Genomic DNA, 72,089 nt, shown 5'->3' on the forward strand with positions numbered 1-72,089 from the left:
ACGCCGCCTGCACGGAAGGCCCCAGGCCTCGCAAACCGTTCCCCATGTCTGACACCGTCGCACCCATTGCCTCCACCGCGGACGCCACCCGTGCGGTGTCAGCCTGGGTGGCACGCATGACCGGGACCACTCCCAGCTCCTGGACGCGGGTGGACTCCTCCACCTGCGACCGCAGCCGCCGCAAGCCACCCGTCACCCTATTCGCTCGTCTCCGTGTCGGTGGTTGCATCGGATCTATGTGTGGGTGTGGTAACTGCAGGAACCCGGGATCCATCTGGGCGGCAGATGTTCGCTTGGCCTGGGCTGCCCTCCGACCGCCCGGTCCCTCTGCTGCTCCTACCTCCACCTGCTGTACCGGGACGGCTGTGTTGTGCGCACCAGTGAGTGTACCAGACGCCTCATCACTAAAGTGCCCAACCGTGGTGAGTGTTTCTGCGATGGTGGAGGGTGTTGGTGACAGCAGTGGCGTTGTGTCGTGCTCTTCGTCCCACTCTGAGTCCATGGCACTTTGGGGTGGGGGTTCGTCTCCACCCATCCACTCTGAGTCACTGTCCGGTATTTCGTCTTCCCGGGTAGGGGTGTCCCGGGTAGTGCTGTCCCGGGTAGTGCTGTCCCGGGTAGTGCTGTCCCGGGTAGTGCTGTCCCGGGTAGTGCTGTCCCGGGTAGTGCTGTCCCGGGTAGGGGTGTCCTGGATAGTGGTGTCCTGGGTAGGGGTGTCCTGGATAGTGGTGTCCTGGCTCGGATGTGACGGGGGCCTGTGGCTGCCCCCCTCATCGCTGGGTGGTCGCTCCCGCACGTGACGGGGGTGTCGTCTCCCTGTTGCTCCAGGTCTCTCCGTCTCCCGTGGTCTCCGAGGGGCATCCTGCGGGCGTCGCATGCTGGAGGGTGCGGGTCTCTCCGTCTCCCGTGGTCTCCGAGGGGCATCCTGCGGGCGTCGCATGCTGGAGGGTTCGGGTCTCTCCGTCTCCCGTGGTCTCCGAGGGGCATCCTGCGGGCGTCGCATGCTGGAGGGTTCGGGTCTCTCCGTCTCCCGTGGTCTCCGAGGGGCATCCTGCGGGCGTCGCATGCTGGAGGGTGCAGGTCTCTCCGTCTCCCGTGGTCTCCGAGGGGCATCCTGCGGGCGTCGCATGCTGGAGGGTGCGGGTCTCTCCGTCTCCCGTGGTCTCCGAGGGGCATCCTGCGGGCGGTCTGCATCTGCGGGGATGGGTGCCTGGACGTTTGGTCCTGCGATACACAATGAAGCATGCATGGTTAGACATCAGGCAGTGATCAGGTGATACGGGAGAGGGGGATATAGGGGAGGGGGGATATGGGGACGGGCTGTTGGTGGCTCACTTGCTCGTGGGGCCCCGACCTCTGCATCAGCAACCTCCCGGTCCTCAGGTCCGCCAGCCAGTTCCAGGGCCCTTTCCTCGTGTACGGTCAGTGGCCTCTCATCAGCGGGCCCTCCTCCAGTCCTCACATGCTCCCTATTGTTGTGTGCGCGCTTCTCCTGGGGGGGGGGTGGTGGTGGCAGGGGTAAAAGGCAACAGTGTTAGGCAGGTATATGAATGCACGCCATCGGTTGCGCGTGCATTGCAGAGGTTAAGGTTAGGGCTGGATTCACTTGGGGATATGGGGGAGGGGGGGATATGGGGGAGGGGGGGATATGGGGGAGGGGGGGATATGGGGGAGGGGGGATATGTGGGAGGGGGGATATGGGGAATATGGGGGAGGGGGAATATGGGGGAGGGGGGATATGGGGGAGGGGGGATATGGGGAGGGTGGAATATGTGGGATATGGGGGAGGGGGGATATGGGGGAAGGGGGGGAATATGGGGGATATGGGGGAGGGGGGATATGGGGGAGGGGGGGATATGGGGGAGGGGGGATATGGGGGAGGGGGGATATGGGGGAGGGGGGATATGGGGGATGGGGGAATATGGGGGATATGGGGGAGGGGGGATAGGGGGGAATATGGGGGAGGGGGGAATATGGGGGAGGGGGGAATATGGGGGATATGGGGGAGGGGGGATATGGGGGAGGGGGGATATGGGGAGGGTGGAATATGGGGGATATGGGGGATATGGGGGAGGGGGGAATATGGGGGATATGGGGGAGGGGGGATATGGGGGAGGGGGGATATGGGGAGGGTGGAATATGGGGGATATGGGGGAGGGTGGAATATGGGGGATATGGGGGATATGGGGGAGGGGGGAATATGGGGGATATGGGGGAATATGGGGGATATGGGGGAGGGGGGATATGGGGGATATGGGGGAGGGGGGATATGGGGGAGGGGGGATATGGGGGAGGGGGGATATGGGGAGGGGGAATATGGGGGGGGGGGATATGGGGGAGGGGGGATATGGGGGAGGGGGGATATGGGGGAGGGGGGATATGGGGGAGGGGGGATATGGGGAGGGGAGATATGGGGAATATTGGGGAGGGGGGATATGGGGGAGGGGGGAATATGGGGGAGGGGGTATATGGGGGAGGGGGGAATATGTGGGAGGGGGGATATGGGGGATATGGGGGAGGGGGGAATATGGGGGAGGGGGGAATATGGGGGATATGGGGGAGGGGGGATATGGGGGAGGGGGGAATATGGGGGATATGGGGGAGGGGGGAATATGGGGGATATGGGGGAGGGGGGGATATGGGGAATATGGGGGATATGGGGGAGGGGGGATATGGGGAATATGGGGGAGGGGGGAATATGGGGGAGGGGGGAATATGGGGGAGGGGGGAATATGGGGGAGGGGGATATGTGGGAGGGGGGATATGGGGAGGGGGGATATGGGGAATATGGGGGAGGGGGGAATATGGGGGAGGGGGGATATGGGGAATATGGGGGAGGGGGGAATATGGGGGAGGGGGGAATATGTGGGAGGGGGGATATGTGGGAGGGGGGATATGTGGGAGGGGGGATATGTGGGATATGGGGGAGGGGGAATATGGGGGAGGGGGGATATGGGGGAGGGGGGATATGGGGGAGGGGGGATATGGGGGAGGGGGGATATGGGGGATATGGGATATGGGGGAGGGGGGATATGTGGGAGGGGGTATATGTGGGAGGGGGGATATGTGGGATATGGGGGAGGGGGAATATGGAGGAGGGGGGATATGGGGGAGGGGGGATATGGGGGAGGGGGGATATGGGGGATATGGGATATGGGGGAGGGGGGATATGGGGAGGGATATGGGGGGGAGGGGGGATATGGGGGAGGGGGGATATGGGGGAGGGGGGGATATGGGGGAGGGGGATATGGGGGAGGGGGGGATATGGGGGAGGGGGGGATTTGGGGGAGAGGGGATATGGGGGATATGGGGGACGCTCACCCTGGCTGCTCTGACGAGGTCGTTCACCTTCTTGTGGCACTGGGTGCCTGTCCGTGGTGTTAGGGCCACAGCGGTGACGGCCTCTGCCACCTCCCTCCACAGACGCCGGCTGTGGCGTGGGGCAACTCTGCGGCCGTGCCCGGGATACAGGGCGTCCCTCCTCTGCTCCACCGCATCCAGGAGCGCCTCCACATCGCGTGACTCGAACCTCGGGGCTGAGCGACGGCCAGCCATCAAGTCGGGTGTTGCGGTCGGCTGTTCTGGTCGGGTGGGGGGGAGCTGCGCGGCCTTATGAGCCGTCACGCCGTGCAGCGCATATGACGCTGCACGGCACAAGCGCGGATCCCGTTACGTCGCTGCTAGCCCATTTCGGGCCGCAGGCTATCGGCCCATTTTTATGACGTGACGCAAGTGGGATTTGCGCCGTTTTTTGCGCCGATCGGCGGAATTTCCGCCGATAACGGAGAATTTCGCCCATGGTCACAGCCTATGTGAAAATGTTTAATATTGATATTGCAAACTGGGAAAGTCTCCTATTCCCCTGCAACAGCATCCCTCTAATTGGCAACTAATAAAAGTAGACACGCATAACAACTGGAAAAAAAATGTCCTAGATGCAGCCAGAACACAAGAATTCCTGGAATATAAATTATTTGAAATTCCATCGTGCATCATAATTACGTTTATGTTTGAAACAAAATAAGTATATAAAATATAGCGGGAAGAAATTTTGAACATTTAAATAGGTATAAATGGCATCTATAAGCAGAATCTTTAAAGCATGGTTCATTTTGGAACATTGCGTCGCAGATGTCATGGCCACAGTCACTTTCAAAGCTACTGCATTTGGTTTCTATTTAAGAACAGGAATTCCTGATGATAATGATCTTAACAGAAGACTATTGGTTACTGACTTCCTGTTATGAAACATAACAGCGAGCTGCACAGGAAGTCAGATTGGGAAAATTTAGCATGTGCTTTGGGTACTTATTACTCTGAAATGTTACTTAAATTAAGCCTTCTTACAGAGTCTTAATTAGTTATTTCTAACTTTACAAAATAGATGTGATATGTTTGCAAGTCACCTTATTTCTGTGCTGTAAATGCTGACTGAAAAGGGTGAAATGTTGAACTTGAACTGTACTGCTAATAACGCATGTACATGTTTCAACTAAGCTAACCGGGTTAAGTAGGCTATCAGGAATATGAGACGAGAAGGGAAGAAACAGAGGTAGCGGGATACTCAAGTTATTCATCTGTGATTATTTGAAAGATAACAACCTGGACTTTCCTCTTGTGCAGCACTAGACAATTAGACTATTAATAGACCTCTGCTATAATAAGGACAAAGAACATAGATGTAACTTTGCTTATATTCAGTTTTATCGGACTTTCCTTCACTTCAGAACATAGTGACTACTGTGTATGTATTGTGAACAGCAGTTCTATCTTTGCTAAACTGTATCTTTATTAATGATGGGGTCAAGTTAATTAGCGTTGCAAGTATGTTTAAAACAATTGAGGGATAGAAATTCATCTCAAATGGCGACAGAAAACAAGCAATTTCAGATCAGCTGCCAGTTCAGCAGAGCAACTGCAGTCAATGGAATTAAATGTCAGGCGCTCTTTATGATCAGTGGCCAATCTCCATTCTGAGCCACGACCTTACATTTATTTCTAACCCCAAGATTCTGACTATTACTGGCCTCCTATTATACAATCTGCATCAAATTTGGACTGAGCTGGGTTGAGGCAACTTGGTGTGTAAGGGTAGAGAAGTGTACAAACTGGGTTTTAAATCCTCTAGTTGTTGGATGTAACACTGTACGCAAATTACTGAAGCTTGGCCCAGTTGCCCATAATATTGCGATAAAATCAAGAGGAACATTTGTATTTTGTAGTACGGAACCCAAAGTACCATTTGATTTCTTTATTACTTAAAATCTGCTGCAGTGAGAGACACACAATGAAAGTAAACAAACATTGTGATTTAGCTGTCACAGGCTGCAAGTCTATTTTAATTTGTTACATAAGCACATATATGGTAATATGGTACATATCGCAGGAAGGCAAAATTCCTGCCTAAAAGTAACATTTTTAAAATGATTAGACATTGCAAATAGATGTTTTCATGAGCGCCAAGGTTGTTAAATGCATCAAACAAAAAAAAAACATGATGGAGTAGAGACTCTTCATGGGCTGCAGTAGAAGATTGGCATTATGGCACCTGCCCATTATATACCCCATTTGTTATCCAATTCCACGGAAATCGATAGAATGAATATTAGGCAAGGAGAACTAGATGGGCCAGATATACCATCCATAATGAATTGCTACCTCAGTGGGTTCTGCATGTATCTTTTCTTGGGGGTTTGAGTATAACAAGCAGGCATCACTTACTTCACAAAATCATAAATTCTAACAAGTTCACACAGGGTGATGAGACAAGGCATGATCCCACACGGTTGAGCAGCAATCAAATGTCCCCCATTATAGAATGTCTGACGGGGGGCAAGGGCGGGGGGTGGTGAGGTCGGCATGGTTGGGAAAAGTGGTGAATCCTAAATCCACAATTCCATGAATGTAATGGGGCACCAGGATTGGAAACTTGGATATCTAACACACAAGGCACGCACTCTATTGCTGAGCTTCATCAGCTAGAGATTGGAGTCAGCGAGTTCAAGAGTTTAAAATTATATTCATTTTATAGAGAAAGAAATACTACCACACTACAAAGAGCAATAGGCAAGTCACCCCAAAATCCTTATGTATTTTTTCAAAGCTGTATTATTATTAATAGCATTTGGAAAGCTTCTCCCCAGCCCCCCTCCCGAGGGATATAAGATATTTTGTGAACTAACGCCCTCCTTCTACATTGACATGTTTTAGTCAGTTCCTTCCTGCATGCAGGATTCAACACAGAAGGGAATGTCCGTCCTTCCTATGCTAACAATGGGCGGGACTCTCCGCCACGTCCGCCCAGCGACTGAAGAATCCTGCCCGACATCAATTGAGTTCTCCATTGTATGTGGCTCACCCATGGCGTTCTTGCGGCGGACGGGGCGGGAGAATCCAGCCCAATGTGTTTCTAGCTCAATATTAAAAACTTTGAAATACTTTCTCGGTTATACCAAATTGGCTTTTAAAAAAACATGCACCAAAATGCATAAAAATAAAACAACTGGTTGCTGTGGAAGGAGTCCAGCAGGCTTTTAATAAGTTTTATGAGTTTTAGAAGCTATTGCTTTCATGTACATGATAAAATAAATAAATATGGGCATGTTGAGAAAGATTCATTGCTGTCTTAATTCGGGGTGTTAATGTTAATTTACTATTCAGGTACGGGGGGGAGGGGTTTGGGGGGTTGCCTTTTTAGATTGTGTTTTGTACTTAACCCTGTTGGGTTCTTTTTTCTTTCTCATTTTGTTATTGATATTTTATGAAAACCTTTAATAAAAATTATTTTTTTTAAAAGAGAAAGATTCATTGCTTACAAGCTACAACTGACATTTTATTTGCAAAGTTTTATATGCTATTATAGTCTGTGAATAAGAAATCTACAGTCCAATCTATCTGGAGCTAAATTTACACTTAATTCTCTGGAGGAGAAACACAGGAATTTAACCAAATATATCTTCCAGGATCTCAATTTTAAAATTTAAGAGGATTCTCCTGAAAGCAAAGTACTTGTCGCAGTGAACTTGTTCAGTCATTAGTAAGCATTGTATGAGCTTTGACCATTAAATTACTATATAAAAACACAGTTGGTAAAACTTACTTCAGTAACTAAATCTAAGTAAACTTACTTTATCCATTGTCACACTTTACATTATTTGGAGGAGGGACTTAATGGTAATAAGCAAAACGACTGGGGGTTTAGAAGGGTGTGTAGCTGATACGTGCCAAACCCCACTCTCTGCATTTGTTAGTGTTCTCATACACAACACTCCTCAGGTCAATACACTTTGCAGCGCAACTCATTCATCTCTCCAAGAGCCTCACAGTCCCATCTAAGTTACCAACATTCATCCACATGCTCTTGTCCTCTCACACCCATGCCATAAATACTGGGTGGGATTCTCTGTCCCACCATTCACAGGTTTCGCGGCGGTGCACTGTTCGCTGGCAGTGGGATTCTGTACTCCCGCCACTTGCCCATGGGATTTCCCATTGTAGTCACCCGATACCGCCGGTGGGAAAAGTGAATTGCAACAACCTGAGATTTTGGCCACTGTCGTTTTTTCCTCTCCACACAAGTCATTGAAATCAGTCGCACACTTCTGCTTTCTCGCCTTACAGAGGAAGAGAGTACACAACTTTCCAAGAAGCAGAGGTTCGGGAGGAGGGCAATATCCCGACAGTGACAGGCGACTTCTCAGCCACCAGTAATGCAGACTCACCTGCTCTGCTTGCAAAGAAGTCCTGTTCCATGAGACTGCAGATGTAGGCAGAGACCTGTTGTAGCATCCCAACCTCTGGAAGACACAGAATAAATCATCTGCCTGCAGACCTCTAGTTGGGGGTTTCCCCTCCCTCTCGCTGGATCTCAGTAGCATTACTCTCTGCCATGTGGAGGGGCATTTGGCTGAGAAGGCAGTGTTGCATTGTGTCTTGCCCCTCAGAGGTTCAAGGTGCATCTGCATAAGTTGTTCTTATACAGTGGCAAAAGCTGGCAGCAGAGAAGTGTAGCTGAAGGTGCAGGATAGGTGAAATGCTTTCCAACAATTGCCAATCACCTGTCAAGCAGTAGTTGGATTCTCTGAGAGAAGTGCTTTGACAGTAGTCTCTCCATGACCATGGCAATGATTGGGGTAACTGCTCAAAGCCTTTCCAGCTTGTCAATTTCAGTGAAAATACTCTTCTCACTGCTCACTTGAGGGTGACCAGGCATGGTTACTAGAGGACAAGAGGATGCCGATATCAACGGTGAATTGCTGACAGATTGGGAAACAGGTCTTCTGGCTGAGAAATCCAGAAATGATGGTTAAACAGATTTTGTTTCTTTAGTTAAGTTAATAACTCAGCCAACAAATCCAAAGGGTTGCTCACTTGCCTTCAATTATACCTAACAGAAACCTGGATTGGGTCCCAACACCAATTTCAGTTTAACTTCCCATGCGCATAAAAACTGTCTTCCTCTTGCCCAGGAAAACTCCACCCCCATTCCATTTGGTGGAATAGTGTAGAGCAAAACCTAAGTATGGAGGGGCAAGAATTATAACCGTCACAATCTACCTTGCAAATCCAAATGACCATGTAACCAATCATCACCAATGAATTCAATGCACTAAAATTAAATTCTGGCACCATATTCATTTCCATTTTGTCATATTAACCTGAAAACACTAGTTTATTGGATCTGGATAACCACTGTGCCATTAAAGAAATATAGTATATGAAGTAACTTGTGAAAAGCAATACAGAATTTTTAGAAAACATTTGCAGCTTATAACACACATATAGTGTAGTGACCTGAACTATTACTACTAATGGAACACTGAAATTCAGAAAATACATTGTAGCTAAGATCTACATTGGATTGAAGTGTAGCTTGCTTCAGTTTCAGACTTTCGCTATGCTTCACTGGGTGTTGGCGAGTGCGCCAGCTCCTTGACCAAAGCCAAATCCTTTAGGTCCAAAGTTTTTGCTGTAACAAGCTATGGAAGAATAGAAACTTTGAATTAGGCATACTGATAAAAACAAACTTTGTAATTATTTAATACTCATTTAAAAGATGTATGACTGTATGAAAACAACATCCACACCACTCGTTAACCAGAGTGATTAATTCCAAAAGTTGAAGTTATGTTAGGCGCTGGGCGTCACGGTGGTGCAGTGGTCAGCACTGCTGTCTCACGCCTCCGAGGACCCAGGTTCGATCCCGGGCACGGGTCACTGTCCATGTGGAGTTTGCACATTCTCCCCGTGTCTGCGTGGGTCTCACCCCCACAATCCAAAGATCTGCAGGGTAGGGGGATTGGCTGTGATAAATTGCCCCTTCATTGGAAAAAAAAAAGAATTGGGCACTCTAAATTTATTTTTAAAAGGTTATGTCAGGCGCCAGAAGAAAGTTAAGTGGAATATCTTTACCTAAAGGGTACTGGACATGTGGAATAGGAGGGCCATGGAAACAAATTGTATAAATGGGCTCAGGAGGCAGTAAGATGTTCAATTAATTTAGCTGTGTCCCAAGCCAAGCCCTTGTGACAGCCTGATTATTGTCCAACCTCACTGGATAACAACTAGATGAGGTACAGAAGATCATTGAGGGATAACCACTAAATGAGGTACAGAAGATCATTCATTATTAAGGAACTTCAAGTAATGCTCATTGAATTTGGAGGATGGATAAAAAGGAAATTTAGACTAACGCAAAATACCAAGAGATGTAGATTATTACTATTTCAGATACTTGACAAGTGTGCAGAAATGTATACATTCTCAATCTTTTAGAGATGATTCTGTTAAAAGATTCCAACATTAGGATAATATAATGGGGCAAATTTCCCATACTGTATTTTAACTCAGAGTAACAGTTCTGTCCATCCAAATTAACAGTGTGCCTATATATTACATACACAGAAAAATTGTTCAACATAGATGAGAGGACACATTTAGAAATTTAAATGACCAAGTTTCAATCATGCAATACCCAAGACCTCAACATGCTTGGAGTGGCAATCAGCGTCGGATTGCCACTCCATACCCATTTCCCAAGATCTAAGAAAGGTAGTACTCTCACAGGCTGGCTACTGAAGTCCACGCCCCCTTTCTTGCTGCACTAGCTGCCATAAAGCAGGTAGGTTGAAAGGTCTAACTGATAATGACAGGCGAGGAAGAAGGAAGGTGCCCAAGGTCAGTGGATAGAATTCGGGGTATGGGAAGGATTGGAGGTGGGGGGGCTGGTGTCTCAGGTCAGGTCAGGAGAGGGGTCCATCTGGTCAGGTCGGTGAAGACAGTTGGCACCCCGCTTTGTTGGGTGGGGTTGGGGGTGGGGGGGGGGGGGGGTGGCTGTGGGGGGAAGAGGCCTGTGCGTGGATCGGTCAGGGTCTTTGAAATAGTTATGCAGAAGGCATAGCGGCACAGTGGTTAGCACTGCTGCCTCACAGAGCCAGGGACCGGGTTCGATTCCAGGCTTGGGTGACTGTGGGGAATTTGCACTTTCCAGCCCATGTCTATGTGGGTTTCCTCCAGGTGCTCTGATTTCCTCCCAGAGTCCAAATATGTGCAGGTTAGGTGGATTGGCCCTGCAATAATTGTGGTCATAGGGATAGGGCAGGGTAGTGGGCCGAGATAGGGTGCTCTTTCGGAGGGTCAGTGCAGACTCGATGGGCTGAATGGTCTCCTTCTTCACTGTAGGGATTCTATGGATAGAAGAGGTTTTAATTCTTCTAACTTTTTCTGTGTAAATTTGAGTAACCCTGGTGGAACCATCCAAAATTAATGCTTTAAATCGCTTTTATGAATGGTTCACAGTACAATGTAAAGGTTTACTTGGGAATTTCTGAGCGGGGTTTCCTAGTGCATCTTTCGGGTACCCCAAAAACATTTATGGCAAAAAATGTACACTTGGCGAGAACTTTTCAGAACGTTCGGGGATTGTGGATTGTATATTAAAAAGGGTCCTGCCACCGTAGGAGGTACAGTACTCAGATACTAAGTGGGAACCTTATTTCAAAATGTCTTTGCCTCAGTCTGAACAGGGCAAGACCATCATCTCCCTTTTGAAGTTGTTGCTGCTCATTAACAGGCGAAAGATGTGAAAATTGGGTGGGGAGGAACGTTAGAACATTGTTGAGCTACATTTCTACAGCACGCACAGCAATTTGGCAGCTGAAAGTGTTGCCAACTCAAATTGTGAGAATTATATCTTACAGTTCTTTGTTCTCAAAAAACAAATCCCGGCAATGGACTGATAATGTTAGGAACCTGAATTATTTTACTTGTCTCAGTTTTCTCCAAAGACTGGAACTTTGGAGTTGCAGCTAACAATCAAAAACAGAATCAAACCTTTGCAATAGATCTCGCCATCCTTGTCAGCCAATGTTGTGGACTCCAGGCCTTTACCACATTTAGCACAGCGGAAGCACAGCTTGTGCCAGGCCTAACGTAGGCAAACACAGAGCAATTAATCAATTAAAACTATAAAAACTTTTGCCAGTACTTTCCACACTGCAAGTCCGTCAAAGTTTTCATCCTGCTCACAATGATTACTGCCATGAACCAAATTTCATTGGCACCACTGAAGTGCTATTCATGGCACAAAAGTATAATGGGCAGGTTCTGAGGCAAGGCAGTGGTGCAGGTGGCTGGTCATTAAATCGAATGGATGGGATTCCTCCAAACCCAGATACAATTTCACATTTGGGCAGGCAGGTTCTCACCTATTAAGGTCCTTAGGTGTCCACTTAAGGACTTTATCCTGCCCAGCCTCAATTTGTAGGCTGGCAAGAGCGGGAGTAGGCAGGGTGGAAAGCGAGGTCTCATTTGAAAGCCCCCTCAGAGTTGACCCCTCCCCTCTCAAAAGGCATTGGAGCTCTGGACTTTGACCCCTCCTGCCCCCACAAGGCATTGGAGCCCCAGGATCGCCCTCCAAACCTTCCAGAGCAACCCCTACCCTCCCATTCCGGGACTCTAGGGCATATCTTTTCAAAGGTCCTGGGGCTTAGTCCCAGGCAGACATTCAGTACCACTTCCAGTCACTGCAGTGTTGCACCTGGCTGGGCTGATGAGCTGTTTGCAAATCAGATAAATGTCAGTGGAAATTCGAGAGTTGGCGGAGCGTTGATCGCTTGCCTTCCTTTAAACTCTATCCATTATATGGCTGATGGAAAGAAAATGTCTTGGCCATGTGGAGAAAAAAAACACAATAGAAGACAATAGGGTTTCATCATTCTGGTTTCTGCGAGATAAAAATCACCTTTCAATCTCAATCTATTTATTTCAAATTATGAATTCAAATTAAATTTTGCAAAATGCAACTTCCTGTGTCACTTTAGTTTAAACTTGAATTGTGGGATAATTTGAATCATTTGAACAAAAGGAATGTATGACTATTTTTAAATAATATTTTTATCTTCTATCCTCAATTTGCATAACTGTGCAAACAAAAAGCCAGAACAGAAAAGAGTGCATACCAATTTCTATTACTTTCGAGATTTCCATTACCTTGCCAGCTCCAATAATTTTCTCAGCAGCATAAACTGACTGTCCACACCTCGGGCACTTTTCCGAACTCCCAAACTTCTGAGCAAACTTGGATTCATTGACATTGGTCGTGGGGCAATGAGGTGAAGCCCTGTAAATGCAAAATTCTGCGCTGAAAATAGGAAGCTATGAAATCATCAAATTAACCATCATGAATCACAAACGGAGTCATAGAAAACTTCATCCTACTTTCCCATTTCCGCAACCTCCGGCTAAGCTCACCTTTGAATCTATTTTTTAAAATATGTGTGCACATTTTTAAAATGTATTTTTTTGGTTTACGTAGTAATCCAGAAGAGACGGTGTGGAAAGTTAACTTAGCTTATTTGTAGCTCAAAATACTTTGACATACAACAATGAAGCCCCAGCCCGGGGCTACCAGAACTACCAGTCCAGATTCGGACCGAAATTTAAAGGGCTGAGTTTACAAGCTCCAGCCGGGTGACTAGGCCCATTGCCCGCAAACCTCTTACTCCATGAGCGCCACGGGGACATCTGTTATTGATCGATACCCCATGATACTTGTGGGGGTTATCACAGTCTACATAGTAAAAACTAAGTTCCAAGGTTAGTTGGTCAGTGTTTTAGCACTATTGAGTCGGGACAAAAATGCTTAAATCCTCATTGATCCATGGCAGCTGGAAGGAGTTGGGGGTGCGGCCTGATCTTCAGTGACACAGCCACTTTTGAAAGGTCACCTGCCCTGACCAGTGTATACGTACGGATGGTGGCTGCTTACGATGATATCAATCTGTCTGCATGTCTTGGCCCTGAGGCGTAGGTTATCAAAGTCCAATTTCAAGAGTCGCAAGGCGTTTTCATGCAGGCATTGGAGGCACACCAGGAGGTCCTTGTTGCAGGGAGAGCACTGTTGATCGAGCACATTTAATCCCGTCTTCGCGGCCGGGGCTGGATTGGCCTCCTGACACCTGGTCCTATTCCCGATGTCGGTCGAGAGGGGTTAAGGATGGCTGACATCGTTCGTTGGGTCTTCATCACCCCCCCCCCCCCCCTGCTTCCCGGAGCCTGGATTGTTGGCCACCCAGCTTTGAGTGAGACAGCATGTTGGAAGCAATGATGTTTCATGCTTTGTCGTTGGTATTCATGAAAGATCCTGAAGATTGCTCATCATTTTTGATCCTGCTTTATCCTTGATTCTACTTTCTTTGTGAGGTAGTTGAGAAGTCTTTATCCTGATGACGGTCTCGGATGTTATCCTAGACTTTGCTCCCTGAGAATTGTATTGTCTGTTGATGTTGTCAATATATTTACTTGAGGGAAGTGAATAATTTTGGTGTGATGTCCTGCACAGTTAGTTATCCTGATTTGATAGCTTCATATCATATAATGCTGAATGTTGAGTTTAGGATTTGTACTCAGTCTCTTTATCCTAATGTATGCTTGGTGGGAGGCTGAGCAGATCTGGAGCGTGAAGAAGGGTGGAGTTGGTAGCATTAGTTCTGTCCTCACTATGTTTGAGGAAGGTCACTCCACCCCCCCGGGTGTGAGGTAGTGACTGAATATTGTTTAGCGCTTTCCCTTTCTAGGCCCAAGCAGACAGTGTGTTATCCTGTTGAGGACTGGGGCTTGTGTAGCTCCCCGTTAGGGACGGGTCAGTCGTTTCTCCTGTTCTGGGTTGCTAAGTGTGGATGGTAACCTTTGTGGCTTAGTTCTCCTGACTTTCTATTTGGCAATGGTGCCAAATTACGACAAGCTCTGCTCCGGGATCAGTGATCAGCATCCTACTACTTCCCAGAAGGGTGTATCCTTTTTATTCTATGGGTAACCCTGGTCCTCCCCTTGTCATCCTGCAGTTATTACCACGTTTACCTCTTGTGGCCTGGGCCTGGAGAAGACTGTGATTTGAGCTGTGAGTGTGAGTCAATTTCCTCTTCAGGGGCGGGATTCTCCCCCTACCTGGCGGGGCGGGGGTCCCGGCATGATGGAGTGGCGGGAACCACTCCGGCGTCGGGCCGCCCCAAAGGTGCGGAGGTCTCCGCACCTTTAGGGTCCAAACCCTCACCTTGAGGGGCTAGGCCCGTGCCGGAGCGGTTTCCGCTCCACCGGCTGGCGGGAAAGGCCTTTGGCACCACGCCAGCCGGGCCAAAAGTTCTTTGCCAGGCGACGCGGGTCCGCGCATGCGCGGGAGTGTCAGCGGCTGCTGACGTCATCCTCGCGCAGGTGCAGGGGAGGTGGTCTCTTCCACCTCCGCCATAGTGAAGACCATGGCGAAGGCGGAAGAAAAAGTGTGCCCCGACGGCATAGGCCCGCCTGCAGATCGGTGGGCCCCGACCGTGGGCCAGGCCACCGTGGGGGGCCCCCCAGGACCCCGGAGCCTGCCCGCGCCTTGTCCCACCGTTCAAAAGGTGGTTTAATCCACGCTGGCGGGACAGGCATTCCATCAGCGGGACTTCGGCCTATCGCGGGCCGGAGAATTGGCGGTGGTGGGCCCGCCGACCGGCGCGGCGCGATTCCCGCCCCCGCCGAATCTCTGGTTGTGGAGACTTCGGGACACGGCGGGGGCGGGATTCACGGCAGCCCCGGCGATTCTCCGGCCCGTCGGGGGTGTCGGAGAACCCGCCCCAGCTCTGGGATCCTCAGGATATTGTTTTCTTCTTTCTGCCATTTTGTTTTGTAGCTATGGATACGATGTAGGCCTGTGATGTTGCCTGTATCCTGGTGCAGATGGGTCTTACGAAGGGAATATATTGGAGATTTTGTCCCCGATTCATCAGATCTTATTTGTTCCCATTCTTGCATTGGCTATTGTTGTGCGCTGTACCTGGTGTACATTGTTACCTGGGGCTATCCTTTTCTTGTTTTGTTGACAACTCCAATAAAAAGGACTACTTTTGTTTTTTATAAGTGACTCAACCAAACAGAAGATTAGTTGGGGCTGGTTTAGCACAGGGCCAAAGAGCTGGCTTTTAAAGCAGATCAAGGCAGGCCAGCAGCACGGTTCAATTCCCGTACCAGCCTCCCCGAACAGGCGCTGGATGTGGCGACTAGGGGCTTTTCACAGTCACTTAATTTGAAGCCTACTTGTGACAATAAGTGATTTTCATTTCATTTTTCATTTCAAGATGATTCTGTTTTACATAAGAAAAACAATCACATGCATGATGTCCTGTAATATACTCACAGCATGGCAAGCTTTTCATGAACTCATATGTAAATATATGGTCGTATCTTACTCAACTAAGAACATAAATTACATAATAAACAAAATGTAAACAATACGGACTTGGTTAAGTTGCGCTGCCCCAGATTGAACTGTTCTTCATTTTAAAATTCTGGTTTAAATCCTAAATCCCATTTAGTCTTGAGGACAATGAGGCCACATGAGAAAAAAAATCTCTGCAAGTCTTGTACTGTTAGTGAACATTTCATGCACCATTTCTCCATAAATGATGACACTCGAGGTGATTGTCATGGTCAATAACTGTGAAATATTTCAGTGCTGATAAATGGAAACAGGTTTAGGCAAGAGGCTAACTCAAAGACTAACATCAATGTCACTTCAATTGTTATCGAAAGACTGTTTTCCACTGGGCTCTTGTGGGATACCCTCCATTTTTGGGATGTAGGTTTTGGGCAGCACAGTGGCACAGTGGTTAGCACTGCTGCCTCATAGCACGGGCGAGGGATCAAGGTTAAATTTGGGATCTGGGTGACTGTCTTGAGTGGAGTTTGCACTATCTCCCCATGTCCTCGTGAGTTTCCTCCCACAGTCCAATGATGTGCAGGTTAGGTGAAATGACAATGCTATTGTCCAGGGATGTGTAGTTTAGGTTAAGAGGTTATTGAGATAGGGTGGGGAAGTGGGCTTGGGTGGAATGCTGTTTCAGGGGTCGATGCGGACTCGATGGGCCAAATTGCTTCCTTCTGCACTGTAGGTATTCTATAATAAAATGTCCAATATCCCAGCTATGGTTGGGAACTCATTCCCCAACAAGGGAAAACATTCATCTGCCAACCATTCATTTATCACTTGAGAAATGGGCAACTCGCAGTTAGAAGTTAGTGTGTGCAGGGGTGTTGGATCCTGTCAGATGTCATTTTCAGCTTGGTCTCCAAATGTAACAGCAGCATAGTGGCTCCCCTCAGGCACAAGGCTGCTCAGAATGCAAATCCGAATCCTATTTGTACAATGCTACATTCAAATTTTGAGATGCAAAGGCGTGGACTGTTATTTTTGGAAGAGTTCATGGGGACATTAAGCGTCTGCAAAAAAAGACAACGTGGCCCGTTGCCAGCCCATGTTCCATCTGGGATCGACAAGCCAGCTTAATCTGTCAACCTGCCCAGCATAGGAGCTGGTGGAGTCTTCCCAGAGAGCTACAGCAGAGTAGCCATTCAGCACCTGATTCACTGACAGCATTCAAATGAGGCTGACACACAAATGAGTCAGGCTTCGTGGGACGAGCTTCAAGCAAACACCACACTGACATTCGGCAGATCCTCCACACTCAAGGCAAAACAGCTTGAGAATTCTATTTTTTTGTTGATTAAACTGGGTTGATTTATTTGTTCCCAATTCACCCCTGAAAGGAATCGGAATAAAACTCAGCAACCCCCCATTAATTTCCTCATTGCTGGGTTAAACTTATTTGGTTGGTTTCAAAGTGGAATTAAAACTCAACAAAGCTACCATTAGTTGCTTTCTATTCGCCTAACTTTGTTGAAACTCATCAGGAATATCAGGCGCGATCTTCCGGCCACGCTGCGCTGGAAAAGCATCTCACAATGCAGTGTGGCCGGTGAAAGCCCGTAGACCCCTATCCCAGGATCTACCTGGCTCGCAAAAGGAGAATCACTCCCACAATGGGCGGGATCACTTTTTGGTAAATCTGCATATTAGAGCAAGGCAGTAAGCCATAAATGGGGACCAGACAGAACGGCACTTGTGGGGGACTCAAGGGATCGGTGGCCCCCAGCTGCATGCCCTTTGGGCAGGGTGATACCTGGCACTGTTGGTGCCATCTGGGTACTCTGGTAGTGGCACCCTGGCAGTGCCAGCCTGGCACCATGGCAGTGTCAGCCTGGGTACCAGCCAGGCACCGCCAAGGTTCCCAGGTGGCACTGCCATTGGACAGAGGCACTGCCAGGTTGTCACTGCCCAGGTACAAGCTGGCATTTTTTATCTGCATGCGATTGGGACAGGGTTGCCCACTGTGGGTGGGCAACCCTCTCCCATGTTGCGTTTGGGCTGGGGGAGGTCATGGATTTTTTTTGTGGGCGTCGGAGATCTCTTGCTACAATGGTGAGTTCCGGCGAACGGACCACCCCGTTATACAAAATGGGGCTATGTGCAACTTCAGCCACACGTTCCCCATTTAGGCCCCTTATTCAAAGTGTGTAGCGTTGAATAGCCATGTTTCTCGGTACTGTGAGTGCCGGGAAATACGTGGCTAAACATCCTTTTGGGAATGTCGCGCCCATCTTTTGCAACCCGGAATTGAGAAAAAAGTGCTTTAATTTTAAACTTGTTATTTCATTTAAAATTAAAATGTTATTGTTTTAAGCATCCTCGAGGCAAGGTTAAATAAAACTATCAAGTAATCTAGACAGCTTCGTTGGAGGTTTGAATAAAAGACCTTCTGTTGAGACATGACAGAGAACAATTTAAACTGAAAAAGAGCAGAAAGGACCGTTGAGACCTATGATAATGCGCAAGTGATTAAGTTACCAGAAGACTCAGATCATGATCACCTCAGCAGTTAATTACGTAAATTATCAGCCTGAAAGCTCATTTACCGCAAGTGGAAATTGGGAACAGGTGAGACTGCTGAGAGATAGCACAAACAGAAATGGATAAAAAGAGGGTAATGTATCCTATAAAGCAATAATAACCATATGTGTTAAAAAAAAAATTAGCAGGAGAGAAAGGGATCATTTGACAAAAGCCTTGGCTGCATCTTGCTCATCTCACTGTAACATTGCAATAAAGGCAGCAGATTGAACTTCACTTACTGCACAGGTTTTATTCCCTGATTTGCTCCAGTGTCCATGTTCAGAGTACCTGCACCTTGGCCATAACCATATCCTTTGGGTCCATACTTTCTCCCGTAGCATGCTTTGCAATATATTTCGTCTCCATGCACAGCTAATGTGGTGCTATCAAGGTTCTTCTTACAGGCCACTGAAAACAAACCAGAGGATTGTTAATAGATGGGAGTCTTTCAGCACCTGGTGGATGGAATGTAGCATAGAAGCGAGCAAGGTGAAATACCTAACCACTGATATATCCAAAAACAGGTTTTTGCACATAGCGGCAAGATCTGGTATGTCGCCACACATTTCTGAATGGCAGAGGCCCACTGTTGAATAATTCCCTACCTTGAAAAAAGTACTTCACTCATTTCACTTTTTAATTGTACACACACAGCACATTCCTATTGTCTTAGATTTTGAGGCTCACCAGAAAAATAATTATCAGGACATCAGGGGCGGGATTCTCCGCAATCGGCGCGATGTCCGCCGACCGGCGCCGAAAATGGCGCGAATCAGTCCGGCATCACGCCACCCCTAAGGAATTCTCCGCACCTTGAGGGGCCGAGCCCTCACCTTGAGGGGCTAGGCCCGCGCCGGAGTGATTTCCACCCTGCCAGCTGGCGGGAAAGGCCTTTGGTGCCCCTCCAGCTGGCGCAGAAATGACTTTGCCGTGCGACACGTGCGCGGGAGCGTCAGCGGCTGCTCACGGCATCCCCGCGCATGCGCAGTGGAGGGGGTCTCTTCCGCCTCCGCCATAGTGAAGACCATGGCGAAGGCGGAAGGAAAAGAGTGCCCCCACGGCACAGGCCCGCCCGCGGATCGGTGAAGATTATTTCCCAAGCTTAGTTCAAACTCCATTAAACCTTCATAATTAAGAACATTACATTTTTTGGATGAAACTCTATAGTTCAGAACTTGCTGTGCAAATTTATTTTGGCTAAGCTAAGCTATGACTTTCTGCCAGTGCAGTAAAAGTTTGAAAAGCTTCATGTTTTACAGGTTGAAAGAAACATTATTTACATGGCCAATACCAGCTGCACCCTTAAAGTGCTATTTTGAGACTCTTCAGAAACACTTCTTCCTACGTTATTAGGGCAAGACATTCTAGTCCTTAAACAAAAATATTAAGTTTATCCGCAGTGTTAAATTGCCTGCCATGTAGTTAATTTGTTTCCCCAAAGGGCACAATTCACCCCTTTTGAACCTAAGTGCTCCCACCAGCAGGGAATCAGGACCGTTAGACACTGGCTCTGGGAGCAATGCTGACGTCCCATTCAATGGTACTTTCAAATTTCTTTGCAAAGGATCGGGTTTTTTGTTGGACTCGAGAGGGCAGGACCAAACCTCGCTGACAGGTCCCTCTCCTCAGAAATCGGGGCACCACTCTGTCCCCCAAGCCCCTTCAGACACTGCCTCCTTCTGGTGCCAATCTGGCACCTTTGACTCCAAGGGAGGGTGGAGGGCAAGGGGGTGAATACCCTCCTTACACTTGCCTCCACGCTGCCCAGGAGGGTCCTTCAGAAGAAGTGGGGATTGGGAGTCTTTCCCAGGATGGGGTTGTTTGGCAAGTCTTCCCATCGTTAGCGTTGAAAATCATTAAAATCGCTCCCGCCCCGCCAGCTGGCGGGAAAGGCCTTTGGTGCCCCCGCCAGCTAGCGCGGAAGTGTCTTTGCCGTGCGGCGCATGCGCGGGAGTGTCAGCGGCCGATCACTGCATCCCCGCGTATGCGCAGTGGAGGGGGTCTCTTCCGCCTCCGCCATAGTGGAGACCATGGCGAAGGCGGAAGGAAAAGAGTGCCCCCACGGCACAGGCCCGCCCGCGGATCGGTGGTCCCCGATCACGGGCCAGGCCACCTTGGGGGCACCCCCCCGGGCCAGATCGCCTCGCGCCCCCCCAGGACCCCGGAGCCCGCCCGCGCCGTCTTGTCCCGCCGGTAAGAGAGGTGGTTTGATTCTCGCCGGCGGGACAGGCATTCCAGCAGCGGGACTTCAGCCCATCACGGGCCGGAGAATCGCCGGGTGGGGGGGGGGGGCGCCAACCGACGCGGCGCAATTCCCACTCCCGCTGAATATCCGGTGCCGGAGAATTCGGCAACCGACGGGGGCGGGATTCACGGCAGCCCCCGGTGATTCTCCGACCCGGCGGGGGGTCGGAGAATCCCACCCACGATAACTCTCTCTCAGAAGAGGCTGATGTGAAGCCAAGGGCCTCTCCTAGAAAAGCTATGAGTAAGATATACTGCTGAGCTGCAAAAAAAGATCATTACAAGCTGTGGACCAGAGAATTTAAACTGCACTCATACTGTGAAGAAGGTGCGCTGAAGAACCTATCAACTGAAACAAGGGTGTTTGTCTTTTGACCTTAAAATTGTATTATTTTTACCCCCTTTCCACCCCTCTGTGTTTGTCTGCCTTGTATGTGTGTGTGGATAGAGGGCAGTTAAGAGGGGAGTCAGGTATTAGTTTGACATTAAGCAGGTGTGGTTACTGTATATTTCATATTTGTTCCAGTTATAAATAAACAGTAATTGTGTTTAAATTTATAAAGCGGGTGACAGTAATTATTGGGCAGCCAATGGCCAAAGCTTTTGGGTATTCTTATACGAATTATTGGTGAATTCACTTGTGTTGTGACTCTGGGGCATGTGGGGCTGCAATTGACTGTGCAGTAGCCCAGGATTTTGTAACACAAGAAATGAGGTGTACAGGGAGCTGTCAAATAATGCGTAAGAAACTTGGCATTTCTTACGGACATAAGTGTCAAATTGAGTGAGCTGAAACGCGAACTGCAGGGGAGGAGCGGAGACTTGTCACACATGATCAGTACAGCGAATGTGTTCAAGTTGAAACTGGGCCTGTGATCCTCTCAGTTAAAGGACAATATTACTGAGCATTGCCCAAATCTGGAGAAAATCCAATAACGGGTCAAACAGAAAGGGTTCCGACCAAACAAATTTGGTGACTACCAGTGAACAAATTGAAAAAGAAATTCAACAGACAATTTCAAGAGTTAGACAAGATGGAACAAAACACACTATGTTTATCTCAAATCCTTTTCAAGTTGCATTGGACAACAAACAGCACAATTTCAGCAGGTTTTTGAACAAAGCAGTGGACTTGACATGGAAATCATTACTGAGCAAAATGGCAGAGAGCCGAAAGCTAGGTCAAGGGACAAAGACTTTTGGGGACTTATGGACAGAGAGACGTAACCTCTTCTGACATCCTGCGTACTAGAGGTGAAGGCCTACTTTGCTTCCACAGATATCTGTGAGATGGCTTTTTCCCAGATGAAAATCACCAATCCAAGTATCGCACTCATTTCACAGATGCCCATCTGATGGACTATATGAGACTGGCCATCTCAAACTACGACCCAGACTTAACAGATAGTGTGTAAGTACAGGTGCCACTCTAAGAATAGGGGAGTGTTATGCATAGCATACATTTTTGGGGGTGGCGGTAAAGTCAAATTTTTAAGAGTAGATCTTGTGCTCTATTTAGATTCTAAAAGTGATCTTGTGCTTTAAAAGGTTGGACACCACTGAGCTACGATACATATAATTTATATTAGAGGAAACAGTAAGCAAGATAAGCTTTTACAACTCATTAGCACATTTATGTGCGAATTCTCTATTGATTTTCACATTTGGAGTTCTGTACTTTTAAACAAGTTTCTTTATTTTCTACCTAAAACTCAGCTTCACACATACATCAAGGACTCCATGGAGTCTGGTCTCATTTTCATCATGCATTCCTTAAATGCCAAAGTCGTGTCACAAACGCTAAACATTAAAACAAAATTCCAGATTTCTGAAGTTCCTTTCAATTAGCTTTCATTTTCCCCAGAAAGGGTGGATTCAACAGGAATAGCTTCAATCTTGAGAATAAAGGAGCGAGCTGACAGCATCAGCTGGAATGTTTTTCTGATCCTTCATGCAAAATTTAATTTGGCTGTGATCACACTCAAATACCATGATCCTCCGAACATTACTAAAATGAGGGAAATATTTCGAAAGCATATGGTGAACTATAATTTGCAGCTAGATTAGTTTAGCTAGCATGCCTTCCAAAACCCATCCTTTTAAATAAGCTGCTTGTGTAAAACATTTAGATTCAACGCAGAGTCTTTGCTCGTTAAAGCACTCCAGTATCTTGGCTTACCTTTCAACCCATACATGACAGTCAAACAGACTTTTAAAAAAATCAATTATGGTTAATATTCAACATTAAATTGGGAAATCCTAAATTGGAAAACACCAGTTGGAAAGTTTCCCAACAGCTGGATATCCAGGAAAGAAAGTGTGCTGCAGACAGTAGAAAATGTCAGCTCCTGTCTCAACATTTAATCCACATTACGTTAGTTTCAATAATATTTGACTTTACAAACTCAGGGCATGGTTTTCATTTGGGTTCCGACAGTGACTGGGTGTCATACTTCACCTATGGCACATTCCATTCTGCAAAACCGCAACACAGATAACGGCTCGCTAGGTGTGTGTAAACCAAGTACAGATAAATGTTCTGCTGGATGAGAACTGGTTTATGGACAGGAATCTCCATTACACCAATCCATACAATTTCAGATCACAAGCAGTGTTTACCACTGAAAAGTTGCCCAAGTCTTTATGTTCCAACAGTACCTACCATTACAGTCAGATAAAAATAGAGTACTTTGGTGCAATAAAGTTAACCATACTTGGCACATGAACCAATCTGCAACAGCTGGCAACTGTAGCTATTTTAATTCAATAAATATGTTGAAATGGGGCTTGTTAAACTGATTAAACTGTAGAAGTTTGTTGTTCTCAAAACTAACGTTATGCTAATTAAAAAGCCAAGCATTACATTAAAAGGTCTGTATTTAATGTGATGTAAAATATTAAAGGAACAGAAATTGCAAGTGTTCACTGAACCTCATTACAACCTCAGAGGTTTTAAATTTTGTGGTAGCTCAAATGTACAATTGAGGAAAATTATCAAGTTAGTGATTGGTTGGGCTCTGGACAGACATGGGGAAAATGTGCAAACTCCATTAAATGTGGGTATTAAAAGAATCCATCACTGACGAAAGATATATCATAATAATAATGTTTATTGTCACAATTAGGCTTACATTAACACTGCAATAAAGTTACTGTGAAAAGCCCCTAGTCACCACACTCCGGCACCTCTTCGGGTACACAAAGGGAGAATTTAGAATGTCCAAATTACCTAACAGCAGAGGCGCGATTCTCTGACCCCCCACTGGGTCGGAGAATCGCTGGGGGCCAGCGTGAATCCCGCCCCCGCCGTGTCACGAATTCTCCGCCACCGGTGATTTGGCAGGGGCGGGAATCGCGCCGCGCTGGTCGGCGGGAATCCCCAGGCCATTCTCCTGTCCGCGATGGGCCGAAGTCCCGCCGCTGTCAACCCACGCCAGCGTGGATGGAACCACCTTTGGGACGGCGGGACACGGCGGCGCGGGCGGGCTCCGGGGTCCTGGGGGGGTGATCTGGCCCCGGGGGGGTGCCCCCACGGTGGCCTGGCCCGCGATCGGGGCCCACCGATCCGCGGGCGGGCCTGTGCCGTGGGGGCACTCTTTTCCTTCCGCCTTCGCCATGGTCTCCACTATGGTGGAGGCGGAAGAGAACCACTCCACTGCGCATGCGCGGGGATGCTGTGAGCGGCCGCTAACGCTCCCGCGCATGCGCCGCCCGGCAAAGTCATTTCCGCGCTGGCTGGCGGGGCACCAAAGGCCTTTCCCGCCAGCTGGCAGGGTGGAAATCAGTCCGGCGCGGGCCTAGCCCCTCAAGGTAAGGGCTCGGCCCCTCAAGATGTGGAGAATTCCGCACCTTTGGGACGGCGCGATGCCGGACTGATTCGCGCCATTTTTGGCGCCGGTCGATGGACATCGCACCGACTACGGAGAATCCCGCCCCACGTCTTTCGGGACTTTTGGGAGGAAACTCACGTAGACACAGGGAGAACATGCAGACTCCACACAGACAGTGACCCAAGCCGGAATTGAACCTGGGTCCCTGGAGCTGTGAAGCAACACTGCAAACCACTGTGCTACCATCGCATCTCAGTTGTGAGAAGGCCCCCTCATATTTGGAGCACCACCCGCCTCCCCCACCCTTTCCCAGACCTTAGAGCTCCAGGTCTCCCAACCCCACTGGCCTGCCCACTTTCTCAAAATTGCCCCTCTCCCGGTCACCCAAGGGAGTCACCTACTCTCCTGCCCCACGACCCACCTTTTCAATAGTCTCAGGACTTAGTTCCAGACAAAGTACTGCAGTACCTACTCTGGTCCGATGGGAGAGCTGATGGCCAAACTGATTGGCCAAAAGCTCTCATGGGCGGAACTTCCTTCCAAGGGTGGACAGAAGCCCTGCCCAATCCCAGTTCAAGTTAAATGGGTAGTGGGAGTTCGAGAGTAGAATTAGGTTGTTCATTAGGCACTGACTCTCAGAATTGAGAACGATCGGCACTCGCCATCCTTAAAATCCTACCCTGCAGTTCAATTTACCCAGGATAGGAGATTGGGCAATATGTGGCAAACATAGGTAGAATAATGCATCATAGTTTGGGGAAAATCATGGACCGGGAAGGCCATGAAAATCATTAAATGTCCACAGGGGTTGAAATTTTCCATCCTCATTTGCCGCTGAAAGTGAATGGAGCTTTGGCTGGAGAGCCAAATTTTCCATTTCCACTTGCAATGGGGTCTCGCCACAGGCAAGACCAGAGAATCCCTCCCAGAGTGACTGCTAAAATACAGATTTCAGTTATATTACTAGGACATCACAAAGGATGCCAGAATTCCCTTGCTGTTTCCAGGCTTTCTGCTTTCTTGGGATGGCATTGGCAATTTTCGCTGGGAAACACATGGTAAAGCAACTTGCAGCTCACGCGCAACTTTAAACAGCTTCCCCTTGGTGATGTTGTGATTCGGAAGCCAGTCCACAACCTGCCAGTTGGTCACCACATTCACATGTGGCTATCTGTTAGCCACTGCGAACAAGGATGCGAATTCCCCAGATGTAGCCTCTGAATGAAGACAGGAAGTTGCACTAGTTTCCATTTTGCTCAGCGGCTGTGACGATCTGTTGTTAGGAATGAAAGCAAAGAGCTTCTGGTGATACGGTGCCATCTGAGGGCTAGAAAATGGTTGATTCCTCATTGAACAGAGTTTATACTGGTCACATGTCCTGCTGGGATCGCTGCGCTAGCCATATTGGCTAAAGGATAACTATGGGCAAGGCCACTGCAGAATTTCCTCCTATAAATGGTGCCATGCGATCTATTAATGCCCACCCAAGATGGTTAGGATCTGGGTTTAATATGTCACATTGGAAGATGGCACCCTGTGCAATACTCTCTTGGTTAAAAACTGTCTCAAAATATCCTTCACATTTAAATATTGCAGATAAATTCTAGAAACTAAAATATATGTTGTGCCAAGTCACAAACAAAAAAATCAAGCAATGCCAAATTATATATTTGAAATAACACCAGCACTATAATAATAATCTTTATTAGTGTCACAAGTAGACTTACATTAACACTGCAATTGAGTTACTGTGAAAATTCCCAAGTCGCCACACTCCAGCGCCTGTTCGGTACACTGCGGGAGAATTCAGAATGTCCAATTCACCTAACAAGCACGTTTTTCGGGACTTGTGTGAGGAAACTGGAGCACCCGGAGGAAATCCACACAGGCACGCGGAGAACATTCAGACTCTGCACAGACAGTGACTCACGCCGAGAATCGAACCCAGGTCCCTGGTGCTCTGAAGCAACAGTGCTAACCACTGGGCTAACGTGCTTTTCAAATACATGGGAAAATGCACAAAATACAATAAAACCTCAGTTAGTTTTTAAAACTGAGACTATAGAGAGGTTAAAAAAAATACAAGCATTATAAAATTTTGATTAAATTTAATATTGATGGCTGGTCTTTAAAAGGTTAAGAAGTAAGTCATTAGTCTCAAATGTGCATTTCATATCTATCTCGATGTGAACCTTTTATGTTGTACATCAGCAGGCAGTTAGTTACACTTGGGAATTTCCTTTATTGCTCTAGCCCTCCAATTTCTTTTAAAGCTGTTTATAAATTAACTTCCTCAGGTCTCCTGTTCATTGTTTCTCCTTCCTCTAATCTTCTCCTATGCAGGCTACTGAGCTGATGTGAGCTACAGCATCAGCCAAGGGCTGTCACAAGAAATGCCGTCGCTTACCAGAGTGCATTCAAACCATGAAAATTCAAGTTTGCTATCCTTTGTCTAGATAAAGGCAATATGGTGAACATTTCCAGTTTGATTTTGAAATGTGACTAATTAAATCTTGGCAATAATCTAATATTCCAGGGACAGGCATTAGCCAAGAGATTCTTGACATATGGAGGCAATAAAGGAGTGTTTGGGGATCTGTGGCATCAAACCACAAGTGAACAGAGCTTGACAACTCCCCAACTGCTAAGAGGATGAAAGTTGTTCATCGGGGCTTTTTATTTTGTAGCACATAGATTAGGAATACCAAGAACCAGATATTTCCAAGCACTCAGCACAGGAAATGAACACTTACTGTTCAGCCTGTTTAGGTGCTATGCAGTAATGTAAACACCAGCACTTCATAACATCAGTAACCAGAAATGTTTGGTCAGCAACATTTCAGCTTACACAATTTCTATTAAGCAAACATAACACTGTCAATTATGAGTTGGGTGGATGGGCGACACTATAGCATAGTGGTTAGCAATGTTGCTTCACAGCGCCAGGGACCCAGGTTCAATTCCCAGCTTGAGTCCCTGTCTGTGCGGAGTCTGCACATTCTCCCCGTATCTGCATGGATTTCCTCCAATGCTCCAGTTTCCTCCCACTAGTCCTGAAAGAATTGCTTGGTAGGTGAATTGGACATTCTGAATTCTCCCTCCGTGTACCCGAACAGGCTCCAGAGTGTGGCAACTCGGGGATTTTCAAAGTAACTTCATTGCAATGTTAATATCAGTCTACTTGTGACACTAACAAAGATTATCATTATGTGGGAGGGAGGGAAGTAGATGATCAAGAAAGATGGAAGGAATTGGTGGTGAGTTTTGTGCTCAACAAGCCAAAAGATGCCACTGACTTTAATAATATTGGCATTGCCCATAGGTTAACAACATCAGGTATTTCCTTTGTTACCATCAACTGTAAGAGTCATTCCTGGTTATTTCCTTTGTTCCCATTTATCTTATGGTTTTGGTCTGAGGACCCATAATCAGGATGTTCATTTTGGCAGAAAATTCAAAGTTGAAACAGCCTGCTTGCCAGGTCACTGTGCTCCCACATTTTGAATTTTGGCGAGGAGAAACCAGACTCCTTGGCACTGAGTGGAACTTAGGAACCAGCTTTGGAAGGACTTGGTTCGATTGGATAACTGACAACCAGTGGATTGGCCATGGACAGTGATCTGCCTGATAATAGTCAATGACTGGCTCCTGCGTGATGCTTTCTGGGAGAATTTCACAGAAGTGTTTAGACCTTGGAAGTGAAAAACCTGCTCTGTTGTTCTGAAAACAGTGAATGCCTGGCACATTTTTGCTGTGAACCTGCAATGATGCTGAGTCTGCAGGGAAAGTAGACAATTTTGACAGAGAAAACCATCTCAAGATTCGAAGGCAGAAGTACCAATACGAAAGTCTGAACTTAAAAAGACAGTGGGCTGGTTTCTCCAAAAATGGGGCTATGTCCCCAAGCCTGCGTAAAAGCGCTGGTGTTTCACTCCCCAGTTTCCTGCAAAAAACAAAGAGCTATTCACTTACCTTGAAGGGGTTGGCAGGGACCCGGTGTAATTCACGCAGCGTTGGCTGCAGATACGGGCTCCCGCGCTTCCGGTTCAGAGTCCACGCATGCGCACGGCGGCGGCCTCACCGAGCGGACTCGGACCGCGGACCAAGACCACGAAACAAGGCCTCCCCGATCGGCCGCACACCGATGCATCAGACCAGTCTGATTGCTGCCCCGGCTGCCCGTACGCCCCCCTCCTCCCCCCCCCCCGGTGCTGGATCCTCCCGCCCTCCCCATCAAGACCCACGGCGAGCCCTTGGATAATTTGGATCAAAATCCAACATCGACCCCATGCGCCAGTGCAATCTTCGGGTGCCTGAAGAACAGTATTTGAAGACAGAGACCTCAAATCCAGCACCAAGCTCATGGTCTACAGAGCAGCCGTGGTCCCCGCCCACCTGTATGCATCAGAAACATAGACAATATACAGCAAACACCTCAAATCCTTGGAGGGATATCACCAACGTTGCCTCCGCAGAATCCTGCAAATCCACTGACAGGATAAGCTTTGCGACATGAGGTTCACAAAACAAGTGCCCTACTCCGAGCTCCGCAATGGCAAGCGATCATTAGGAGGGCAGCGGACACTCTGAAAGCCTGCCTAAATAAATGCAACATCCCCATCAATATGTCTGAATTGCTTGCCTTGGAACACACAAACTGAAAAAAAAAGCATCCACGAAGGCGCCAATCACCTTGGGTGTCGTAGGGCGGAGCATGCGGAGACCAAGCGTAAACAGCGGAAGGAGAGCATAGAAACCAGAGCATCCCACCCACCCACCCACCTCATCAAGCACAATCTGCCAAACAGGTGGCAGAATCTGCAGATCCAGGATTGTACTATTTAGCCACTGCAGAACCCACCTCCCCGGAGTGGAGGCAAATCATCCTTGGGATTGCCCAAGAAGAAGAAAAAGACTCTATCCCATTAACAATAAATGCCAAAATTCCATTTGCCTTCCTTATTACCTGCTGCACAAAAGCATTTTGAAGTTTCTCACCATTTGGATAATAAGTTTTTTTTTTTAAATTTCTCTGACCAAAATAGATAACCTTACACTGAGCGGCACGGTAGCACAGTGCTCCAGGGTCCCAGGTTCGATTCCCGGCTTGGGTCACTGTCTGTGCGGAGTCTGCACGTTCTCCCAGTGTCTCCTCCAGGTGCTCCGGTTTCCTCCCACAGTCCAAAGATGTGCAGGTCAGGTGGACTGGGCATACTAAATTGCCCTTAGGTTAGGTGGGGTTACTGGGATGGCGTGGAGGTGTGGGCTTAAGTGGGTGCTCTTTCCAAGAGCCGGTGCAGACTCGATGGGCCGAATTACCTCCTTTTGCACTGTAAATTCCAGGATTCATTTATCTATGTTAAATTCCGTCCGCCAAATTGTGGCCCACTCACCTAACCTATCCATATCCATTTCTTATGTCCTCATTGCAACTTGCTTTCCCATCGATTTTAGTGTTTTCTGTAAATTTGACTGTGGTACATTCTATCCCTGCATCCCAGTAGGGTCACGGATGTATTTTTGAGGCTCTAGAATGGGGATCACTCCCATTCCTCATGGTCTGCTTATTTTAAAAGGTACTAGCTGGTCATCAACACTGGTGGGGCGGGTAAGGGAATGTGTGCGAGAGGGAGAGTAAGAAAGAGAAAGGAGAACAATCAAAGAATGTCAGAACTGCTCCTGGTGGCCAAGTGTAGCATCAATCCACAGGTATGATTGCAAAATTCTTCAGCTAAATATATCAGTGATAATGCAGACTACTGTGTAATGCGAGCAAGATTTGGCTATTGAAGTTTGCTGTGGAAAAATACTGGAATACTGAAAAATATGCTGCAAATAATGAAATATTATAGAATAAAGATGTGCAGGTTATGGTGAAAAGGGTGGGGAGTAGGCCTAGGTAGGGTGCTCTTTCAAAGCGTTGGTGCAGACTCAATGGGCCGAATGGCCCATCCCTAGGAATTCTATGGAAACAGGATTTTCAATGCAAATTCACTGTTTGGACTTCAATAGAAGAGAGTAAAGGGTGAATATTTGTGGTCATAATTATTGTTCTTCAAGACCTTAGGGCGAAATTCTCTGGTATCGGCGCGATGTCCGCCGACTGGCGCCCAAAACGGCGCAAATCAGTTGGGCATCACGCCGCCCCAAAGGTGCGAAATGCTCCGCATCTTTGAGGGCCGAGCCCCAACCTTAAGGGGCTAGGCCCGCGCCAGACGAATTTCCGCCCCGCCAGCTTGCAGAAAAGGCCTTTGGTGCCCCGCCAGCGTTAGCGGCCGCTGACGGCATTCCCGCGCATGCGCATTGGAGGGAGTATCTTCCGCCTCCGCCATGGTGGAGACCGTGGCGAAGGCGGAAGGGAATGAGTGCCCCCACGGCACAGGCCCGCCCGCGTATCGGTGGGCCCTGATCGCTGGCCAGGCCACCGTGCGGGCACCCCCCGGGGCCAGATCGCCCCGCGCCCCCCCCCCCAGGACCCCGGAGCCCGCCCGCGCCGCCTTGTCCCGCCGGTAAGGTAGGTGGTTTAATCTACGCTGGCGGGACAGGCATTTTAGCGGCGGAACTTCGGCCCATCCGGGCTGGAGAATCGGGGGGGGGGGGGGGGGGGGCCGCCAACCGGCGCGGCGCGATTCCCGCCCCCGCCGAATATCCGGTGCCGGAGAATTCGGCAACCGGTGGGGGCGGGATTCACGCCAGCCCCCGGCAATTCTCCGACCCGGCGGGGGGGGGGGGGGGGGGTCGGAGAATCTCGCCCTTAATGTTGGAACAAAAAAAGAATGGAACTCCTTCCGAAATAGTCAGCCTTGCAAGAACCTACTATTTAAAAACTGGGTCTCACGATAGAATAAATAGTTCAAATTCCATAAAATACTCACTGCACCGGAAACAGGACTTGTGAAAGTATTTCCCATCACACTGCACCTCCTCAGCAAAGTACACAGTCTTCTGGCAGACGCCACACTTATTTCCACCACCAAAGTTTGGCATTCTACAAAAAAGAACACAGTCTCTTCCTGAATATCTTAATAAGATATTGTCATTTTTTTATGTGCAATGTTTGAAGCTCAACAAGCTGCAGTTAAAAGAAAATTATCAACTATTTAACTACTTTTTTTCAAGAAAATAAAAGATTAATTTATTGCCTCCTCAATAATTCAAGTGAGTAAAATGTACTTCGTAATGTATACTGCATCGTACAGGTCAGAAACGTCGTTCAAAAAACCTGATTGTCATATAGTTAGCTGATCTAAGCCAACTGCACAGTGCAACTAACTATAGTAGTTGAGGCGGATGGTAATCCCACCATTCTTATTGCAAAGTGTAAATATTTTGGCCTGGGGTTTGAATGGCATCAGAGTTGGATACAATACCTACTTCACAGTCGCAACAGCTGGTCGATAGATCAGCGCAAAATTTGATGGGAGTGTAAAATTGCATAAGAAATAGGAGTTGGATTAGGCCAGTTGGTCTTTGAAACCCGCCCTGCCAACCAGAAAAATCTTCTTCCTTCCCTCACATCTCCACACCCCTTAATTTTTCTATCTTGAATACACCAATAACCGAGTATTCACAACTTTTGAGGTAGAGAATTCCAAAGATTTGAGGGAGGAAATTTCTTCTCTTATAAATTCTAAATGGCCAACCCTTTATTCTGAAGAGTTCTGTGGGAAACATATTCTGTCAATCGTCTTTAAAGTTTTATGTGCTTCCATTAGATCACCTCACATTCTTATAAACTCCAAGGATTATGGGATTAGTCCACTCAATCCCTCTTCAAAGTGCAAACACCTTATAGCACAGGAATCAGTGCAGTGAACCATTATTGCGCTCCTTCTTGTGTCAAGTATATCCTTAGGTAATGAGGCCAAATCTGCACACAGTACTCAGTGTGGTCCAGGTGTGGCTTTACCAATGCCCTGCATATTCGCATTAAGACTTAATTTTAATCTTTTACCCCAATAACTTTCTAACAAAAGCAGACATACCATTTTTCTTCCAAAGTGCTTGATATACCGACACATAAACCTTCTGGTCTTTCCTCCAGAAGGCTTTCTTGGTCTCTCTGAATGTAAAAGCTTTCCAATATCTCAACATTCGAAGAAGTCAATCTTTTTTCTAAACAAAGTACAGAACTTCACACGTTGTCACATTGTTGTATCCCAGCTGGCAAGACATTGCCCATCCACTCAACCTGCCCATATCCCTCTGCAACCCCCTATGGGTCCTCCTTATCACTTATTTACTAACTAACTTTGTATCGGAGAAGCTGGATACGTTTTGGTCAGTTCAAACATCAAAGTCATTAATAGGGAAAATCTTGTTGCATGCCCCACTTGTTAGGCTTCCACACTTCAACTTCCAGCTCGACCAATTTCTGTTGCAAATTGCTGGAAGCCCAAACTCATCATGACCCACTCAGAGAAACGGATATTTAGGACCTAAGTGAATAAAGGGGCAAACAGCATATCTCATTAACCAATTACATTTAAAATAGAGAAAATAAATAAAGGAAGGACTTAGAAGGAAATTGTATGAATTAATATCAAGGCACACACTGAAAGATTGATTATGAGAGAGTAAAAGAAACAGAAAGGAAAACATGAAGAAAAAATATATTTAAAATAATCTATGAGCAATTTACTATCTGCAGGAATGAGAATTCGCAAGTGTTCTCTTTCTGAGCTGGAGAGTTTGAGCTGCACTGGAGAATCTCATAATTAAATCTCATCATAAGGGTTTCTTATGCTGTTATGTAGCAGTCCTAAGTTTCTGGAGCAGGTTTAATTGGTAATTAATGTGCAGAGACAGCAATTTCTTGAAATGCAAAGATTAATGGCAATTTTATGGCAATTTGCAATTCTCGGGCCACCTCTTCCTCAGCACACGTTGCTGGATTATGTACATATTAATAATGGCAGATACGTCAAATTTGCATGCAAATTCTGACAGATTGTCCAAGCTCATAGATGTTCAGGGTATGAAAGAACTTCCAGCATTTCCCAGGATATGCACAATGGAATCAGTGTAGATGGGAGATTTAAAGTTTAAAATGAAAAACCACTTTAGAAGTTAATGAAATAGTCTCACCAACAGAGAACCTGAGTTCTGGGACGAGTTTAAGTGAAGTTTCATTTTATTAGAATTAAAATTGCACATTTATCAAATAGCTTTCTTACTTCTTTAGGGGTTTAATTATTGCCAAATAAGTATGAGCAAACATTTTTCATCCAATGTTTGCAGAACCTTGAACAACTCCGTTTTTGTTTCAATTTGATTACTTCAGTAGGGGAAAGAGTCAAGCTGTTAGTAACAGGCCAATAATGACTTTAACTTTGCAAAATAGCACTGCCATTATATTTAGTTTTAATTTTATATTATGTAAAGGAGAATAAAACCATATTAAAATGAACCAGTTGCCTTTGCAGGCAATAGATCACTCAACTCTGGGTAACTGCAAGTTTGCGATGTGCGAATACGTTGGGCGGGGGGGGGGGGGGCCTTGGAAAAATGATCTATTCCACTTCATAAATGTTGAAAGATTCTATAAAACAGGTTAAACAATGACTCGTCGACATGCAATGTCTGTCTTGAAATCAAGTTTAAACAGAACTTGCTTCAGGCAAGCATTTTATGCTATTACTACAAATACTTTGATCCAAGTCGTAAAAGGGAAGTCAACTTCATGAACAGTGATTCACATGCTTTTGATGCAATTTTCGAAGGCGAGACAGTCAGTGCAATTTATGGCTCTCTGAAAGTGCTGAAAACACAAATTACCTAATTACAGTTTCAAACCTTGAAACCTTAAAATGAGAATGTGAGCTGACGGTTTTGCCTCAAGAACATTCTGGTTCACCTTCTGTGATACAAATCACGTTGAATAGGGATGGACAAGCAGAACAAAAAATGGAAACACCATTTTCAATTGAAACTAATTTTCCAATTAGACAACAAACCACAGGACACACAAACAACTACCATGTTATTCAGCATTTTAAGAATCAGGGTCCAAAGTCGTGAAAATTGGAGCCTATTGTCAATTAAAACGGTTGGCGTGAAGGAATGCAACAGAGATCAAATTTCATGTTGTAAAGAAAAAGCTTCTAATTTTGCTGCAGCTTTGACATAAATGGGGCAGATTTGATCAGATATTTGTCTTGCACGCTGCTTGATTTTGCATCATTGACTTCAGTAAAGGGTAAATTCAGTTTGAGTGCAAGAAGAGGGCAGTGACCTGAACACATCTTGTTCCCGCCAGGCCAGTTAGATTAAAATCGCAGCATTGATGTTATGCAGTGGCTTGGAACACCCATCAATCCATCATCCCTACGTTTTTGGTCAACTGCTGGAACTCTGACAAAGAACATTAACTTACCAGGTTATGTTCAGGGAGCACAGTCGATACCCTGGACAACTGTCAACCACTGTAATTTGGTCGGAATCACTTTGAGGAGTAATTTAACTTGAACATTACAGTTATTCATGCATATATTTTTACGTGCAAGTATCTTGTCATAATTGAGTTCTAAAAGATTATTATATTTCTGTAACTTTAAATTTAGCATTAATGAAGTGGGTCATGTGATCTGTTCTGCAGTCAGTTGTCTGACTGACAGTAAGTCTGGGTGGTTTTATTGCGAGAGATCAAAGAAAAGTTTAAATTGTTTTACTGAGAGGAAGGTGTAAGGTATTTATGTTTGGAGACAATGGTAATGGTCGCGGAGACTACAGTGAGTCGTCGTTGAGGCTGGGAATTCCAGTCTCACCCGTGGCAGGAATCGTCGTGAGTGGGATGAAACTTTGATGGACCAGCCAAATGTCCATTGACTTTGGGTGGGAATATCTGGTCCCACAGCCAGTAGGACCAGAAATTTCCACCCTGATTCTCCTAAAGTTGGATAAAGGTGGTACAGATAGAGTTTTAAACAGTGTGCTGTAAACCGATCATTTACTTCTGGATTTATTTTTTAAAATGGGCCAGGATTACACCCTCATCAGTTTGTATCCTCATTTACATTGGTGGCAGCTCATCTTTTGTTGTTGTCAATCTCTGTCAATGCATCTCATTGTAAGATTAATCGCATCACTCGTGATTTAACCTCTGGACTGTTAACGGGTTCGACAAACTTTCATGGGTTCATTTACGTCTGGATGAAAGTGAGTTCGGAATAAATAAAGACAATTAGTATTTCTAACTGGATATAAGGTTAACATGTTTCATATTGTCAGAGGAAGCCATTTTTGAGATCAGGTTACAGGTTTCCCTACTAATCAATGAATGTTACAGGCAAACAACAGGGGTTCTGTGGGCTGGCAGAGAGAAAAGCCTGGTTGACATGGTGGGCTACAACAGACGAGAGGTATTTGTTTCCTAATTGAAGAGATGTATCCTGCAGTCATATAAGGATTCTAGAAGATTTGTTCTGGCATAGCAAGAGAGAAGAAGCATAACTGGAATAGGCTTTGCTGATTGTAGTGGATTTAACAACTCTCCAAAAACTGATTAAGCACCTAGAGCTGGTCATTCAAAGTTACTATGAGGCAGAGTGGGAATATGAGAACCCGTTAGAAGCTGGGAGCAAATGCGTACCATTTGCAATAAGAACTGTAATTCCATTGAGTGCAAAAGGGAATTATCACTCTCTGTATTTTAAAGTATAAGTTTCCTACAAAAAAAAAGTGTTTAGTCATTAGTAATTTTAATCATTTGTTACAACAAAAGTTGTAAAATGTGAAATCTTGCCACGTTATTTTTTCAGTTAATAGCTGACAGTTTGAATCGTCTTTGAAAATTTGTCAGTCTCTACAGAGATTGCTGGAACAATCCTTGTATGCAGCGGAAAGTTAAAATATGTTGAGTTCTCTTGATAAAAATGCACCTCAAATTATGAAAATTTCATGCAATGAATTACAACCGTTGTACTCATACAGTTCCTCTATCAGCAGCAAAATACTTAAAATTAGGCAGAGGCCATTTGGTCAACTGACTAAATCAGAGTCAGACAGATCAGATCAACATTTAATGGACAAAGATGATTGATTCTCCGGGCCCCCAACCGTCTATTTCTCGGTCGTGCACCGCTCACTAGCGGCAGGATTCTCTCCTCCCGCCATTTGTCAATGGCATTTCCCATTGATGCCACTCCACGCTGCTGGGAAACCCATGGGTGGGGTGTGTTGCCGGTGGGAAAAGTGAATCCCAACAACCGGAGAATTCCGGCCAACCATTCTCAAAGAGATATTTATTAAAAATAACAAAAATTGATTTTCTTTAGTCAAATAACTCTGTTGCCCTGACCTTATATATCTCTTTTTTTAAATCTCGTTTCACTGAATATAGTGATCAGACTTTGTGGGTAGAAGTACATCAGGATTGACGATTGACTGTCAGGCAGAAGGCAGAGAGTTGGGATAAAAGGTTCTTTTTCAGAATGGCAACTGGTGACGAGTGGTGTCTCGCAGGGTTCAGTGTTGGGGCCACAGCTGTTCTCCTTATATATTAACGATCTAGATGACGGGACTGGGGGCATTCTGGCTAAGTTTGCCGATGATACAAAGATAGGTGGAGGGGCAGGTAGTATGGAGGAGGTGGGGAGGCTGCAGAAAGATTTAGACAGTTTAGGAGAGTAGTCCAAGAAATGGCTGATGAAATTCAACGTGGGCAAGTGCGAAGTCTTGCACTTTGGTAAAAAGAATAGAGGCATGGACTATTTTCTAAACGGTGACAAAATTCATAATGCTGAAGTGCAAAGGGACCTGGGAGTCCTAGTCCAGGATTCTCTAAAGGTAAACTTGCAGGTTGAGTCCGTAATTAAGAAAGCAAATGCAATGTTGTCATTTATCTCAAGAGGCTTGGAATATAAAAGCAGGGATGTACTTCTGAAGCTTTATAAAGCATTAGTTAGGTCCCATTTGGAATACTGTGAGCAGTTTTGGGCCCCACACCTCAGGAAGGGCATACTGGCACTGGAGCGGGTCCAGCGGAGATTCACGCGGATGATCCCAGGAATGGTAGGCCTAACATACGATGAACATCTGAGGATCCTGGGATTATATTCATTGGAGTTTAGGAGGTTGAGGGGAGATCTAATAGAAACTTACAAGATAATGAATGGCTTAGATAGGGTGGATGTAGGGAAGTTGTTTCCATTAGCAGGGGCGACTAGGACACGGGGGCACGGCCTTAGAATAAAAGGGAGTCACTTTAGAACAGAGATGAGGAGAAATTTCTTCAGCCAGAGAGTGGTGGGTCTGTGGAATTCATTGCCACAGAGGGCGGTGGAGGCTGGGACGTTGAGTGTCTTTAAGACAGAAGTTGATAAATTCTTGATTTCTCAAGGAATTAAGGGCTATGGAGAGAGAGCGGGTAAATGGAGTTGAAATCAGCCATGATTGAATGGTGGAGTGGACTCGATGGGCCGAATGGCCTTACTTCCGCTCCTATGTCTTATGGTCATGCACCTACCCACATGAATACGTTAAGAGTATATTGAATAGTTTTGCTGGGTTTATTTTGCAGATATGGGGCTGGATTCTCCAAAAATGGGGGCTATGTCCCCATGCAAGCGTGGAAAGGCTGGAGTTTTATTCTGGAGATTCCTTAAAAATATTAGCAGCTAGTCACCTACCTGCAGGTGGCTGGCAGGGCCCCGGAGTGCTTCTTGCAGCTTCAGCTGCGGATTCGGGCCCCCGCACTTCCAGTTCAGAGTCCACGTATGCGCACAGCGGCAGCTTCAAGCAATCACGCCGAACGCGATGGTGATCTCAGCCGGCGGTACTGGACGAGGAAAGAAGATCCCAACGATCGGCCCCGCGCCGCTACATATAACACACAGGATCGCCGCCCCGGCCGCCCATAAGGCTTCCCCCGGTACTTGATCCACCCGCCCCCTTCCAGGGCCGCCGCAGACTGAGTCCGCAGCCGCTACCCGAGGTTCCCGACTGGCCAGGCTGGGGTTAGAACCCCGCCGTCGGGAACTCGGCCAGTTTTGCTCAGAGAATCGCAGGGGGGCCTCTGTAAAAGGCTCCCCAGCCACATTGCGTAATCCGAGCATGAACGTTTCTCTGGAGAATCGCGGGAGCGGCGTCGGGCACGATTTCCACGTGAACATCAATTCTTCGCCCCCACGCCAAATGCGATTTTGGCACGGGGCTGCGGAGAATCCTGCCTATGGAGTCCATGACAAAGATTCTAGGTGATCTGTGGAGAATAAACTAGATGGGATAAATGGACTTGCATCCCCTTCCTCGGCCCCTAGCGATGGCCTCCAACCCCCTGCTGTGGATTCCCAGTGGCGGAAGGTGCGAACGATGGGAAATGCCGCTGACAGTGGCAGGTCCAGAGGTTCCCGCCACCGGACAATGGCAGGCCGCCTCCACCGTGGCGAAACGCACCATTGGTGGAAAATTCGGCACAGCAACATAGGGATCTCCCACAATTTACTTCTAACATTTCAATTGAGTTTTTAGAATTTAACATTTTTAATACAAAACAATCTGAAGCTAAACAAGATTGCAGAAAAAGAGATTTTTTTTTTTTTTTAATTTTTCATCAAAGGTTTTCATAAAATATCAATAACAAAATGAAAAAAGGAACCCAACAGGGTTAAGTACAAAACACAATCTAGAAAAGCAACCCCCTCCCGCCCCGCCCCGCTGTACATAAATAATAAATTAACATTAACACCCCGACTTAACACAACAGGTTTATACACCCCCTCAGACCCTTCAGTGTAAATAACAAAAACAACAATAAAGTAACCCCCCCCCCCACCCGCAAGCTGCTGCTGCCATTGACCAATGTCTATCGTTCTGCCAGGAACTCTAAGAACGGTTGCCACCGCCTAAGGAACCCTTGTACCGACCCTCTCAAGGCGAATTTCACCCTCTCCAATTTAATGAACCCTGCCATATCGCTGGTCCAGGATTCCACGCTTGGGGGCCTCGCATCTTTCCACTGAAGGAGAATCCTTCGCCGGGCTACCAGGGACGCAAAGGCCAGAATACCGGCCTCTTTCGCCTCCTGCATTCCCGGCTCTTTTGCCACCCCAAATATTGCGAGCCCCCAGCCCGGTCTGACCCTGGATCCTACCACCCTCGACACCATCCCCGCTACGCCCGCACCCCACACCCGGCCCATTCCCCACAGCGGCATACCCCCGTCTCGACCCCCCCCCCCACTCGCTCCAGCTCCTCCTTGACCATAGCAGCAGCAACTCGATACCCCATCTCACCGCCGTCCACCCCCCCGTTCCGTTTACCTACGCCTCCTCGAAGAGCCCCCCCGACCAACCCAACCAAAACAGTGCCCAACCTGCCACAGCCACCCTCACCGACCCGAAAGAGAAAAACACAAAGAAAAAGAAACCCGGAGCAATACAAAGGCCCCCCCCCCTCGAAACAAAAATAAACATAACATATCAACCGCAGTCCCCAATCACCATCCCGACCCTCAATCTGTGTCCAACTTCTCGGCCTGAACAAAGGCCCACGCCTCCTCCGGAGACTCAAAATAATGGTGCTGGTCCTTGTAGGTAACCCACAGTCGCGCCGGCTGCAACATGCCAAACTTCACCCCCTTCCTGTGCAGCCCCGCCTTCACTCGATTGTACACGGCCCTCCTCTTCGCCACCTCCGCACTCCAGTCCTGGTATATCCGAACCTCCGCGTTCTCCCACCTGCTGCTCCTCTCCTTCTTGACCCACCTGAGCACACTCCCGATCGACGAACCGATGGAACCTCACCAGCACCGCCCACGGAGGCTCATTAGCCTTGCGCCTCCTCGCCAGCACTCTATGGGCCCCTTCCAGCTCCAGGGGCCCCTGGAAGGACCCCGCTCCCATCAGCGAGTTCAACATGGTAACCACATAGGCCCCCATGTCCGGCCCCTCCAGGAGGCCCAGAATCCGCAGATTCTTCCGCCTCGACCGATTCTCCATCTCCTCGAACCGCTCCTGCCATTTCTTGTGGAGCGCCTCGTGCACCTCCACCTTTACCGCCAGGCCTAAGATCTTGTCCTCATTGTCAGAAATCTTTTGTCGAGCCTCGCGGATCGCCACCCCCTGGGCCGTCTGTGTCTCCAGCAGCTTATCAATAGAAGCTTTCATACGCTCTAGCAGGTCCGTTTTAATCTCTCTGAAGCAGCGCTGAATACCCTCCTGCTGCTCCTCCGCCCACTGCATCCACGCTGCCTGGTCTCAGCCCGCCGCCATTTTGTCCTTCTTCCCTCGCACCTTCTTCGGGTCCACGACCACCTTTTCTGTCGCCCCGCTCCTAGTTGAAGCCATATATTGACAGGGAGCTGTTATAGACTCCTTCCCACACCGGGAAACGTCGAAAAAGTGCCGTTGGGGGCCCTGAAAAGAGCCCAAAAGTCCGTTTTTGTGGGTGCCGCCGAATGTGTGACTTAGCTCTGCATAGCCGCAACCGGAAGTCGCAGAAAAAGAGATTAACTAACCGTTAGTCTGGGTGAAAAGAATTTATTGTAGTATAATATTTTGAAAAGTCAAGGTTCTCTATCCTAAAATATCTCACAATTGATACATTTTTTATTAAAGAAAATGGATTTGAAACACACTTTACATTTCATTGACTGCAACTGTCAAGTGTTTAAAAAAGCAGTACCTGCTGATTTTGGGACATAATCTCTGCAGCTATTCCTTTTACTTCTTTACCCGTTGATGCATGATCAATGACCACTAAAGCGAGGTTGTAGTCTAACTGAAGGCTTTAATAAGCTAGATGTTTCCCCCAGCAGTTCAGGTACAGAATGAAGGCTGCTGAGGCGGCACGGGCTCTTATACCCCGCCTAGCAGGGCGGAGCTACCATACATCCTAACCAATAGAAAGCATACAGTTTCCACCAATGGTGCTCCAGCCTATCAGGTACCGTAACACCTCTAACACCACACCCGTTACTGGCACATTCTGACCCAATTGCTGAATGTACCTTTGAGCTACAACATATTGCATAACTGCAAAAGTGAAACCGTTTTATAATAATGCAAAATTTTGTGTGTGTGTGTGTGGGGGGGGGGGGGGGGGGGGGGAGGAAAGAGTCTCACGTGCCTTTGGCTCCAGTACAAGAATGCAAAGCCACCTTATAAGAGTAAAAATTTAATTTTTAAAAAGCATCCAAGGATCTATTGACACGTCTAAAATGTACGGTCCATTTTAGCACCTATCCTGCTGCCTCCTCAGTGGTTTTCTTACAGTTCTGTGGATGTCAGTAACCCTTCATGTACACAAATATCAGCAACCTCTTGGACAATGGAATTCAATTTGCTCTTGCCTGAAGTGCCTACACATCCATGTTTTTAGTATGTGTCAATGGTCATAAATCTGGACTGGGTGTCCAAGCTAAATCACTGCCGTAACCCAAGGCACTGAAACCGAACTGCAATTCCAGCTGGGCTCTTTCACCAGAAATCAAAGACAGGGTGGGGGAAGGGGGGTGGCTCCAAAGCAAAGTCGGCCTGGAGCCGACCCATGCTGCAAAAGCCCGACGACCAGCAGCAATTACGTACTGCAGGTGCTCTGAATAGAGCCAGTGAGGGACTTCCACCCCTCACTGGGGAAAGACGTCCTGTACTTAGGAGCTGCCAGCCAATTAGTACTGGCAGCGCCAAGTGTACATTACTAAGCACTGCAACCAGGAAGAAGAAGGCCCATGGACCAGGAAGAAAAAGGCCCATGGATCCCGGAGACAGGCAAGTCTGGGGTCTTGGGCAGGGAGCTCTGGGTAGGTTAGGGAGGGGAGGTGGAGAGATTAATGCAGCAGGTGGGTAGCAAGGGGTGGGGGTAGGGGATGAGGATTGTGGTTTCTAGTTTAGGAATGAATGCCATCCGATCCGCAAAGGGTAGATAGAACCCTCCTCTTCCTACCCACCCTTTGAAAGTTTATAAAAATTGGGCTGTCCAGTCCTAACGGACTGCCCACACTAATGTTTTCTTCTGTTAACAGGCACATTGAGCCTCAATTCTTTCTTTAAACATGGCAAACAGGATTTTGATGCCCACCCTTGTTTTCGAGGGGTTAGTTCACAGGTGGGCAGGAAGGTGTTGAGGTGGCCAACCACCAAATTCTACGTGCCCTTCTCTCCTCCCTCCCCCCCCCCCCCCCCCTGCTGAAAACATGCTTGGCTGGGGCATGTAAAATACAGCCCGAAATCTGAAATCTTCAGGCAAATACAGGGGTCACCTTTACATTTTAGATTAACAGTGTACATACCTTTGAATTTTAACATCTAGTGAAGAATCAATAGGTTAGTTAATCTTTACCCAAAAGTTTCACCAACGTGGTGGCAACAGGACTCAGTTTCCCTTGTTGGAGAGTCGACAGGCAGGCAATAAGTGTCTGCCATGTGTAAAATGGTATAATTGTAAAACTAGTCTGTGCAAGTACACCCGCAATAAAACACACTTGAAATTAGCTTTTAAAATCATGCCAATAAAATATCAAGTCTGTCCTAATGTTCAGTCAATTAAAAAAAATAAAGCAACACAATCGTTTGAATTTATGCCAATTCAGAGGGGGGAAAAAAAATCTGTGCACTCAAAACAAGCAGCTTAATTTGCTGGCATTTAAAGTACTTTGTACATTCCTCATCCTCAACAAAATACCCAGAGATTTCTGTGGCAGGCTCTCATCAAATGGTGACAGCAAGCTGCTAGTCCAAGAGGGCAACATATTCCCCTTAAACTACATAATTGCGAGCATAGTTAACTGACAATTTTCTACGATTTAGCTACAAGTTAACCACATGCAGAGTCAGTCAGGCGAGATAATTAGAATGACGTGAAGTTTACCACTCAATACTAGAGACTGTGGAATTTGTCAACAGCTCCACCTACTCTCAATCCGCTTAGAGTGTGGTGATAACATGTGTTGGAATGGTCTTTGGTATAAGAGGCATGATCTTAAAGAAAAAGTAGAAAGCGGCCTTAATTTGAACATGGGATTTGTAAAAAAGAAATTCTTCCTCTCTATTCAAAACAAAACCTAATTTCAAGATGACAGTACTCTTTCAATAATTGACTTGTACAATTAGGACAGTATCAGTAACCCTTCTGAGTGAATAATTTTCAAAAGATGCCAGAGATGCTATTTAAATGTACCATTGGAATACGTAACTGCTCTGTTGCACTTCTACAGTTTTGCAGTATGACAAGTCCACACTGGTATCTTCTCGCTAGTCCTTCCCAGAGCCTCATAGTCCCCCTTCCCCCTCTCCCCCATTGCATCTTCTCTGTACATCAATCCTTGGTTAAGAAAGTGGACAGCTGAGCTGCTCTCAGAATTCCAACAGTGGGGGAAATTCACCAGCCAAAATTACTTTATTCTATCTGAAAAGACTCTTAAAGGATGGCTGCGACCAGAAAGAAGTATGACCATGTTAAATCACATAAAGATGAAAGCTACTGGTCATAATCCATACCACAATTAGGATTCTAACCCCAAATAATCATTTAGCTAAAAGCAAATGACTGCAGATACTGGAATCTGAAACAAAAGCAGCAAAGCTGAAAAATCTCAGCAGGTCTATCTAACAGCATCTGTGGAGAGAGAACAGAGCTAACGATTCAAATCTGCACGAATCTTTATCAGAACAGCTCGGACAAAGAGTTATCCAGACTGATAACGTTAGCTCTGTTGCAGCAGGACAAAGTAGACAGTGCTCTGCCCTGGATTTAGGGAATTAGGTGGAGGCAGGAAAGAAAGAAAATGATGACCAAGTTCCCAGTCCTGATCACTGGCCAATGACCCCAATATCAATGGATGCAAGTTAAGGACAGGACAGCTAATAATATCTCCAAACTCTGATGACATTGGTTGACAGTGGCTAATTGCGTGAGTTGTCAGAGGACGAACAACAACTATACCTCAACATGTATTAATGCCTTCAGTAAGGAAGGTGCATGGGTGGAGAAAGAGTAACAACTACCTTATCCAGCCCATTGTCGATTATCCTACAAGGAGGATATATTTAGTAACAAAATAATTTAAAAAAACACTACTTGCAGCCCTGATCAATGTACTTACAAAAAATCAGACAGGTCAGCCTGAAAAATTGGCCATTCAGGTCCTATGTTGCAACTACATCACCAGCAATATTTAAAAAAGGTGTAAAGCAAAGAGGAGTTGGTCAATATATATGGCCTGCTCATTAATTATCCCATCTTTCAAGTATCAGACCCATACTGATCACCTCACCATACACATTTCACTTAAAATTAACTAATCGTATCTTAATTTAGTCTGTATGATATTTGACTTAGAGCTTCCTATTTGAAAGTTCTGTAACTTCATTCCATAAAAAAAAAACCTCTCAAAATGTACACTCGACACATTTACAAGGCCTATAGGAGCTTTTCTTTCTATCCCCAATAGGAGATTTACGTCATTATCTGAAACTGGCAGCATATTTTCTTTTTCAAATGTCTCGCAAGTCCAAATGACCAAACCTAAAGGATTGCAAATGTGGTCACAACAGAACTTTATACTATGTTGGATGCAACAATATTCCAATTGTCTTTGTGCACAAGTCCAAGGAGACACTCAACTCTGAAGTAACACAAAAGATCTCTATCAAAAATAAACAGAAAATAAACACACACATAAATCATCAATTCATTCACTGCACATTCCGCGGCACCAAAAAATAAAAAGGGGCAGGGCAATGCCCCTTGAAAAAGGTCAACATAAAATTAAACCATTGGAGGCATTCTGTTATAAACATCCTCCTGAAACTTAGGATGTAGAACATTCCTCAGGTAGGATTGTTGTGACTGACTTAGCCAACAGAACACACAGTGAAACCAATATTGGAAGTAACAGGACATACTTCCATTTGCTGTCTGAGTCACTTTCTTTTTTTAAAATAAATTTTGAGTACCCAATTCATTTTTTTCAATTAAGGGGCAATTTAGCGTGGCCAATCCACCTACTTGCACATCTTTGGGTTGTGGGGTGAAACCCACGCAAACACAGGGAGAGTGTGCAAACTCCACATGGACAGTGGCCCAGGGCCGGGATTGAAATTGGGACCTCGGCGCCGTGAGGCAACCGTGCTAACCACTGCGCATGGTGCTGCCCTCACTTTCTAACCATGATGACTGGGACTTCCCACTTCTGTGCTTAGCAACCCAAAATGTTGCCCCTATTGTAATAGTCGGGTGGAGCTGAAAGTCCCAGTGTTTCTTCCCTCATATTTTATACCAAAGGCAGGAAAATAACCCATTTCCAGACCCTCAGGATTATTGCTATGAGTTCAATGACTAAAATAAGATGCAAATACAATCAATCCATCAGAACATGGCACATAATTTCCTTTCTCCCTTTCTGAACACAGTTGTCCCTTTTTCTTATAAAATCTAGCAGAGATCTTGAACTCCATAGATATTGGGGGAAGGGGGAGGTCGGGCAGGGGATATCCCTTGCTCATAACTACGACAAAAAAAAAAAAAAATCAGAAAATAGACAACAGGTGAATTGGCATCAGAAATATAAAAATATTGGATTATATTTAGTGTGGTTACTGTTCCAAGCCAACATTGTAACAGACGGACACAAAATAAACAAGTCAGAAGGATTGATTGCGAGCACTGGACATAGAGCTGGTGGAGATTGCGGAGATAGATAAGAAATAATCCCGTGCGCTCACATTTGAAGCAAAACTGACTGACCAGGAGTTTAAAGCTACATTAGGAAGGCATTTTCACAAATGGGGAATTGTGGGGTAGATTTTAATCCATTTAAAATCAATGGGCCCATCAACCAGTAAGGTGCTGAAACTGACAAAATTGCGCTGGGTTGGTCACCCATTCACTGGGCAAGTGGCAGACATCAAAAAGGCGACTTGACAGTACAGTTGAATATTGGAAATCAGGCTTGAGCCACAGATAGTAAAGCAATTTGGGAGGAAGTGATCAGAGAATGGTAATTCTTGGGGTGGCATTGCACAGATCATTTTTGTAGCCCACAATCTTCATCCCCACCCCAAGTAGCAGCAGCAAAAATAATTTAAAACTTGCCTTTAAAAGGCATATTTATTCTATTGCCCATAGAATTGATCGGAATGTACAGTTCTTACCGTAAAAGGTAGATGAAGTTCAATTTATGACATAAGGCCTTATTTTCCATATTTAAATCAAAGGAGGCCGTTGCCTGAAACAGGTGAGCACTTTGAACACCTTTTAGGCTCCTTTTAAAATGGAATGGGCTGCACCTCCCTTAGAGATGGTAAGGCTGCTAATTCTATGTTGAAACAGTTTACACAAGGTGAGGGCATTCCTTCTAGCCCAATCAGCAGGACCTCACTCGTGGGGAAAAGCTAGAGTCCACAATAAAAGATTTAATAGCAGAGCACTTGGAAAACAGTGACAGGGTCGGACAGAGGCAGCATCGATTTACAAAAGGAAAATATGCTTGACATATATATGGCAATCCTTGAAGAATGTAACCAGCAGAGTTGATAAGAGGGAGCCACATGGCTTATTTGGACTTTTTGAAGGCTTTCGACAAGATCCCACATAAGAGATTGGCATTTAAAATTAAAGCACATGGGATTGGTGGCGGCAGTGTTTGAGATGGATAGAAAACTGGTTGGCAGTCAGGAAACAAAGAGTAGGAACAAACTGGTCTTTTTTCAAGTGGCAGGCAGTGATTAGTAGGGTACCACGGTGATCAGTGCTCGGACCCCGCTATTCACAACGCATATTCATGATTTTGATGAGGAAGCTAAATGTAATATCTCCACATTTGCAGATGACACAAGGTTGGATGGGAGGGTGAGCAGGGAGGAGGATGCAGAGATGCTTCAGTGTGATTTGGGCAAGTTGAATGAGTGAGTAAATGCATGACAGAAGTGATAGGGTGTGGATAAATGTGAGGTTATCCACCTGATAGCAAAACAGGCAAGCAGATTATTATCCAAATGGCTACAGATTGAGGGAGCAGAATGTGCACTGAGACCTGGGTGCCCATGTCCACCAGTCACTGAAAGCAAGTATGCAAGTGCAGCAGGCAATGAAGAAGGCAACTGGTTTGCTGGCCTCCATGGTGAGAGGATTTGAGTACAGGAGCAGGATTTTCTTGTTGCATTATACAGGGCCTTGATCAGACCATGCCTGGAATATTATGTACAGTTTTGGTCTCCTTATCTTAGGAAGGATGTTCTTGCTGTGGAGGGAGTGCAGCGAAGGTTTACCAGACTGATTCCTCAGATGGCGGGACTGACGTATGAGGAGAAATTGAGTCGATTAGGATTACATTTGTGTGAGTTTAGAAGAATGAGGGGAGGGGATCTCATGGAAACCAATAAAGTTCTAACAGGACTAGATAGGGTCGGTGGAGGGAGGCTGTTCCTGAAGGTGGGGGAGTCCAGATCAATTTCTCACTGTCTAAGAATATGAAATGAACCATTTAGGACTGAGATGAGGAGAAATTCCTTCACCCTGCCCAGAGCCCGAGAGTGGTGAGCCTGTGGAATTCTCTACCACAGAAAGCAGTTGAGGCCAAAACATTGTGGGCGTGATTTCATGTGCAAAAAACAGAGTCCTCTTTTGGGCGCATATTGCGGCACCGAGAACGACCCAGTTATCAAGCGGAACTCTGTTGCTTTTTATGGCGTGGGCAAGGAACACCCCATCAAGGCCACACTTAACTCATTTCCTGCACTGATGGGCCATTTTTAAATGCCACCCCAAACTCTCAACACCCCCCCCCCCCCCCCCACCGGACACTCCACCACGGCTCCGGTCCCCCCCCCACTGCCGAAACGTACCCCTTAGAGGGTCTTAACGCCCCTCCTCATCTCACCTCTTAAGGGCAAGACACCGTGATGCCTGGTCTCTGGCACTGGAAATCTGCCATCTGGTCACTTTGGCACTGCCAGCCTAACACTTTGGTGGTGCCCTTGCAAACCTGGCACTGCCAGGGTGAGGTGGCAATTCCAAGGTTCAAGGGTGGCAGTGCCAAGATGTTAAGGTGCCAGCAGGAGTGCCAGTGTACTACCCTGCCCAGAGCCCGATCACCCGGGTGCCTCAGGTGATCTAGGAGGCCCACACATGTGCCGTTACGCCTGGTCCGCATTTGGTCCAGCGAGGGCTAGATCCAGGTCATGACTTCTCACAAGATTTTGTTAGATCTTGCGAGGCATTGCACGTCTCACATGATTTAACGGCCTTGTTGCGTCACCGAGTTGCATGTGACAAGGCCATATGTTTTTAAGGAGTTAGACATAGGTCTTGGGGCTAAAGGGATCAAAGCATATAGTGGGAAATTGGGACAGGTTACTGAGTTGGATGATCAGTCACGATTATGATGAATGGCGGAGCAAGCTTGAAGGGCCGAATGGCTTACTTCTGCTCCGATTTTCTATGTTTATCAAAACACCCCCAGTAAATCACCACTTCCAATGAAAAACAATCTTAAGCTTCACTAGTCTCACCACATACCTGACATCATGCTTGTCTGGTAAATCCCTACTGCACCCATTCCAAGGTCCTGACATGCTTTAAAAAGCATACTTCCCAGAATTGGACACAATGCCCTTGCTATGGTCTAACCAGTCATTTATAAAAAGTTCACCAAAATGTATAAAATGCTTCTAATTATAAAGCCAGTGATCCCATATATCTTCTAACAACATTCTCACTTGTTCTGTCACTGTCAAAAGATTTATGTATGCGAACCTCCAGGTGCCTCTGTCCCTTCCTCGGCCATATTGCTACCCCCTTCACCAATCTGTCTACGCCAGCATGAAATCTGCTACTGTCCTCCTCACGGTTTATTGTGTTTTCAGGCTTTGCCTCATTTGCAAACATTGAAATTAAACTCAAGCCCAGGCCATTAATAGATAACAAAAAAGTGCATCAATTTAAAAATACCCTCAATGGGACACTGCTGCATATTTCCCTCTAATTTTAAACAACCGTTTGCCATGACTCTCTGCATCCATTCTCTTAGCCAACTCCATTTCCACACTGCCGCATTAATTGCTTCCAAATTTGCTAACATGGCACTTCATCAAATATCTCCTGAAAGTCTACATAGACACCATCACCCTACCTTCATCAACCTTCTCCATTATTTCACTGGCACAATTTTCCTTGAACAAATTCAGTGGGAAGTCTCTGGTTGACCCTTGTACTTCCAACAGAATTTAGTTCTGGATAATTGTCTCTGTTGCTGTTCAGCTGACTGGCCTGGAATTATTGGTTTATCTCCCCCCCCCCCCCCCCAATCCCAATGTCTCCTTTTTTTTGAGAGGGGGTGGTGGGGAGGAATATCATATTTTCAACACTCCAGTCCGCAGGATACAGAATGCTGCCAAGAGGGATTGAAAGACTGTGGCCAAAGTCTCCACCCTTACTTCCTTCAGCAACTTGGGATGCATTCCACCTGGGCTGGGTAAGGTTTGAACTTTTGAGTGACACCAGCTACTGAACTACGTCCCTCTTTACTCTACTCCAAATTTGCAATTCCATTATTTTTCACTGTGGCACTGGACAGGTGGTAAGTATTCATTTAGCACCTCGTGCCCTGTCGCCACATCATTCGCCCCATCTTTTCTGTGACTATCCTTTAACTTTTTTTTTGCACATTCTTTCCACCCCGCCCCCCCCCCCCCCCCTCCCCCGTTTATATTCCTAACTAACCTTATCCCATCCGGTCTCTCTGTCCCAGTTACCTCCCTCTTCCCGATCTCCTCTCGGTGCTCTGTTCCTGCACGCCAATCCCAGCCTGGCCTTCATCAGCCTCCACTTTGTTCTTCATCGCAATCTGTTTACTCATCCTGCCAGCTCTACTTTGGGACACCCTTTATATTCTTCCAATTGAAAAGTGAGAAGATGAGTCTGAACGCACTAAAAACCCTGTACCCTTGCCGTTTTAGAAAGTTCGACAATAGAAGGGTTTTGAGCAGAGGTACGTTTAAATCCTGTAAGGTTGGGGGGGGGGGGGTGATAAAAAATTAAGATAGTCCCAAAAAAGAGATTGTTTATCTTGTTTTTTCTCTCGCCACGCCAAGTAAAACCCTGCAAACCCTCCCATCTCCGGAGCAAATGTTTGGCTCCGCGATTTTAACACTCCCGTCGCTAACACCTCACATGGCTTGGGGCGGCCGATGTACAGCGTGCCGTTGTATGAAGTTTCCTGTTAACGTTCCTGTGAGTAAATGTGATTTATTCCCCTCCCTGCCTCGACCTCCGTTTCTGGAGTTTTGCCTTATATGGAAACACGGACTAAAAAACTTGACAACTCCACGCAGCAGCCCAGTGGCTGGGTGCGCAACTCAAAGCACAATCAGTCACCAAAACGACCAGGGAGGGAGAGAAGAAAAAAAAACTTAAAACTGTCATCTCCAAACTTTTGCCTGTGGCTTGCAGACAGAAACTCTGCCCCCCAAGCACCTGCCGCCTGCCTCCCTCAGCCGCGCCACTGCCTCTGCTGCTGAAGCACTCGCGGCGCGCCTTTGAAAGTTACCTGCTGGTGCTTGACTGCAGCGCCCCGGAGCCCCCCTCGCTCTGTCAGGAATGCCGCGGTGCCCTCTGCGCTCAATTTAAGGCGGAACCGTGGCCAAAGACAACGCCTCGTCCCTTTGCACTCCGCACGAAAGATGACGTTATCACTGTCTCAAGCTTTGGTGCCAAAACTTTCCTTCCTCGGCTTTTAAAGCCTTCATTTGAACGCGTATGAGATCGTTCATTTTAGACGTGGTAACTTTTGTGGTTAAAAAAAAAGTGGAGCCTCGACAAGAAAACACTTGCCGAGCCTCCTCCCCCCCCCCCCCCCCCCAACTTTACTTCATGATCAGGTTCTCACGATCAAAGGGTAAAAGACACTTTCGCCACACAAAGTGTTTTTCCTTCTTGTATAATCTGCTCATCGATTGTCTCACATCAAGCTTGCTCACCGGCCCGGTGGATTTTATTTCGCTCTCCGGTACTGTCTTCTCCTTTTGTGTACCCCACCCCTGTTCCAGCCCTTCCGCGTTGTTCCAGAAAGCCCTGAAGGAGCCCCCATTCCGCCCACCACCACCAGCCATACCCGAGATATTCTTCCACTGCACCTCCCTCGCCCCCATCTGCTCTCAGCAATTCCTCATACTAGGTGATTTCATTCTCGCTTCCCCTGCGCGGAATTCACCGTACTGCATCTTTATCCCATCTCCCCCTGTCTCTTCACTCTTACTTCCCCCCAAAAACTAGTGGAGGAGATGCATGGACTTCTGTCTCACCAAGTGAGACATAGTAGCTACTTCTGCCATCAAGCTCGCTCTCGTCCTGACCCCATATCTCTCTCTAGCTTCTTTGTTCTAATATTCTGGAAGCTCGTCTCTCCCAAGATACCCAATTCCTGCACCGTTCACCTTTTTTGCCGAATAAACTTCCGCCATTCAAATCCTCTTGTACCCACCCCCCGTGAGTTATGATGCTTCCTCTCCTCATGTACTGCCCTGTCCCCTCTCTTTCAAAACTCTCACCACCATCCCATCACATGAAAAAAAATCGATATCCCATCACATGCATTCTCCAACATTCATCTCTAAATCATTGAACACATTGCTGCTTTCCAAATTTGAGTCCATTCTTACAATTCCTTCGAATGAGGAATTTTTTTCATCTGCATTTTGTGGGCAGCTGACATTACCCGTGGATATGTGTGTTAATGGCACCCAACTTTACTTCTCCAACTTCCCTGATGATCTTTTCACTGCCTGTGTCGACAGACTCCTTCGCTGACACCCAGTCTTGGATGAGCTTCAATTTCCACCATTTGGAAGAACTAAACTATGTATTTTGTCATTGCCAAAAACTCAGTACCCATGTCACTGATTTTTTAAATTCACTCTTTGTGAAAGAGCCAGACTATTTGAAACTTTGGTGTCCTGTTTGATTCTGAACTGAGCTTCTCAACGACATGAAAAACCTCCCTCCATTGCATAACATTACTTTCCTCCATTCCTATCGGCTGCTAAACCCTTATCATTATGGAATTATCAAATTGGACTATTCTATTCCACTTCTGACCAGATGCCCATGTAGAAGTGCAGGGTAGATGTCAGGGTAGATGCTGAGAGGTTGGATGTGATTCTCCGGTCCACCAGCGGCATTGTTTCCCCGCCGTGCTGCCTTCGGTGCTGGTGGGATTCTATCTTCTCGCTGCTCGTCAGTGGAATTTCCCATTGTAACCGTCCCTTGCTGCCGTGAAACCCACTGGCAGAGGTACACTGCTGGCAGGAAAATTGAATCGCAACGACCGGAGAATTTCGGCCATTTTTTCCCCCTGTGGGAAAGTCTAGGACCAGAGGGAATAATCTCAGAGTAAGGGTTCATCCTTATAAAACAGGGATGAGGAGAAATTTCTTCTCTTAGAGGGCAGTGAATCTGTGGAATTCTACACCACAGAGAGCTGTGGAGGCTGGGCCATTAAGGATGTTCAAGACTGAGATAGACAGATTATTAATCAGTAAGAAAATCAAGGGCTATGGGGATAAAGTGGGAAAGTGGAGCTGAGGATTATCACACTAAATCAGTCAGGATCTCATCGAATGGCGGAGCAGCCTTCCTTGATGGGCCAAATGGCCGACTTCTGCTCCTGCATCTTATGCTCATATGGTCCAATGATTGGCAACCAAGGATTTTGAACAATAACAGTTTATTGAATACTCTGAGCAATTCTTACATGCTGTGTGTCAGCCCACACTCCAAGGAGAACTCAGTACCAACACTTGACACCTTATCTACCCACGTTATGATTGGATTTGTTTTTTGTCACATGTACTGAGGTACAGTGAAAAGTATTGTTCTGTGTACAGTTCAGATAGATCATTCCGTACATGAAAAGAAAATACATAGGCAAACATAAAATACACAATGTAAATACATAGACACAGGCATTGGGTGAAGCATACAGGAGCGTAGTACTACTCAGTAGAGAAGATGTGTGGAGTGATCAGATCAGTCCATAAGAGGATGGTTTCGCAGTCTGGTAACAGTGGGGAAGAAGCTGTTTTTGAATCTTAGACTTTTGTATCACCTGCCCGATGGAAGAAGTTAGAGGAGTGAATAAGCCAGGTGGGAGTGGTCTTTGATTATGCTGCCCAGTTTCCCAAAGAAGCGGAAAGTATAGACAGAGTCAATGGATGGGAAGCAGGTTTGTGTGATGGACTGGGCGGTGTTCACGGGTCTCTATAGTTTCTTACGGTCTTGGACAAAGCAATTGCTGTACCAGGCTGCAACGCAGCCAGATAGGATGCTTTCTATGGTCCATCTGTAAAGGTTGGTAAGAGTCAATGTGGACATGCCAAATGTCCTTAGTTTCCTGAGGAAGTAAGCGTGTTGTTGTGCTTTCTTGGTCATAGCGTCAACATGGGTGGACCAAGACAGATTGTTGATGATAATCAACCTAGGAATTTGATGCTGTCAACCATCTCCACCTCAGCCCCGCTGATGCAGACAGGGGTGTGTACGACAGTGTCCACATGGCCACCCGGTCTACATTTACTTTCGATAAACCTCAGCTCATCTAAAATTCTGCTGCCTGTATCCTGATCTGCAGAAAAATCAATGCACCAATCATTCATCTTTATTAGCTCCCACTCTCTCAACTCAAATTAAGGATTCTTATCCGCATATTTAGATTTCTTCATAGACTCATATCTCCCCACCTCTTTAACATCCCCTAGCACTAAAACCCTCCTTCCTATCCTAGGGTCTCTGTCCTCGACTCAGGCCTTTTATGAAATCACCACCCTTCAAGCCATCATTGGTGTTTGTGCCTTCAGCCACCGAGACCCCAAGGGCGTAGAAATTTCCTGCAATAACCTCCACTTTCTTCCATGGGTCAGCATTTTCCTTTTTGATAGTGGATGGAATCTTGAGGCCGCACTCACCTCCCATGGGATCGGTGGTGAGGGCAGAAAATCTTGTGAGAATCGGGAAGTGCGAATCTTGTCGGGGAGATCATGACGCAGGATCCGTCTGGTCCTATGACCAGAAAGTCGGCGCCACCCCCGCACTGATCCTCTGTCTGGTGGGGGGCTAGCAGCCGCGCAGCATAAAGCCCCTAGCTTTACCTGTGGATACGGCCGCAGAATGGCCGGGTCCGTGGCTGCACATTCGCATGGCGATGGCCTGCCAAAAACCGATCCCCTCCAACATGCCTCGCCACCACCGGACCACCACCCCCCAGTCCCCTCAGCCCCCGCCGAAGCCCCCCATGTTGGCAGAATGGCTTCCCCCGGACTGTGGCGGCGCATGGACTCAGTCCGCAGCCACCATGTAACGTCCCCAAACTGTGTGAGTACTCGCGAGCTACGCTGTCAGGGACTTGGCCCATCGAGGGCGCAGCGTCGGCGCAGGGGCTCAGGTGACGCCCTGAGGCTGTCGATACGGCATGTGGCATAGTCCCCGAGTATGCCATTTTTGAAGGGCAGAGCATCACAAAAATGGCGCTTCCCCGATTCCGGCGTAAGTGAGGATTCTCCAGCCGATCGCCGAACGTGATTTTGGTGATTGGAGAATCCAGCCCCCATGTTTCCCGATTATCCCCTCCCCTTGATGGTGACGTCATGAGATTCACACCCACAAAGTGTATGAACCTCATTTTAATAAAATGTCAATAGATTTCCATGTACTTAGCCCCACCCCCCACCCTTCCGCCCCCCCCAACCCCACCACCAAATGATCCCCCCTCAGTAAATATTTATGCACATTGGTGAGGTTGGGTCAGGTATGAAACAGTCGAGGAGATCCCTCTGGGGTCATCTAAGTAAGTATAGCCCCCAGGGGGTGGGGAAGAGGGCCATGCCTGGACATGCCCTGGCATTGCCCCTAGCTGGCACCAGTTGGTAATGCCCCAACACAGGTTGGCATAGTGGTGTAAACCTTTCAGTGCCAACCTGCGCCAGGGCAGTGCCAAGGGCAGTGCCAGGGGTGGACCATAGTGTGAGCCCATGGGAGGGCGGGGGATTTGTGTATATGTGTATAATGTGTAGGTTCAGTCTGCAGTTAGGAAGGCAAATACAATGTTAGCATTCATATTGAGAGGGTTAGAATACAAAAGCAGGGATTTACTTCTGAGGCTGTAAAAGGCTCTCGTCAGACCTTCTAAGGAAGGATGTGCTGGCCTTGGAAAGGATCCAGAGGAGGTTCACAAGAATGATCCCTGGAATGAAGAGCTTGTGTATCAGGAACGGTTGAGGACTTTGGGTCTGTACTCGTTGGAGTTTAGAAAGGTGAGGGGGGATTTAATTGAAACTTACAGGATACTGTGAGGCCTGGAGAGAGTGGACGTAGAGAGGATGTTTCCACTAGTAAGAAAAACTAGAACCAGAGGGCATAATCTCTGACTAAAGGGACGATCCTTTAAAACAGAGATGAGGGGGAATTTCTTCAACCAGAGGGTGGTGAATCTGTGGAACTCTTTGCCGCAGAAGGTTGTAGAGGCCGAATCACTGAGTGTCTTTAAGACAGTGATAGATAGGTTCTTGATTAATAGGGGAATCAGAGGTTATGGGGAGAAGGCAGGAGAATGGGGATGAGAAAAATGTCAGCCATGATTGAATGGCGGAGCAGACCCGATGAGTCGAGTGGCCTAATTCTGCTCATATGTCTTATGGTTTTATGGTGAGTGTGGGGGATAGCAGACACAAAGGGGGATGGGAGACGTCACTGATGAATGTGGGGGGGCTGTTTTGCCGGCGATGAATGTCAGGAGGTGTGAGAGCACTCAAGACCTCCGTGATGTGGGCTCGGTGCCATTAGACTGCAGCATGGGTTGGAGAGCCCTTTAAAGATAGCACCCCAATCTGTTTGGAACCGGTTCCTGGCTTTAAGAGTCCCTGCCCCTCCAGAATGATGGCGTAAACCATGCTCACTCACTTTGTTATGGCAAAGATGCTCACAATTTGGAGAGAAAACTGGTCTGTTCAACCGAAGAGTTACTTGCCAGGTTTCTGTCTGAGCCTGACACTTTTCCAAATTCTGGTAAGATTCCATCCTATGTTTCTGTGAAGTGTTTGGGGGCATATTTCTACATTGATGGTGCTACTAAATACAAGTTGCTGATGTTTATATTACAAGACCACTGGTACATATCAAATCGATAGTTTTAATATCTGGATGTGGCTTTAATATCATAGAATTCCAACAGTGCAGGAGGAGGCCATTTGGCCCATCAAGTCTGCACTGACTCTCTGAAAGAACACCCTACCTAGGCCCATGCCCCAGCCCCATCCCCATAACCTCACCCAACCGTTGACTACTGAGGGGCAATTTAGCATGGATAATCCACCTAACCTGCACATCTTTGGACTGTGGGAGGGAACCAGAGCACTTGGTGGAAACCCATGCAGACACAAGGAGAATGTGCAAACTCCACACAGTCACCCCAGGTCGGAACAGAACCCGGGTCCTTAGCGCTGTGAGGCAGCAGTGCTAACCACTGTGTCACAGTTATTTCCTCATTTTGTCAATTCCATTACGTTTAGTAACCAAAAATGATCGTGCTCTGTGTAGTACAATGTTGTCCAATATATTAGCTACTAGCCACATGAAAATAATTAATAATCCAGGTGCAACAACTTGTACATGTGATTGGAAAATAAAAATGTGTAATAGACAGTGCTTTTGGCCATGTGACCTCAATATCCCATACCTACATGGTGCAAACATATGTAATTTACCCTTCCTTAGAAAAAATGTAAGACAAAAAGCAGAGTGTGCAAATATGCTTTGACCTTCGGGAATAATTTACCCTTGTTTTTCGCCAGAACATGAAACCATTTGAAGTAAAGCCTTCTGTCGTGTTATTCACCCTGGGGTAACACGGACTGCAACACGGTGCAAATAAACTATAAAGCATGCACCAAACGTAGACGTTGGTTCAATAAGATTTATTGAACTTCTGTAACGAAGCACACAGCCGCCTGTGGGTTGACTCTCTACTACTCTTAGTAAACTAACTCTAACTATCTACCCAAGGCTAGCTCTGATCCACGTGCAGAAGGTGTTGATTGATATGTACACCCTGACTGTCACTACAGTTGTCACCAGTGGAAAGAGGTAGAGTGCTGATGCCTCGTGTGTTTAATAGTTGGAAGCCCCCCTCTGGTGTTCTGTCTGGTGATTGGTTGTGTTCTGTTCTGTATGTTGATTGGCTCACCTGGGTGTCTGTCACTGCCTGCTTTTACCTCGTGATGTGCATGGGTGCATATTATGACACCTTCCATTAAAATAACAGAGGAATCCCATTTAAATGTTCGTCCATCAGGATCGCCAACAATGTGCTTGTTCTCAAACCAATGGCCAGAATCCTCCGAGCATCGCGATTCACTGTTCCCACCGGCAGGACATCCCCTCTCCCGGGTTTCACGGCGACGTGGGCTGGCTTCAATGGGAAAATCCCATTGACAAGCGGCAGAAGTTGTGAATCCGGCCGCCTGTGAACGGAGCGCTACCGAGAAACATGTGGCTGGGCGACAGGAGAACTCAGTCCAATATTTTAATATATCAAAGTTCCAGAATGTCATGAGACAAATTTGAAATATGAAAAACAAAAGCTTTCATTGGTAGTGGATAATGCAAATTTCTTCACTTTCACAGATTAAAGTCAATTAATTTCAATCAATGGGTTGCTTATATTATTTTGAATGTGAAATTTAACAAGTTCATTTTATAAAGGTCAACGTTACATACTTTGGCCCATGAGTCTTCCATCAATGTGATAAGTTGGTGGGCTTGACCTTTATGTTTCGCTCAAACAAATGATAAAGGCAAATTTATATTGTCAATGAGAATATATTGCAAGCTCCTTCACAGTTTCACTCTTCAATGGCATACGCATGTAATTTTTGATTTATTTCACAATTCTCAAAGTATTTCCCCATCTCCTTTCTGCTAAGCATTCAACACTCATTTTTTTTCTTCATGTTTGCCATTGGTTTCTCTTGTGACTGTTGTTGTACATCAGATTGCCAATTTAACCCTTTCTATAGCTGAATGCCATTTAACTGTAGGTAATTTTTTGACATCAGTATAACTGGTTTGTAGTGCTGCCATCACAGTTTATGGTGATAACATATTTTAGAGGAATACTGTTGTCTTTGATTCCAGCTACCAGTATTTTTTTCAGCTCCATTGCTACAGGTAGGCAAGTTTAATGCATTGCTGGAGAAAGCATAAAAGTAATTCTGAAAGAGAATAATTTACCTTAAAAATGGTGATAACAAGTGGGTCTTGGCAAACTCCTTGATAATGTGTTCTTCAACACAAACGGCTGCTAGTTATATTGAAAGCTGTGAGAGTGCAGTATAAAAGTTGTGAACTGTAACAGAAGGAGGGCAAACAATGATTATTGGTTGGAAGAAACATGTTGTGCTGAGGTGGGGGTCAAACAATGTATGTTCCGAGGGCATAGTGCTGGATCCCAATCTTTTCCAATTTATATCAATAACATGGATTCAGATTGCCAATACAACTTCATCAAGTTTGTTGAGGTCTTGTGGCGCAGTGGTAGTGTCCCTACCTCAAGTTCCGGGTTAATGTCCAACGCCTGGACTAGTTGGCCAAGGAAGAAGCGTTTCATGACACAGTTCAACGTGCTGTTCATTGGCTCAGGAACTGTTGCTAAGTTTTGGTTGGCTCAATTGGCTCTGCTTTATAACCTTTGCTCTAGAGTCGCCAGGTATCTTTATGATACAGCCACGAGGTTCAAGTTCAAGTAATGATCAATAACTCAACACACCAATTAGTAAGATTCAAATCAATACACATTTATTATACACAGTAAATTGCTACTCATGCATAAACTCTACTTTCTAGGCTATTTCTATCACTAACAGGCCTATACGTAGCTTCGCGTTGCTGAGTGACCCTGTCAAGAAGGACGATTTGAACTTGGAGGATTTACTTTATAGTCCCCAGGGGCTTCCCGCCCTTCGGGGCGGACCCCGTACCTGGTTTCAAGTGATTGGATTTTGTTCCAATCGCTTGGTTCGATTTCTCCAATACTGGAGCTGACCCCTGATCGTTGGGCGGTCTTTAAGTGTCCGTTAACCTCTTTTGTGTTGGCTCCTGCTGGCGCCGAGGAGTCTGGCTTGGCCTTGTTTACCTCAAAATGTTTCAATTGTTCCCGGGGATCGCTCATTACCATGTAGATGGCTGCTATATTACTATGCAGATGGCTGCTTGTATCGATGCTGTCTGGGTTTCTGCAGAGTCTAATACACTGTAAACTTGCACCTGTTAGTTTTTACCTGTGTTGGCTGAATTTTCCTTCAGCATTTGCTGTCCTCCATTTTAAGTCGGGAAGTGGCCAACTCAGGTGGCTACACTCCCTCCTTGTGATCCTAACGCGAAGCGTGAAGGATCACATAACTGCGTTGTCTTCATTCCCTGACCCGGCGAGCACTCTTCTATGGCCTCTACACTGACCATAACTATGCAAGAAAATGTTTATCTAACATTCTAAGTGGCGCTATGTCAAAACAGGGACATGCATTACAAAATAAGAAAAATGGTACTTCTAACTGTCCTCAATAAACTACACTCACTCAAACATTCAATCATACTAACTTCCTTAATGGTACAAACAAAATCATAGCAGCATTATTCACATTTTTCCTGGCTTGGCAGTCAAGCTCAGGATTGTACAATCGCTCATGAAGCACATTTCTTTATTCACAGAAAGAACACAAACGAATGTTCTTTATTATAGATTGCGGAGGTCGGGGGTCTGGTCATAACCAAAAATAAGGGATCTTATCCTATATACCGGGGTGCGAGCGTGGTAGGCTCTCCTTCTCCATTTCCTCAGGCGAATAGTCTGCACGATGCTGCAGAGTATCGCCAATACTAGTAGGGATTCTATTAAGTAGGACAGGGAGTACCAGGTTATAAACCTGTCACACCAAGATGGTGTGGTGTCGCTTGTAACTGGGCTCTGGGTGCTATGGGGAAGTGAATCATTAACGGCTTGGGGGGGGGGTTGGGGACAGGTGGTTCACGTTCGCGCGCAACTAAATGTTCATTCGGGTGATGTCAACACGGAGGATGTCCTCATGTTTCTTCTTTCTCTTCTCTTCTCTTCGTTTCATCTCTTTTCCTGGAGCTTCTGGGGTTCTGTGGGATCAAGCATAGTGTCTGTTACTATCTTGGTTTAATATCTCGTCTGTTAGTATGTCTATTCTTCAGTGCCAATTCTCCCTTTACAATTTGTCACCATGTGTGACGCCCTCATTTTTTTAAAAACCGAATATTCCGGACAAGACACACTTAACAAATACTGAAACAGTGCGAGCTGTCTCGCAGGCTGTGCGATTTACCATCCAAATGTTTGAGGATGTAAATAGCATAGGGTTGGCAACCTAAGGGTTGCCTAAAAACAAAACAAAACTTTTTGAACCAAAATTGCTGAAATGAGGTGCGATGGGCCGCGACGGGTAAGAGTTGGATGGAATCCCTGGGTAGGACAGTGACCAATGCCGTCCGTTCTCTACCCGAGCGTAGCTGACCAGAGGGGGGGGTTCCCAGGCAGGGCGGGTCCCAATGCCGTTTCTCCACTGCCTGAGCAACCGACAAGAACGGGCAAAAATGTAGTCATCGTGGGGGGTTGCCGTATTGGTTCTACCTTCGAACCAGAAGAGCAGTTACGAACGGGGGTTTGGCAAGCTCTCAGAGGTTTCTTCTGATGAGCGTGCTGACAAGTTCTCAGAGGTTTTGGCAGACAAATAAGGTGTGGGGCGGTGGAAATTTTTTTTTCCCGATGTTACAAACAACATTTAACAATACCATTACAAACAACATTAAACAACATGCTGCAGGTTCCATCAGAAAGGACACCGTTTTCTCCCAAGCGGTTCCTTTTTAAAACATCATCTGGACACCTCAGTTATCAGTTGCGAACAGGGTCGCAAAGGGGTTCTCGTTTTGGGAGTCAGACTCAAAGTCGTCATCTTCTCCCGGATGCCATACTCTCGAGTGTATAAGGGTGGATAGGGCTGCAATGTGTGATTTGGGGTCCATCTCGTCATTCCAGACGAGTCTGTATGAGTTGTCGCGGTGCCAAAAGGTGGTGTCTATGTCTGTGGGGACGGAATCGGGGTCGTCAGTGTAGGTCGGTGGTCAGTGGTGGGGTTTGTTTAGGAAAGTGAAGGGATCACTCGAATCATGCTCAGATTCGCTGGGTGTGGGGCCTGATGTATGGGGATAGTAAGGTGGCGTGCTGTGGCTATTCTCTGTGTCACAGTCGCTGTCACTGCTGCTGCACTCTGTGGGCGTTCCGGGGCGGAGTGTATAGTTCAGGGGTGGAGTCGGGGTTGAGTCCGTGGATGTGGTGGGCGTGTTGGGGGAGGGTAGGGTGATGTTGGCTGCGGGCGGGGCATGGTCTGCTGTGTCGAGCATGACGTAATGTGCGTGGTTGGACTGTGGTCCATATGCCTTAAGCTGGTTAATATGGAACCACGCAGTCTTTCCGTTGGGGTACTTAATTTTGTACACAGAGGGGCTTACTTTGTCCGCAATGGAGTACGGACTCGAATACTTAGGTGACAGGAATGTGCTGGGGTTGTATATGGAGAGCATGACTTGCTGTCCTACACTGAACTCAGTCGCATGCACTGTCTTATCGAAACAGGCCTTGCTCTGTTTCTTTTGTGTGCCTAATCGTACCACGGCTGCTAGCTGAGCCGTTTTAACATTCTCTACCAGTTGTTCTACTGCTTTCTCGTGTGTGAGGGCCGTCACTTCGGGGCTGGTCAAATCTAATCCCAATAAAAATTCTGTGCCTTTCATGGGGCGTCCAGTCATGAGGGTGTGTGGTGTGTAACCTGTAGATGTTGAAACCGTATTTCGCAAAAACGTCAGCGCAAAAGGGAGGACTGAATCCCAAGTGTTGTTGTTTTGCTGGACCATTTTTCGGAGGGTAGCTTTTTGGATCCGATTCATGCGCTCCACGATACCACTTGACTGGGGTTGGTATGCAATGTGGAATTTTTGGGTAATGCCAAATATCGTGAGGACGTTTTTCATGACACGTCCAGTAAAATGGGAACCTTGGTCGGATTCAATGCTGTGGGGGAGTCCCCATCTCGTAAAGATGTGGTGGGTTAGGATCTTGGATTGTTACAGCGGCCGGCGCAGAGGAATAGAGTGCCCCCATGGCACAGGCCCGCCCGCGGATTGGTGGGCTCCGATCGCGGGCCAGGCCACCATGGGGGCACCCCCCAGGGCCAGATCCCCCCGCGCCCCTCCAAGGACCCCGGAGGCCGCCCGCGGAGCAAGGTCCCGCCGGTAAGTACCTGTCGTAACATGCTGGGACCGGCTGAAAATGGGCGGCCACTCGGCCCATCGGGGGCTGGAGAATCGCCGGGGGGGCCTCCGACCGACGTGGCGAGATTCCCACACCTGCCAAGTCCCGGTGCCAGAGAATCCGGCAGCCGGCGGGGCGAGATTCACGCTGCCCCCCGGCGATTCGCCAACCCGGCGGGGGGTCAGAGTATCCCGCCCTATAACTTTTAGAACTTTTCATCTATGATGTCACATGACTGAAAGGGTTGCTTGTATGAAACAATGCAAGCAATGATCAGAGGAGCACTGGATATCACAGAGATAGCGCTGATCATCAGCAAATCCAATTTCGAGAAATTTAAATTGGACATCCTGAGAAATCAGTAAGAGCCAGAGGTAAGACAAGAGGATGAACGACTCACATCATTTGGCAGCAAGAGTGGCAAAAATGTCAGCACTCACTATCAGTTCTCCTTTGAAACTGAGAGCAGATTCTGGAGTCCACATATGTACAGTTAAATCAGTGATCCCCAGTCTGCAATCAATTTGAAATCCTTGAACTGATGAGAACTTTCCCTTTCACTGAATTTACCTCCTGTTAAAATCCCTGAAGAAGCTGCACTTTGTTGAATGAGATGCAATTGGGTTTTTAATGGTGTAGCAAGTTCATAATTACTGTTGAAAACCCCATTTCCTGAAAAACTAATCTTACGTTTGTGGAACATCAAGTAGCTGCATTATGATTTTTAAAATGATTTTGTTTAAAGCTTGCTAAGCTATTTCAGTTTTTACCTTAATTTCCAAATTATTTATCCCACTTCCTGAAAAATTATATTGTTCCAATCCCTGCGGAGGCCAAAAAGCAAAAAAAAGGAATCTTCAAATGGTGCCAATGGAATGAAACCGCTGGACAAGATTTCACTTTTAAAGTATTTACTGTCGCAATCAAACCTCAAGCCAACATAAAATTAAGAATGCCTGAACAGACAAATGTCATTTAGTGGAAATTATAATTTACACTTTAACTAACTGATAGAAATAAAGATAGGCACATTTCCTTAGCTGTCCTTACGGCAGATATGGCATTACGTATTGCAACAGCCTCACCATACTTTTTCCAGGTAGGGATTCTGTTTCTTTATTCACACAGGGTTACGTTAGAAGGCCCATCCAACTATTGCTTTATTGCCCTGAGTTCCATACAAAGTATCTACCAAAAAAAGACACTGCTCCAGATCCTCACATCGCTGGCTCCTGGAATCAGCTCTTTTGGTCTCTTTCCCGAGCTGTGCCATGCCATCCCACCTCAGATGCCTGACACTCATATTTTCACAGTTCCTGTCTTATTCTGCTCCATCCAAAAAAACCACTGTCATTCACAGATCCATTTTTCAGCCTATCTGAACTGTTATTTTCTTAGAGAGCTCTCCTTGCTTCTTCATCAGGAGATCTGTACATGTTCTGCACATGCCACAATAAGCTAAAGCCCCATATTGTCAATTTGTTTTTATTTGTATATTTTTTAGCTTCCAACCCCAAAGCAACCTCAGCCAGAGTTTAACTTCTTCAAAGTCTGATGTGACTTCATACAAAAGAATTCCAATTATCCCCCATTTTCCAGAAGCTTTCTTAGTTTTGCTTTGGATGGAAAGGGGTGTCTCACAAACAGAAGCTCTCTGCCAAATGCCGAGCTTGTCTCAATATTAAAAAATGAATGATAATCCGTGCATTTTACTTCCTTGTTTGCTGTCTGTGAGAACACTTCAATTTGGTTGGTTGCTTACTCAGCTTGATGATGTGACTGTTACGAGACACCAGGGGTGCTCTTGACTTAGTGCCAGATTCAGACTAATATCAGGAGAAGAGAGCTAGTTCGTTCTTAATGAACAACTTTCTTCGAAGTCAGTGACAAATGCTGCTACTTTGTCAACAACCTCAAAATCTGGGTTAATATCTCTGTGAAAATGGGCTTTCCTGAAAGCTCAAATTTACTGTCTCCAGGAAACTTGTTTTAAGTTTATTATGGGTCTGTCCTTTTCACATTAGTAAGATTGTCCAGGGCTTTTGAAATAATCAAGAAAATGAAGTGGTTCAGGAAAGAAAACAGATTAATTGCATGAAAACCTGTTATATCATAGTCTAGCCTCGTTGGGAAGTACTAATTTGTTTTCTATTGGAATGGGGATCAGCTAGGTTCAACTACAATACAATAAAATGTTGTGCTTCTGCCATATTTGCACATTCTGTACCTGTTTAATGAGCTTGCTTGTCAATCAAGTTAAAGATGGAGTCTGGTAATGTATTATTATTTTGCTTTTCAAATGCACAGATGATCCTTTGACGAGACAACATCAAACCAATAGATGAACTAGGTTTGGTACCTAGAAACACTCCAAATATTACCCTGAAGGAACTGGCAACATTTGAATGTTTAGCAACAATTCAGGTACAGGAATAGACTGCAACACAGAGGCTGAAACCACCTAAACTTGAAAGGAAAAATGAATCAAAGCACAGTAGTTGGGTGGGCCACAGAGCTCTCAGTGGCTTTCTTCATGAACCAGGTGTTCCAGATGGCATCAGTGTGAGCTGAAATAAAATTAAAGAATTTGTAGTTGATTCGTATTAAGCTGGTATCTGCCCACAGAAATATCTTCATTGCATTAATCGCCTATATCTGGGTTACATTTTTGGGAGAAGAAACAGTCAGGGAGGAAGGATGGATCTATGATACCAAGGCTAAGCTAACAGCTGTGAGCTGTAACAAAACTGTAAAACCTTCCAACAGTAGAAGATGGCATTGGCAAAAAACCTGAATGTATGTTTGCTGTTCTATAGCCACTCAAAACATAATTAAAAAGGGCGAAACTGCTAAATAAAATCAATGATCAGAAACTATGGGCAGAATTCTCCCATTTTCTAGGTGCGGTGGCGGGCAGCTCCAGCGACACTTGTCCGTCGACTAGGATGGCGGCATCCCGTACCAGATTCTGTGCTTGGAACCTCGTTAATCGCTCACAGGCGAATTCCCCTCCGGGTCACCTGGCAAGCCTGCAGCTGATTCGTCTGCCCAACCTCAGCTGTCAGGTTTGAAGGTCCCGGCATCATATTTAAATACCAGTCTAGCACACTCACATTGCTCTCTCCAGCCCACCTGTCAGCAACCCAGAGGGAAAAGGCTAGCAGCCTCAGGAGGAACTCTGTCCCTTGATTCAACCACCCTTCCCACCGAACCCATGAATAATGAAATGAAATGAAAATCGCTTATTGTCACAAGTAGGCTTCAAATGAAGTTACTGTGAAAAGCCCCTAGTTGCCATATTCCGGTGCCTGTTCAGGGAGGCTGGTACGGGTATTGAACCGTGCTGCTGGCCTGCCTTGGTCTGCTTTAAAAGCGAGCCCTTTAGCCCTGTGATACACCAGCCCCTTCACCTGCAAGATGCCCATGCCCTTGGACTGCTACCCACTGCCTGAGGAGTCTTCATCCATTCTCTTTCCGAAGCAACGTGGCATCCCCTGGACACTTTTGTTTGGGAGCTTTTCATGCAGCCTTGTCAAAGCCCAGTTTCCCTCCCCTCAGTCTTCCCTCTGCCATCCATTGTTCATCTTCTTCACTTCCTTTCCCCTCTACCTGCCATCATGAGCCTTCACCCTATCCATCGACCTATACAACTCTGCTTCCACATTGCACCCCTTGTTTTTATCAGACCACCACCAGGACTGCCACAACTGCCCCAAGTCCCCCCCCCCCCCCCCCCACAAACCTCCCTCTCATCCTCACCTCGCATTCCATCCCCAGTCGAATTTCAGACCTTTGATGCAGTGACTGCGTGAGTCCCACAGCACAGTGCTGCCTACATAGATGCTGATGTATGGCACTAGGGTGGAAGGAGACCCCTGCACTCCCCAACCCCAGGCCCAATACTAAGCTGAGATGGTGACACAGGAGGATCCATGAGTCCAGCAGCACAGTGTTGCCCATGAAGACCATCATGGAGGGCAGGAACCCGTCCGACCCGGCAGGGGGTGAAGAGTGCAGCACCATGGCAGAAAGGCTTTGTTGCACTCACCTCAAAGTCTCTTGTGAACTGAGCACCAGATTGTACACGCAATTGGGTTTGATACTGACATTATTTCCCGTTGGCATGATGTGAGATTGGAAAGCCTTACCAGATGCGGGCGGGCAGCTGTTTCAATGAGCATTCATGAGATGCAAATGGAATTAATGCCACCTGACAGTGTGAAGAGTGATCCGCCATATTGAAAGAATGCATGCAAAAAGGCAATGGATTTGCACAAAGCTTGAAATGGACATGGGAGATCTTAACTTAGTTTTCTGTCATATTTGGTGTCAGTAGTGGTCATGCTTCTACAACTGTAATGAATTTCAATCCAACCACAACTTCCATTTGAATGTCTAACTGCTGATCAGTGGGATACCTGATCCCTAACCAGTGTGTTATATATATATTTTTAAAATTTAGATGACCCAATTCTTTTTTTTTTCCCAATTAAGGGACAATTTAGCGTGGCTAATCCACCTACCCTGCACATGTTTGGGTTGTGGTGGTGAGACCCATGGGGAGAATGTGCAAACTCCAGACGGACGGTGGCCCAGGGCCGGGATTGAACCCGGGTCCTTGGCACCATGACATAGAAGTGCTATATGAAACAGGACCAGGAGTAGGCCATACAAATCCTTGAGCCTGCTCCTTCATTCAGTGAGATTATGGCTGATCTGCTTGTGTTTCAAGCTCCACATTCCCATCCAACCCAATAACATTTGATTCCCTTGTTAAACAAGAATTTATCCACTACCGCCTTGAAAATATTCAATCACCCCGCCTCCTGAGGCAGAGATTTCCAAAGTTGCACAACTTTCTGAGAGAAAATTATTTTTGTTATTCATTCATGGGATGCGGCCGTTGTGGCCAGCATTTATTGCCCATCCTTGATTGTCCTTGAGAACCTGGTGCTGAGCTGCCTTCTTTTCTTTCCAGCCGGTAGTGGGCATGGGTTTGGAAGGTGCTGCTTAAGGAGCTTTGATGAGTTCCTCCAGTGCACCTTGTAGATGGTACATAATGTTGCCAGTGTGTGTCAGTGGTAGAGGAAGCAAATATTTATGGAAGGGATGCCAATTAAGTGGGCTACTTTATCCTGGATGGTGTCAAGCTTCTTGAGTGTTGTTGGAACTGCACTCGTTCAGGCAATGGAGGGTACTCCATCACACTCTTGACTTGTACCTTGTAGAGGGTGGGCAGGCTTTGGGGACTGAGGAGGTGAGTTGCTCTCCGCAGGATTCTAAGCCTCTGACCTGCTCTTGCAGCCACAATATTTATATGCCGCATCATTTCCGATCAATGGTAACCCTCAGGATTTTAATCGTGGGGGAATTCAGCGCTGGTAATACCATTGAATGTCAAGAAGCAATGGTTAGATTCCCTATTGTTAGAGATGATCATTGTCTGGCACTTGTGTGGCACGAGAGTCACTTGCTGCTTGTCAGCCCAAGTCTGGATATAGTCCAGTTTTAGTTGCATTTTGACATGGACTGCTTCAGTATTTGAGCGAATGGTGCTAAACATTGTGCAATCCTCAGTGAACATCCTCACTTCTGACTTTAGAATGGAAGTGTTGCTACCACAGTGTGTCTTTAACCGTATGCGGTGGACAAATGACTGTGACTCGATCTTGTTTAATCAAGTAGTGTTTATTCACACTCACGCAATGTGACAGTTAATCAATTACTCCATCAACACAAGTTATTCTACAGAGTACTAAAAGTTAATTCTAGACCTGAATTTAACTTGTGCTGACTCTTGTAGTCCTCAATGCTTGGTCCTCGGCCTGGTCTGATGCTCTGGCTCTGGGCCTCCTTGTGGTGGTTGGTGAAGATCACTGTTCTTCCGTTGCTGTTGCTGGCTGCTGCAGAGAGAGAGTCTAAGGTGATATGGCACCTTTTAACCTTCCTGGATTTGGGCCCTTTTGGGCGGTCCCTGGGTCATTACCAATCAATTGATTAGGATTCGATCACCCTGATCGATCCACCCAAATCAGGGGCTACCACATTGATTTCAGGGTGTACACTCACCGGCTATGTCTGCAGGTGTTGGGGGCATGTCGGCTTTCCAAATAAGGAGTTTAGGTGCCGCTGTGTCTGGTAAAAAAATGTGATTGACTGGATAGTTGTATTGTTCCTGGGATGAAAAGGCCTGGGAATGGCCTTTGTCTGTGTATTGCGATGTCTAGGCTGCAACTTGCTCATCAATATTTATTTAAACTGCAGCCTGCTTGTCCTGTACTTGCCTAGATTTCTCAGCATCCTTTGCAGGGCATCACCTTAGGTGGCCGTTCGGCCACAGAAGTAGGCCATTGATGAAGCATCTGAAGATGGTTGGGCCCAGGACACTACCCTGAGGAACTCCTGCTGTGATGACCTGATACTGAGATGATTGAGCTCCAACAACCACACCTGGTGTTGTCCCTGGTGACTGCCAAGAAAGGAGCCCAGGAACTTAAAGGGCCAATGGACGGTAGCGTGCTCAGGGTAGGGCAACCTCCTTATAGAAAGGCTAGTTTCTCGATCAAGAGCACTCATGTGCCTCACCCACCACCTGTTCACCATTCAGTTAAGGCATTCAAGAATATGGATGGTGGAGACATCTCAGAAATATTAGGGAAGCTTCCCCAGAGGACCTCAGGGAACAGTCACAAGGCTGTTGTAACTGTGGCCAAACGGCACGCCAAAGGCAAGGGTGCCAGAATCAACAGTATGCGTGCCACCCAGACCCGAAATCAAAGCCACCTCGGTCCCAGGCCTAAAATCCACCAGCCTGCAGAATAAAATGATACAGTTGAACTAAAACTCCAGCTCAATAGCCACTCGCTGAAAATGGAAGTAGACACAGGAGCCGCCATCTCCATTGTTGGGGAACAGACTTTCAGGCACCTCCGAATGGTCATCGTGCCTGAGGGCCTGCGAGACACCAGGGCCTAATTGGCAATGTATATGGGGGAACCTCTGCGAATTATAGGAACCAACATGACCCCAGTTGCCCACGGGCAGACGGTCCAACCCGCTCTGATAGTCATATGAGGACAAGGGCCTAGTCTTCTGGGCAGAGACTGGCTCCAACGGATCCCTTTGCACACACGGCAGATTTTCAAAATGGGAGCTGGCGGTCGATACAAGGTCATCGAAAATTACCCCGAGGTATTTCAGGAAGTCCTTGATAAAATTAAGGGAGCAATGGCAAAAATGTATGTTGACCCCAATGCCCTGCTTAAGTGTTCCTTGCTCGCCAAGGTGGAGATCGAATTTCAGCGATTGGAGAGTTTTGACATCATACTTCTTTTTTTTTAATGTATTTTATTACAAACATGTATCAAAACAGGTTACAGCGAATAAACACCCCGGGAAACATACTTCCCGACAATCAACTATACAGTCTATACAGATTTTCCCCCTTTTTCACCCTCCCCTGCCCCGCGACGAACAGCCCCTCAAACACGGTCACTAACATCCCCACCTTTTCTCAAACCCCCGTGAAGAGCCCCTTAACTCATACTTTATCTTTTCTAATTGCAGGAAGTCGTACTAATCAACCAACCAAGCCGCTATCCCCGGTGGCGATGCTGACCGCCACTCCAGCAAAATTCGTCACCGTGCAATCAGAGAGGCGATGGCCAAGACATCGGCCTTCCTCCTCTCCATGAGCTCCGGATTCTCTGAAACCCCAAATATCGCCACCAAAGGGTCCTGGTCCACCTCCCCCTCCACTATCCTGGGTAAGACAGCGAACGCTCCCGCCCAAAATCTTCCCAATTTTTCGCAAACCCAAAACATGTGCGCGTGATTTGCTGGCCCCGCCCACATTGGCATCATACATCTGCTGCAATTTGAGGAATAGGCTGTGCAGTAGTCCTGATCCTCACATAGATTACATAGAACATACAGTGCAGAAGGAGGCCATTCGGCCCATCGAGTCTGCACCGACCCACATTAATCCCTCACTTCCACCTTATCCCCGCAACCCAATAACCCCTCCCAACCCTTATGGACACTACGGGTAATTTAGCATGGCCAATCCACCTAACCTGCACGTCTTTGGACTGTGGGAGGAAACCGGAGCACCCGGAGGAAACCCACGCGGACACGGGGAGAACGTGCAAACTCCGCACAGACAGTGACCCAGCAGGGAATCGAACCTGGGACCCTGGCGCTGTGAAGCCACAGTGCTAATCACTTGTGCTACCGTGCTGCCCCTGACAAGTGCTCACGTCTGACAAGTCCGTTGGCCTTTGTGGGGAACATAAATGAACGTCCCGTCCAGACGGTACCCCATGCTGCGCACCAAGGACCTTTATGAAAAACTGGCAGAAGGCCAAATTTGTATCAGGTTTGATGTGAACCATACGTGCCTCAAGCTAGAGCTCGATATGGCATCCAGAAAATGCTATCAATACCCATAAGCAATTGTGTGAATACACCCACCTGTCTTTTGGAGTCTCGTAACGGAAAATATCAATAAGGGCCGCACAGGAGCCCCCAAAAATAACATCTGGCAAACCTGTAGTAAGTCCTACAATGATTCTCTAATGGAGACGTCCACCCCAAGCAGAAAAGTGCGTATTCCAGGTGGGCGAGGTACCATTCTTCAGGTACCGTGTTGATAAAGACAGCCTGCACCCTGTAGAGGACAAAGTGCAGGCCATAAAAGACCCCACGAAACATGACTGAACTGAAGTCGTTCCTAGGCCTCATAAATTATTACGGGAAATTCATCCCCAGCTTGGATACTTTACTGGCACCGTTACAGGCACTGCAGAATAAGCACCAGACATAGTCATGGTGGGCCCCTCAGTTAGGAGCATTCACAAAAGTGAAACAACAGCTGCCATTGTCCATCATCTTTGTGCGCGATAATCCCACAAACCAGCTGGTACTAACGTGTGATGCCTCTCCATACGGCGTAGGGGCAGTCCTCTCCCATCGATGGGATGATGGCACTGAGCGACCGATTGCATAATCAGCATGAACATTGACTAATGTTGAATGACACTATGCCCAAATCAAAAAAGAGGAACTGGCCATGATATTTGGAGTAAAGAAATTCCATCCTACATCTACAGCTGGAATTTTATGATAATCACCGACCATAAACCTCTGTTGGGCATTTGTAGGGAGCACAAAGCGGTTCTCGCCTCAGCTCAGATCCAATGTTAGGCACTATTGTTGGTGGCCTATGAGTATTCTGTCGAGCATCACCCTGGCACTCACATTGCCAATGATGACGCTTGGATCGCCTACCACTGCCACAAGCTTGGCTCTCTGCCAGAACAGGGGCTGGTTAAGCACATGGCTAAATCGCGGGCTTTGAAAGCAAACCAAGGCAGGCCAGCAGCATGGTTCAATTCCCGTACCAGCCTCCCCAAACAGGTGCCGGAATGTGGCGACTAGG

At 46.7% G+C, this 72,089-nt stretch overlaps 1 protein-coding gene across 3 annotated transcripts; it reads right to left on the minus strand.

The window, feature by feature from the left end:
• Positions 1 to 5,208: 5,208 nt before the first annotated feature.
• On the minus strand, positions 5,209 to 50,982 carry LOC140393872 (cysteine and glycine-rich protein 1-like). Of its 3 annotated transcripts, none has more exons than XR_011935757.1 (6): positions 31,212 to 31,324; positions 18,502 to 18,670; positions 12,490 to 12,619; positions 11,332 to 11,425; positions 7,128 to 8,978; positions 5,209 to 7,094 (listed from the first exon to the last, which is right to left on the minus strand). XR_011935757.1 is itself a non-coding variant. In XM_072480422.1 (6 exons), the coding sequence occupies exons 2-6, from the start codon at positions 31,321 to 31,323 to the stop codon at positions 8,902 to 8,904; spliced, it is 582 nt and encodes a 193-aa protein (XP_072336523.1). In that variant the 5' UTR covers position 31,324; positions 50,822 to 50,982; the 3' UTR covers positions 5,209 to 8,901. The 3 variants fall into 3 exon arrangements, 2 of the variants coding, with proteins under 2 accessions (XP_072336523.1, XP_072336524.1); XM_072480422.1 differs by adding an exon at positions 50,822 to 50,982 and having other exon boundaries at positions 5,209 to 8,978; XM_072480423.1 differs by adding an exon at positions 50,446 to 50,464 and having other exon boundaries at positions 5,209 to 8,978.
• Between the last annotated feature and the right edge of the window lie 21,107 nt (positions 50,983 to 72,089).

Source organism: Scyliorhinus torazame, chromosome 17 (assembly GCF_047496885.1).
Source record: "Scyliorhinus torazame isolate Kashiwa2021f chromosome 17, sScyTor2.1, whole genome shotgun sequence".
NCBI classification, from domain to species: domain Eukaryota; kingdom Metazoa; phylum Chordata; class Chondrichthyes; order Carcharhiniformes; family Scyliorhinidae; genus Scyliorhinus; species Scyliorhinus torazame.

What these genes read in the sequence shown, in the direction of transcription:
- LOC140393872 (XM_072480422.1), bottom strand. Translation starts at nt 31,323, where the DNA reads ATGCCAAACTTTGGTGGTGGAAATAAGTGTGGCGTCTGCCAGAAGACT. An exon ending in CAAGTCCTGTTTCCGGTGCA is followed by an intron (nt 18,671 to 31,211) that starts GTGAGTATTTTA and finishes GTTTGTTTTCAG; the next exon opens with TGGCCTGTAAGAAGAACCTT. An exon ending in AAATTATTGGAGCTGGCAAG is followed by an intron (nt 11,426 to 12,489) that starts GTAATGGAAATC and finishes TGCCTACGTTAG; the next exon opens with GCCTGGCACAAGCTGTGCTT.